The following is a 72,089-nucleotide window of genomic DNA, read 5'->3' on the forward strand; positions in this document are numbered from 1 at the left end:
GTCCTTTTCTCCGGGACATTGAGGCCCCTGGCATTGAAAGAAGCGATGGTTAAGTCCGCCATCTATAAGAGAATAAGTCATTAGAGATATTTAAGACAGAGAATCGGACACGTTCAGCCCGGCCGCCGAAGATATGGAGAAGGGGAGACTTGAGGAAAGTAAGAAGTAGTGGGAAAAAAAGGAAGAGACAGAAAAAAACAAGAAGAACAACAGGCAAAAAAAGCCTAGCATAGTTAACTAAATCCGAACAAACGTTCCTAGGGAACATATCCGCCTCATCTAGGCAGGACAGAGGATCCCAACCTATTTGGGGAAAAAGGAAGTCAGACATATCTGAGCAGAGCTCCATATATACTAAGAAAGAAAAAACATTATGGATATCCATAGACACCGGTAAAGGTAATAAATTCTTATGTGATACGGGCTATGAATAGACTGGAGGGTAACATGTGGAAGCCACGTGAGCCTCATTACTGTAAGAGGTATAAGTCATACAGGCGTTTTCAGCCTTTGGTTTCCTCAGCATCAGCTAACGCGGGCGGCCCGCCCTGCGACCCCGTTCTCCTCTCGGAGGCAACCCCCTGCTGGACTGCTTGCAGGCAGATTCAGACTCTTGATAAAAGCCGGGAGGTCCTCTGGAAAACGCAGGGTCATCCATCGGGAGTCCTTCTGTACCGATAGGGAAAACGGAAATCCCCACCGGAATGGCAGACCTCTCTCTTATAAGACATCAAGGAGGGGTTTAAGAGTCGCACGTTGGGCCAGAGTGTGTCGTGAGAGATCAGGCATTATGCGAAAGGTAGAGCCATTGTATGATAAGTTCTGTTTTCTCCTGGCTGCCTGTAGAATGGCCTCTTTTACAGCGAAAAAGTGTACTCTGCATACGATATCTCTTGGGCGGGAGTCATCTGGATCTGGAGGGCGTAGAGCTCTATGGGCTCTATCAAGTTCAAGGGGAGCTCCTGGTGGCCTCATTAACAAATTGTTGAAGATGGAACGAAGAGCAGCAGGGATATCAGGGGCGGCAATAGATTCCGGAAGACCTCTAACCCGCAGATTGTTTCGTCTGTTTCTGTTCTCTAGGTCATCCACATGCTGCTGGAGGGCAAATAGTTGCTTAGATTGGTTTTCAGCAGTTTCTTGGATAGATCGGATAGACACCTGAGAATCAGATTGTTGCTCTGTCAGGTTATCTACCCTGTGAGTAAGTGAAGAGAGATCTTGTCGCAGCTGGATAAATTCTTGTTTGCACTCCGCCACTACTTGATTAGCCAGAGCTGCAATGTCACTCTTGGTGGGGATTGCTTGTAGCAGGGATCGTAGGTCTGCCAGAGATGCCGGGCGCTCGTCGCCCATCGAGGCGGCCGCGTGAAACATATTTGGGTATGCGTAAAAAGAGTCCTGAAGGGCCGGTCCATATGTCAGCGTCTGCGTGTTCTGGGGGTTTTTGATGCCGTCCCATACTTGTGGTACAGATGTGAGACGTATTGGGGGTGCCCCCAGTATTCTGGGTCCCCCATTCACGGGGATTAATGGGCCCCCATCTAGGTCCCTGACTGTGGCTGTCGGACTCTCAGCCCAAGAGGACCCAGTGGACCAGGTATCTGGTGAATGTGCTTCTTTCTGAGGTGTCCCCCAGGGCTCATTGGCAGCCATCTGAGATGTAGGTGGCCCTCCTCCATTGCCTGCTCCCCCTGAGGATTGTGTAGCTCTTGGTGAGTGACTGGGGGTGTTGTTCCCCCCACTAGAGTGCATCCCGCTCCCCAGGTCCACCTGTGGGCCCTGTACCTGATTCCTGTAGTACAGCCGGCCCGCAGAGTTTGCTGCTGCTCCCTCCTCACCTCTGGTCCCTGCGCTTGCTTGTGTGGACAGGAGCGGTGGTGTCAGAGGTGCAGCTTCTCCCTGTGTCGTCTGCTTCTTCAGTGCTCGGGCTCGCAGCGGTGAGTCATCTCCTGGGCCCGAGCACCCATGCGTCCCGCTCCCGCACTCCCAACTTCACGATGTATGGCTGCAGGCAGGTCGCCGGAGCCGCCCGGTCGCAGCGGAGGCACAACGGAGGGTGATGCAGGTAGGGCCGCAGCCGCGGGAGACCCGTCCTCCAGCCCTAGGCTGCCTGCTAGCGTCCCAGGATCGCGGCCGCCATCTTGGAATGGCGCCGCTGGAGGTAATGCCGTCCCAGTTGCGGGGGGTACATCAGCTCCTGCCACTGCCGTTGGACTATTGGAGGGTCCTCCCGGGCCACGGGGGATCTCCATCTTCTCACCCCTTCTCTGGGTCCCCTGGATTTCTGCCCTCATTGGCGCTGTAGCATGGCTTCTTTCAGGCCCTGTAGGCCGCAGCTCTTTCTGTGGCAGTGAGCCGGTCTCAGGCTCCCGGGAGCGTGTTAAATAGGCCCCGATGGTGCCCTGGGGTGCAGGAGGCTTCCCCGAGGTGCTGGGCTTACCGGGCTTGTTCTTTTTAACTGCTGATTTGCCCATTGTGGCTAATAAACCGGTTCTATGGGGGATTATTTAGAGGAGCTCTAGCAAGTAGCGTCCTCACTCAGCCATGTCCGGCTCCGCCCCCCCCAACTGACCTATTCTATCTCACTTCTGTATTAACATGTCACTGTCTCCACTATTCATTAGAATTACCTTAATTAATAATCCTGATCTATCCCTTCTCTCATTACCTGAATTCAGTTTAAGGCCAAATCTGACCTTTGGACTATGAGACCATCATACTGAGATGGCATTTACAAGCCTATTATGGTCCTGATTGAACATACACATAAAACAAACAACAACCATTAGGTAAATACAATACCCATTCTTCACAATGGGATGATTACTTGTTTCATTGTTTTAGCCTGATTGCTCTAATAACATGTAAAACTCTGGTCTCCAGTCTAAAAAGAAAGCACAAACATGATTAGCATATAAGCTCAAATAATGCACAAAACATGATTTTATCCAGTCCATTATCCATATGCTAAAAGATTCAAATCTAACTTGACAGCCTAAAAAGTTCACTATTTACCCAACCATATTGGTATATTGTGCTGTATTAATTAGCAGCATGGGTATGTAAATATGAGACCAACCGAACAATAGCAAAAATAATTGCCCTTCCAATAGACTGAACACAGGGATTCTGCTGATTTCCAGTCTCTCCTTTGTGAACATTTGGATGGCTCTGTATTGTTTATGAGCAGGAATGGCTTTTGTAATACTTATCTCTTTACATATCTCTGTACATTCTGTATTGGTGGCAATCTCCACTGTGGTCTCAATATTACCCTTATCTTTTTCAATCTCCTCTGTGGTCTCAATATTACCCTTATCAATTTCCCCCCATCTATCTTCCATTTCAGATGGAGACATCTTGGTGGAAGATGATGACAACCTCTTCTGCTGGGATTTGATTTCCTGCACCAAACATCTGACTTCAGCATAAAGATCCTCCACCCCCGGTGCTGTGGGCTTTGCTGGTGACGATGAGAAAGTGGGCCCTCTTTCTCCCCGTGTCCTGCTGTGCCCTTGCTGTGGAGATTCAGAATCTTTTGCTGCAACCTTTTTATTATGTGAAACCCATGACTTTCTATTGAGTCTTCTCCTTTGATAGAATTTTCTCTTTTGATACAATTTCCACATCTCGTCAGTACCAATCCCGTCTATTTTATCCCAGGGAACACCATCCTTTATCAGGGCCATAAACATATCTCTCCTGGTAACACGGGAGCTACGATTTGTACTACTTTTGACGTTGTTACACTGTTCTTCGAAATTAAGCTGACCTCTCTGTTTGGGACCCCATTCTCCCAGATCCCCTAACTGTCGGATCGCCTCCAATGTATTGGAGATGGGTTTCCCAGTCTGATTTACCATTAATGCCATCATTACATGTTTATAAGCTGGAGGGGCATTTCTAATGATACAATTTCTAATAGAAACACTTACAACAACTTGCATGTAATTGTCATATGTACTTGCTGAAATAGCATTTTTCATAGCCTCCTCCTTCAATCTCCGAGCATAATCTTTCAATGTAAACCATGGTTTTTCATTGGGCGGCCAGTCCACCTCAGATGGGTATTTATGCTTCAATGTCATAGCCACAACATCCAACATACTACACATATGGTCGCTGAACTATCAAGGAACAAAATGCTTCCTTCACTACAGGCTCATGGCTGAGTTGAACAAACTTTGGGCCATACACATCATCCAGCTGTACTCCATGAGCCCCCATCTCCCACAATGTGACTGCCCAAGCTATCAAAGGTTCATTTGACCTTTGTGAAAAACGATCAAGAAGCTGACTGCAATCCTCTAACATATTTCTGTTCTGTTTACCTGTAGCTGTTTCTAAGACTTGTCTATGGTATATAGGACGAACTCTTATTGGATTAAGAGGAGGATCAATTTCCTTCTCCCCACTGAAATGTTCATCCTCCTGTTCTGGGTCGGTGACGTTTTCAGAATCAGTTGAGTTCTGTACATCACCATTCCCTTCATCTGAGTTCCCCTCTGTCCCTGCTTTGGCTATGGCCAAAGCTACTTCCTTTCTATTCTCCTTCCCTCTCTTCTTTCTGTATTTATACTGCTCTATACATACAGCAGACTTGTCTGCATCATGCTGATATCCATCACATTTGTCCACTGACAACTTATTCTGACACTGTGCTGTGACCAATGCAGTCTTGGCATCACACAACTGTCTCTCTAATTCCTGAACTTTTGTTACCATACGTATCTTTTCCTCATGCTGTTTTCTATATGCAGACAACAGGATCCATCCACGCCTACCAACAGCACTCAATTCTTTACCTTTTTCCACTTTCACTTTCTGCAAGCATTCAACCACATCAACAGGTTCAGCATTTTTCAAACATTTGTCCCATGGTTCACTCAAACCAACACTATGCGACCACTTGGTTGCTAAACTATCATAGGGCCTCTGTTCCCAACCTGGAATCTCAATGGATTCACTCACAACCACTTTTTTCTTAAAAAGAGGCATATTTTACGCAATATCACACTAACAAAAATAACATCAGAGCCTTCTCGTATCCTGCCGACTACGCCAAATGTTTTGCTATATTTTAGCACTAAGGTTCAGATATGGCTTTAAAGAAGGCAAATAAGTAATTTTATTATAAAGGTTAATATGAAATACAAACTTAAAGGAAAAGTATGATATTGCGTACACTTTTGTATATTGAACATACAAAGGTTAAGTACAGTTAAATACTTACATCACCAAGGAGTTTTGGAACATCATCTGTCTGGAACTACAGTCAGAGAAGCATGACATAGACAGAGAACTCCTGGACATCACTTCCCGGACGTCTCACGGTGCAGGAAACACGAGCTTCTGTCTGTGCTATATTTCATCTGATCTTATAGAGGCTTGAACAATATTACAAGCCTAAAGGTGGTGTCACACACAGCGACGACGACAACGACGTCGCTGCTACGTCACCATTTTCTGTGACGTTGCAGCGACGTCCCGTCGCTGTCGCTGTGTGTGACATCCAGCAACGAGCTGGCCCCTGCTGTGAGGTCGTTGCTCGTTGCTGAATGTCCTGCTTCATTTTTTCGTCGTCGCTCTCCCGATGTGAAGCACAACTTCGCTGTGTGTGACAGCGAGAGAGCGACGAAATGAAGCGAGCAGGGAGCAGGAGCCGGCGTCTGGCAGCTGCGGAAAGCTGTAACCAAGGTAAACATCAGGTAACCAAGGGAAGACCTTTCCCTGGTTACCCGATATTTACCTTCGTTACCAGCCTTCGCCGCTCTTGCTGCTAGTGCCGGCTCCTGCTCTGTGCACATGTAGCTGCAGTACGCATCGGGTAATTAACCCTATGTGTACTGTAGCTAGGAGAGCAGGGAGCCAGGGCTAAGCAGTGTGCGCGGCTCCCTGCTCTCTGCACTGTGACATGTAGCTGCAGTACACATCGGGTTAATTAACCCGATGTGTACTGTAGCTAGGAGAGCAAGGAGCCAGTGCTAAGCAGTGTGCGCGGCTCTCTGCTCTCTGCACATGTAGCGACGTTATGATCGCTGCTGCGTCGCTGTGTTTGACAGCTAAGCAGCGATCATAACAGTGACTTACAAGGTCGCTGCTACGTCACAGAAAATGGTGACGTAACAGCGATGTCGTTGTCGCTGTCGCTATGTGTGACACCAGCTTTAGAGTTAATGTGTTGTAGTCTTATTGATCCATGCCCTTTGATGGCCAGCCATTGGGCATAGATGAATCAGAGATACACCACACATCAGACAATGGGGTAATAAACCCACAGCATTCAAATCTCCCAAGAATACACATCAGGTATTTGAGCTAGGTAAATGGATATATTGTCTGTTTGTGTATATAGCAAACCCATAAAACATCAGATTGTTGAACTAAAATAAATCATAAGGATTCTCCTACAATGGTATATTGTCTGCCTGTATATTCAAGACAAACACACAGAAACCCTTAAGGATACACAAGATTTTGTAACCATGTACACTTTGTCCGTCTGATTAAACAATATGTTATAGTATAACATAATGTATGTGCTCAAAAATAGCCATTTTCTTATTTGCAATACACCTGCGCCGCCGGAGGGGGGGCCCTTGAGGGGGAGGTACTGTTACGGTTCCCGTTTCTGGGGATCTGCGTGTCTCCTTATCCTTTGCTGTGGTCTGGCTATGTTTTTCTCTTGATCCCAGGTCTGTGTGGCGCTGGAGACTATGTTCTGATTCCATGCTACTGAGCATGTGCGAGCGCTGGAGACTAAGTCCTATCTTGGAGCCACTGCACATGTGCGGGTGACATCATCGCTGACACATTCTAAGCCGATTGGCCGCTGGTCATGTGCTTATGACGCTTTGCTCTGTGATAGGCCAGCGTGACGTCATTGCTGACGTTTTCGCAATGAATTGGCTGGTGTTCTCCATCTTGGATGAGGCACAGAGTCTATATAAGACCCTGACGCATGCTTCTCGGCACTCAGTCCTCTTGGTTCCTGCATAGGAGTAGACGCTCTGTGCATGTCCCTTGCAGCACCTATTGTCTATCTAGGTGAGCGTTATCGGTAGGGTAACGCTCTTGTACCTTGCAGCTTATGCTGTGGTCCGTATCCTCGCACCTTAGTGGAGCGGACATAGGCAGGTGTTTGATGTACATGGTCTGACTGGGCCTTGTGGTCCTACTCTGAGGTGAGCGCTATCGGTAGGGTAGCGCTCCTGTACCTTTCAGCCATACTGTTGTCCGTGTCCTCGCACCTTAGTGGAGCGGACATAGGTAGGTTAGGTGGTCGTTGCCTCCTAGGGTAACGCTCCACTACGCTGCCTCCTGCAGCAGTCCGTATCCTCGCACACTAGGGGAGCGGTCATAGGCAGGAGTTTCAAGCTAGCAACCTTGCTGCTGTCCGTATCCTTGCACCACAAGTGGAGCGGACATAGGTAGGTGTCATATTGCACACACTACACCTAGTCTCTGTGACTGTTAACTGAGACAGGTGCTTTCACGTTCACAGAGTGTGAGACTTCTTTGCACTTTTATGTTGCATTCCTCACTCTTTTGCAGTTCCACTCCTATGTTATGCTAATAAGGTAGTCGCTGTGACTTAAACAGTATATGCCGCTATTGGCCTTGGTGACGCAACAGTGTCAGTACCGCTTTGGTGGTACAGGTTTCCCCTATCCTCTGCCATACTCTGCAGCAGAGCTCTGCACGGTGGACCCTGACTGTCGGATAGCCTTCCATTCCCTTATTATCCGACAGCCCCTGTAACAAGTGGGGGCGGGGTTAAATAGAGCTAATGGAGATGGAGGATACATGACAGCAGGTTTACTAGTTCTCTAGTGATAATCCCCTAGCGATAATACTGTGATTTTATCAAAACTACAGGAAGCAGTCCAGTAAATGACACATCATTGGAATAAGAGTCCCTGTCTGTCACAGGTAACAGACAGTCCTGTGGTGTTCGGCAATAGAAGGTCACAGCATTTGGCTGCGCAAAATTCTCCCTGACTTTCTTTTATTCCTGGTATCAGTATTCAGTGTACTGGTACCTCCTCTGTTGGGTTTTTATCCTTTTTTCTTTAAGACCCAGGGGAGCTCCTCTTCCCTTCAGTTGCAATTAATCTGTATTTTCCCTTGGGTTTAAATACTCTCATTTTCCCTGGACTTGTGCTGGTGATATTCAGTTCCTTCACAAGCGCTGGACGCAAGCAGGCGGCTAGTACACACCAGTAGGATTGTTGTTGCTCTTTAGTGAAGTTCTTAATGAGTTGTCTAGACTTAAGTTGTTTGTTATTTTCCCTTGTTTGTTATCCCTGTGTGTTTAGTGCACTGTGAGGTTGATGAAGAGCTCATCCCATCAGTTTCCTATTTAGGGCCCAGATCAGGGTCAGCCTAGAGTCAGGTATCCGGCTCGGCACATAGGTGTGCAATCAATCTATCTAAAGCAGTGAGGGAGCCCGGGGCCCAGCAGTAGGCTTCGTCAGGGGTCACCAGCTTTCCCTTCCCTAAGCACAGAATTTTCTTTTCCTTTCGCTTGGAACTTCACCGTACCTAGTGTGACACTGTCTTTAGATTATTCTAATTTTTAATGAAGTAGTAAACACTTAGGCCGGGGCCACACGGGGCACTAGTGCGATGCTCGCATGACACTCGGCTCATGCTGGCAGCACAGCAGAGCCAAGTGTTATGCTAGTATCCCTGCGACTGAGGTCTGACTGTGCGAGCAGATCTCAGCTGCGAGGGGCGGGCCGGCATTGAGGAGGGGCGTACCAGTGCTGAGGAGGGGAGGGCCGGCATGGAGGAGGGGAGGGAGGGATTTATCTCCCTCCTCCGTTGTCGGCTATTGCGATTCTCGCTCTGCATGTGCGGTACACCGATGTACCGCGAGTGCAGTGCGTTTTTTCTCTCGCCCTGTAGACTTGAATGGGTGCGAGAGAAAATAGTCTCGCATTACAATCGCAGCATGTTGCGATTGTTTTCTCGGTTCGATTAGGGCTGAGAAAATAATCGCTCATGTGCGCTGACACACAAGCTAATATTGGTCCGATTGGAATGCGATGTTTTATCGCACTCCACTCGCACCGATTTTCTCACCCTGTGGCTTAGGCCTTAGTGACAAAATCCCATTAAATTCACAAAACCCGGGGGCGTGTCCTGGCCATGAGGGAGTGAAGTTGTGCTTTTGCCTCAGCTCCCCCTTATCTCCCAGGAAATCAGCTACTACATTAATTTTTTCGGCCCTCTATCCCGGACTATGAGCACAAGGAGGCGGAGGGGAGCTCAGGGACACCTTTCCAGGCAGAATCGAGGCAGCATCCAGCGATTTCTGGCTAAACCAGGAGTGGCACAGATGGAGCAGGAGGGAAGTAAGATGGCCGCTGGCCTTGTCAGCTATGCAGCAGTGGCAGCGGGGGAGGGGGCGCACAGAGTACCTGTGAGAGGCCCACAGCAGAGAACAGCCCAAGGAGCAGGAGGTGGAGGCAGGAATCCAGATGGTGACAGATCCTGTGCAGCTGGAGAAGTGGGGTTTGAGGAGCCAGGTACTCGGAGGGAGCAGGCTCTGGTGTCTTCACAGCATGGGGAGCAGGTCCTGGCAGAGGGAGAGGAGGTGGACGGGCGGCAGGTGAGAGGCCTGGGCCTTGCAGACTCTGCAGCTTCTCCTGGAGGAGGGGAGAGGGATCTGACTTTGCCCCTGAGCCCTTCACTGTCAATGGAGCTCCAGGAGGGACAGGAGGATGGGGCTCCCTGGACCTCCAGCCCATTGCTACTCAGTGGCTCTGCAGCTGCTGTGACAGGCACAGAGGTCAGAGCTAATATAGAAGATATGGAGAGTATGGAGCACTCCACCAGCCAGATTTCTCAGCATGTCAGCACTCTGGGGCTGGGACAGGAAGGTTCCGGTGTCCTGAGGGAGCTAAGGGAGCTCAGAGCAAGAATCATCAGCATCCCATCCAGAGAGGACATGGAAGGCTATATCTCCAGATTGGAGAAGGCGTGCAGGTCAGAGCTGACAGAAGTGCGTTCCAGTGTGCAGAATATAGATGCAAGGGTCCTGTCTCAGGAGACCCAATTACAAGAAATGCAGAAGGACTTATCCTCTCATAAAGAGTTGCTAGAGACCCAATCTCGCCAGCTCCACTACCTGACTGAAGCACTGGACGATGCAGAGAACAGAGGACGACGCAACAACTTAAGAGTACGGGGTCTGCCAGAGTCCGTTGATTCCAGGGAACTCCCACGTGTCCTCCAAAGAATCTTCAACAAGATATTGGGGCTCCCTCCAGTCACAGAGATCAAACTTGATAGAGCACACAGATCCTTGGGACCCAAACCAGCGGACTCGGAGTTCCCGCGGGACGTGATCTGTCGGGTCCACCATTATTTACAAAAGGAGTCTATTCTGCTGAAGCTCCGGGAAAGGGTACCGATCCTTTTCCAAAAGATTAAGTTGCAGATCCTACCCGACCTCTCTCGTCTTACTCTCCAGAGGAGGAGAGCACTACGGCCTCTGTTGGAGCTCCTTCGGTCACGGGACTTGGTGTACAGCTGGGGCTTCCCTTTTCGCCTTCAAGTCCGCAGTGGCGGCCGAATGCACGTTCTTCATTCACCAGAGGATATGACACCCTTTTCGGAGGCCTTGAATCTCCCCAGAGTTGAAATCGAGGACTGGCCTTCTATTCCAAGAGAATTCTCGCGGGGGCTTCCTCAGCGTCCTCCAAGAAGTAATCGCGGGGAGAGGAAGACGGGAGGAGGAGGTCGTCCATCTACCAAGGACTGATGTTCGTCAAGACGGGGCTTGTATGCTTCTCACACTTTATACTGTACTTGAGTAGTATTGTTATTTGGGGGTTGGATGCGGAGGGCTGATTGAGGGGCTAATTTTAAGTTAATGAAGTCATGGGAGAGGTTTAACGCTAGATATAATAACTGACGTGAGTCGAAACGGTTCCCTCTCTCTGCCGCTACAATTTTGCTCTCCTGCCCCCGATTCTTGTAGTTTCATGCTTTTACAGAATTCCTAGCAGTTTCATATAGGACATGTATGGATATGATTAACACCCCCCCCCCCCGTTTTTCATGTTTCCTTCCGCTTCCTCCTTCTGTGTCCCCTTTGGCCTTTTATCGCCTCTTTTTGGGCCCGTGCTCCACGACCTCTCTCTTCCCCCTTTCTTCTTACCCCCTGTGGCCCTCTGTCCCCCCCCTGTCCCTGTCCCACCCCTTTTTTTTTTCTCTCCTTCCCCCCCTTCCTCCCTCCCTTTTTTCCTTCCCTTCCCTTTTTTTTTTTCTTTTCTCTCCTCCCCCCCTTTTTTCCTTTCCCCCCTTTTTTTTCTCTCTCCTTCCCCCCCTTCTTCCCCCCTTTTTTCCTTTCCCCCTGTTTTGTTTTTTTTTTCTTTTCTCTTTTCTTTCTACCTCTCTCTTCTCCCTCCCTTCCTTTCCCTGAGGGGGGTGGGTCGTGGGGGGGATTGCAGGGTGCGCATCTTAGCTGGGGTTTGACTGTGGTTTGGGTTTTATAATGAGGCCTGGGAGGGGGGGGGGCTTCCGTCCTGGAAAGTACACGCCTGGTTTGGGTTTTCGTGGATTGAGTGACGCTTGAAAGCAATACCCAGGAATTACCGCATTTGTTGGGCTTACAGTTTGTAATCTTTGTTTTCCCTTTTCTTTTTCTCTATTTCACAGCCTAATCTTTTCTTGATTCTTGCTGCATTTCTTGCTCCTTACTCTGGTCATCTCTCTTTCCCCTTCTTCACCCCTATCCTTAGTGGTGTTCGGCATGACGCAACTTAATTTTGGCTCCCTTAATTGTAAAGGGTTGAATGTGCCGCAAAAGAGATCGCAAATATTTTATGCTATGCATAAACAGAGGACTCAGGTGTTATTATTACAAGAGACCCATTTTAAAGCAGGCCAGGTCCCAGTTCTTAGGGATAGATTTTACACAACATGGTTTCACAGCCCTAACCCGACTGCTAAATCCGGGGGGGTCTCCATTGCTCTCCATAAGTCATTGGTGTTCTCCGTGATCGACTCTTTGGTGGATCCTGAGGGTAGATTTATATTTCTGAAGCTCCAGATTGGTGTGGGTGTATATACCGTAGCTAACTGGTATTTACCCAACTCCAGACCCACTGTGGCATGCTCTTCCCTCCTGTCTCGGCTGGCGGAATTTGCAGAAGGGACTTTAATAGCTGGGGGGACTTTAATTTCACCTTTGAACCGGCAATTGATACCTCCTCGGGGCGGCGTTTTATTTCACAAAAAAGGATGTTGGCACTAGGGAAAAAGTTGCAAGCATTACAATTGGTTGATATTTGGAGGGCACTGCATCCCACGGCGAGGGATTACTCTTATTTCTCCCCAATTCATTCATCTTACAGCCGTATAGATATGTTGTGGATTAGCCAACACGCCATGCCATGGCGAGCCCAGGCCTCCATAGGGTCTATATGTCTATCGGACCATGCACCGGTGTTCGTCCAACTCACTCCCCCAGACGGTTCGCGGCGACCATGGACGTGGTGTCTTAATGAACATCTACTTAAAGACGACTTATGTGTAGCAGAAATACGACAGGTGATGAGTGATTTCTTGGAAATTCACGCTCAGGACCAGACGGCCTTGCCGACACAGTGGGAGGCCCTTAAATGTGTGGTGCGCGGTATATTAATAAAGCATGGATCAAGACTTAAACGGGAGAGGGCCTCTCTGATTACCTCTTTGGTTCAGCGAATACAGACCTTGGAGGCATCCCACAAAAAATCCTTATCGGCCTCGGTGTACGCTGAATTGGTGGGATCCCGGGAGGAACTTAGGGGGCTCTTAGATCAAAAATACTATGCACAGAGGGTACGTTTACAGAGATACTTATATGAACATGTAGACAAGTGTGGAAGGGCATTAGCCAGGTTTATTCACCCGAGGAAACTCACAAATCATATCCCGAAAATTAAGGACAGAGGAGGACATATGATTCAGGACCCGGTTAAAATAGCTGAAGAGTTCCGTGCCTTTTATGGGGACCTGTACAACATAAAGGGTCAGTTTACTGATATGTCTCCGACGGCACTCAATAATAAGATTGAGGACTATGTCCAGCGGACTGCCTTGCCTAGGCTAGCGCAATCAGAAATTGAGACGCTGGAGTCAGATTTTACGGAAGAGGAGATATCTTCGGTTATCAGAGACACCCCAGTAGGTAAGAGCCCGGGACCGGATGGTTTTACAACTAATTTTTTTAGAATTTTTAGGGAACAAATTGTCCCCTTTTTGACACGGGTCTTTAACTTGGTGCCTGCTGGAGCATCTTTTGTTCCTCAGTCTCTAGAGGCGCATATATGTGTAATTCCGAAGCCAGGGAAGGACCCGGTTAATGTCTCCAATTACCGTCCCATATCATTGATTAATATAGATGTCAAATTCTTTTCAAAAGCTCTCGCCAATAGACTGGCACCTTTGCTTCCAAAAGTGATACACACTGACCAGGTGGGTTTTGTGGGGGGCCGAGAGGCAAGAGACAGCACGAATAAGACGTTTCTTCTGCTGGCTCGGGCGAAGGCAAAGGCACTACCTATGTGTTTACTTTCCATAGATGCGGAGAAAGCCTTCGACCAGGTCAGCTGGAGTTTCATGTTGGCAGCGTTGAGACAGGTGGGGATAGGTGACAGGTTCCTTAGAGGAGTGGCCTCCCTTTATAGTACACCGACTGCCAGAATAAAGGTAAATGGGTCCTTGTCCACGCCAATTAGCATAAAAAATGGTACCAGACAGGGTTGTCCCTTACCCCCCCTCCTATTTGTTCTCGTAATGGAGCATTTGGCTTTGGCCATTAGACAGAAACCAGATATAAAAGGGATAGAGGTGGGAGAGCATCATTGTAAAGCAGCATTATATGCAGATGACCTCCTCCTATACATTACACAGCCCCACATATCCTTTCCCTCCTTGGTTAAGAAAATTGAGAACTTCGGACATATAAGCAACTTTAAAGTTAACTATAATAAATCAGAAGCCTTGAATTTCACTCTGCCGGGGAGGGAAGTAGATCATATTGCATCCAACTTTCCTTTTAGATGGCAGACATCAGCCCTGACTTATATGGGGGTGGCGGTACCACGGGACAGTACCAAGATTTTTCACCTCAATTACCTCCCTTTGTTGGAACGCACTATGAGAGATCTTAAACAAATCGATAGACAGAAACTGTCCTGGTTTGGACGTATTAATGTCATCAAGATGGATGTTCTCCCTCGTTTTCTATATATCTTTCAAACGGCCCCTATAGCACTACCATCGTTTTTCTTCACCAGAATACAGTCAATTATTAACAAATTTGTGTGGGGAGGGAGGAGCTCTCGGGTGGGGAGGAGAGTGTTGAGTAGAGGTAAGGGAGAGGGGGGGGGCAGGGTTGCCAGACTTTAAAAAGTACCACAAGGCGTCTCTTCTGCTGAGACTAATGGATTGGCAATTTAATAGGAGCACTAAACAATGGGTGAGTCTGGAGCAGGTTTGGTCCGAAACGCCCGTGCGGTTCCTCCCGTGGATCACACCGCTGTGGAGGGGACGGATAGATGGAGAGGCGGAGTTTCTCAGGGCATCTCTGAGGGTCTGGGACGTTGAGTGCAGGCGGGGATCTCTCTCTAGGGATCCTGGTCCACTCTCACCGCTTTTCTCTAACCCGGAGTTCCCCCCAGGGATGGGAGTCGAGCGTTTCTTAGGTTGGAGGAGGGGTGAGGACACATGGATAGCCCAGACTTTGCACGGTTTGGAAGTACCCCCCTTTTCGGCCCTTTTGCTCCCAGAGGGCCGGCATCCAACGGCTTGGCTGGAATACCTTCAACTTAGGTCCTTCTTGAAGGTTGACAACAGACTTGGGCTTTTTGCGGCTCAGCCCACAAAATTTGAACAATTGTTTTTGCGGGAGGATTCTCCCGGTCATCTCTTGTCTCTGGTTTACTCCTTCCTGATTACAGAGGTGGACATGGGAGACCTTAAATATATCGAGAAGTGGAATAGAGATTTGGGGACTTTCATTCCTGAGGAGGACTGGAAAAAGTCCTTTATCCTCACTCATAAATTTTCCATCGCCTGTGCAGCACAGGAAAAAAATTATAAGATTCTGACCCGTTGGTACAGGTGCCCGGATACTCTACACGCAATATTTCCCGGGGTCTCAGATAGCTGCTGGAGGTGCGGAAGGGGAAGGGGGACAATGCTGCATATCTGGTGGGACTGCCCATTGATACAACCTTTCTGGAGGTCCGTGTTCAAAGCATACGCTGTGATTTGCGGAGAGCAGTTGGTGGGTTCCCCTCAGATGGCGCTGCTTTCAATTCTCCCGGGATCGCTTAAATCACAGAAAGCGGGCCTTCTGAGATAATGTCTTACGGCGGCACGCATGGTGATCCCGAGATACTGGAAATCGACTGGGGTGCCATCTGTGAGGGAGTGGTTTGCGGAGATGGCCATCATCCACAGGATGGAGTCCCTAACAGCAGAAACCAATGACTCAGTGGATACATTTATTAGGATCTGGACCCCCTGGACCCTGGCTCTTGATTCTCTACCATTTCAGAACCTTATTGGTAACGCATGACGCGTGTTACGTCAGTCCAATGTAGCGGCCCGAGTACTGGGGAGGTAATCCCTACCATGCCTTCCCTCCCTCTCTTTCTGTTGCTCTTCTCTCCCCCTTTTCCTTCTCTTCTTTTCCTTATCTTTCCCCCTTGCTACTTTCCTTTCTCTCTAGTTCTCATTAAATCTTCAAATTTTTTCCTTTTCTTTTTTGATTTCGGCAGTAGCCTCACTTTGTTTGAGGTGTAGTTCTCAATTGGAAGGAGATTGTCTGTATTATAAAAGGTGGTTACATGTCGTATGCGTGCCTTATGATAGTAAGAGAAGAGGTGTTAAGGCCCAGTCACACACAACGACTTACCAGCGATCCCGAAAACGATGCGACCTGATAGGGATCGCAGGTAAGTCGCTGTGAGGTCGCAGGTGAGATGTCACACAGTCAGATCTTACCTGCGATGCAGGAACAATACAGGTCGCAGTAGCGACCTGTATAACGATCTCAGCAGTCACTGTGACCCTGTCACACAGTGTCAAACACAGCGATGTGTCCTGCCCAGCAGGACATCGCCTTTGAAGAAAATGGCCTGGACCATTCTGCAACGATTAGCGATCTCACAGCAGGGGCCTGATCGCTGGTAAGTGTCACACATAACGAGATCGCTAACGGGATCGCTACTGCGTCACCAAACGGTGACTCAGCTGCGATCTCGCTAGCGATCTCGTTATGTGTGACAGTACCTTTAGTTAGGACGTGGCTTATACTCTTCTCTGTAAGTTGACATGAAGTAATTTTTTTTTTTTTTTAATCCAATTAGTTTTTTATTGAAAACACGGCAGATACAAAATCATACATGGTAATTTAAGAGAACAATTGTCAACTGCCCGCACATGAGGGCTCCATACATTAATATACTTTGAGACAATCCAGTTACAATTCCTCTGCCTTACACTTTAACCACACAACAACATGGGGAGGGAGGAGAGGGGAGGAAAGATGGGGACTTCATTCAAGTAAGGGGGAACAAGAACAAAGGGGGAGGGGAAGAAGGTAGGGTTGAGGGGGAAGTGGGGGGGGGTTAGTAGGGGTACAGGGTTAGATGCCTGCCTGCATTACCAACCCCAGTCCACCAGCCGGGGCCATCAACTCCTCCTAGATTTCTCTCATAAACTGCTGCCTCAGTCAGGGTCTCAATGCTTTAGCCCCCTGGCTAGCCGAGCCAGGGCTATAATTCCATCGGCTCTATCTCAACTAGGTGCTCTTTGCCCGGGGAATAGTTGTGTAATAGGTGTTGCATGGCTGGATGACAGCCAGGGTTCCCATATTGTAAGAATTCTAGTTTTTTGTTTTAGGGAGTGGGCAAGGCAGTATTCATATTGGCATTGTTGGTCGATCCTACTATATAACTCGGCTCCAGAGGGAGCTTCAGTGGCCTTCCACGAATGGCTCAGACACTGTCTGGCAGCTATTAGAATTTGCACAATCAGTCCCCTAAAATTCTGCGGGTACGAATCTATGCCCAAATTCAGAACTGCCAGCCCTGGGTTGGGGTTGGTGTGCACACCTGTTATTTCACTAATGAGTCTGAAAACTGCTATCCAAAAAGGTTGGACCCTCGGACAGTGCCACCAACAGTGTCCCAGTGATCCCCTCTGGAGGCAGCCCTTCCAACAGAGCGGTGAGTAGTTGGGAATGTAATGCACCAATTTTGCCAGCGTATGGTACCAACGTAGATGCACCTTTTTCAGCTGTTCCAAATGGTTAATGCATTTTGAGGATCTTTGCACCCACTGTGTCGCAGTATGCCACGCCGAGGGGGAGGTGTTAATGCCTAAATCTGATTCCCATTTAGTCATGTATGGGAGCTTTTGCTCGTCAGAGGGGTTGTTCAACCATTTGTAGGTTAAAGAGATTCCCGGTTGCCTCATTAGTTTTTTAAACAATAGTGCCTTAACAGTGGGTAAGGTCGGGTTTGATCCCGGGGGGAATTTTGTGCTTAGAAAATGGCGAATCTGCAGGTGTTGATAAAAACACCCCTTTAGGGAGGGGTGCTCCCGAAGTATATCGTTGAAGGGCCTAATCTCTGCACCATCGTAAAAGTCCGCCAAAACTCCAAAACCCGCTGCTTCCCATCTACTCAAATTTGTATATGGAATGTGGGATTCTATTGCTCTGAGCGAAATTTCTGACAGCGGGACCTGGATCTTAGGGATCATCTCACTGCGCCATATGGCTATCGATGCTGTCATAGTAGGGAGACACAGGGTGGACCTAGTACGTTTTAGATATTCCACCTCCATCAGTTTCCTCGTCGAACCCTGGTCTGTCAGAGAGTTCTCAAGTTGAACCCACCTATGGGAGCTCTCCGTGTTCCACCATTCTTTGAGTGATTCTATAAGAGAAGCTTTATAATAGGCCATCACATTAGGCGTACCCAGACCTCCCATTCCATATGGCAGATGCATAATCTTACTAGCAACTCTAGCTCTTTTATTACCCCAAATAAACTTATTGGTCATCGACTGCAGTTTTATCAAATATCTATATGGAATTTTAAGAGGGAGACACCTAAACATATACAGCAGCTTAGGAAGGAACGTCATCTTAAAGGATTGAATTCTCGCCATCCAAGATAGCGACAACTTCTCATACCTGCCTAGAGCCTGACCCAAGTTTTTGAGTAGGTGATCGAGATTGGATCTGATGAGGGAATGGGTTGGTGTCAAACGGATACCTAGATAAGGGATTCTGTCTTCGCACCACTGGAAAGGAAAGGCTGCCTCCAAAATCCTTCTGGACCTTGCGGGTACATTAAATGGTAGTACTAAGGACTTAGTGGCATTCAATTTGTAATAAGACACCTCAGAAAAGGTCGACAGGGTGGACATCACTGCTGGAAAGGAATATTCAAGGTTAGTACATGATATTATTACATCATCCGCATATAGACCCAATTTATGTTCATGCTCCCCTACCCTTATACCAGTTATGTTCGGGTTCACCCTAATTGCCTCCGCCAGAGGTTCCACCACCAGAGCAAAAACAATAGGGGACAGCGGGCACCCCTGGTGGGTGCCATTGGTTATAGAAAATTTTAAGAGCGAAAACCCGAGGCTAGAACTGAAGCATTTGGGTGAGAGTACAAGGCTAAAACAGATGACTTAATTCTTCCTTCAAAACCAAATTTCATAAGCACTCTTTCCAGATATCCCCAGTGCACCCTATCAAAGGCCTTTTCGGCGTCGAGTGACAAGAATACACCAGGGACACCCGACTTCTCCATCACCCCAATTAAATCCAGCATCCGCCTGGTGCCATCTTTGGATTGCCTGCCCGCCACAAAACCCACCTGATCCGGGGCTACCAAGGAGGGGATTATTTTATGGAGTCTGGTGGCTACCATTTTTGAGTAAATTTTTAAATCACAGTTGAGCAATGAAATTGGTCTGAAATTCCCAGGGGTATCTGCCGTTTTCCCCGGTTTGGGTAGTGTAGTGATAACTGCTTCTAGGTTCTCTGAGGAAATAGTCCCGGCCGTTTGCCACAAATTAAAGGTCTTTAGTAAAAAAGGGGTTAGAATAGAGGCAAATTGCTGATAATATTCATAGGGAAGCCCATCCGGGCCTGGGGCTGAGTTTCGTTTAGAAGCTCTAATGGTGTCCAAAATTTCCTGTATAGTAAAGGGAAGATTTAAAGATTCTAATTGCCGGTCTGAGACCCGAAGCAATTCCAGACCGTCCAAAAACTCCTGAATTTTTTCTGGTGTTGGCTGAGGGGTTTGCGGGTCATCCCTTAAATTGTACAGGGCAGCATAATACTTGGCAAAGGCGTCTGCTATCCCATTAGGGTGCCTTATAAGTGATCCGTCTGGGCCCTTCAAAAATTCAATTTTAGATTTAATTTCCCGTTTTTTGTTCTTCTAGCTAGTAAGGTGCTGGCTCTATCCCCCATCGCATAAAAAGTTGATTTACTCTTTTTAAGATTATGTTCATATCTATACAACAGGAGGGATCGCAGTTGAAACCTGCAAGTAAGAATTTCCCTGGACAGTGTAGACGACGGGGAGGCCTTGTTAATAGTTTCTAAGTGTTGAATATGGGCTATAATTTCTTTAATTTCTGCTTCTCTTTGCTTTTTCAAGAATGATGCAGTTTTTAAAAACTGCCCTCTAATAACTGATTTGTGTGCAGCCCATAAGGTCTCGTCAGAGACCTCCCCATTGTCATTATGTCCAAAGTATTCCAACAGGCCTGCCACAACCTCCTCCTGAACGTTCTTTTGGTTCAGTAAACTAGTATTAAGTCTCCACTGAGGCACCATAAATCCACTAGTAGAGTCCTGTACAACCAAAGTTATCGGAGCATGATCCGACCATGTTATCAGACCCACTTCAGCACCCGTACACTTGTGAACAGTCTTACTATCCGTCAGGAAGAAGTCGATCCTGCTGTACGACCGATGCCTTGGGGAAAAGAAAGTATAGTCCCTTTCCGATGCATGAAGGTATCTCCATATGTCATGTAGATGAAACTCCGCGACCAACTGTTTCAGTTCCTTTCCTGACTTAGCGGACCCCGCCGAGCAGTCCATAGATCGAAGAACTGGAGTGTTAAAGTCCCCGCAGATTATCTCTGACCCCTGTGCGGTGCTCCTAAACATCTGAAAAAATTTCCGGGCAAATGTTAGTTGAGATGAGTTTGGAGCGTAAATCGATGCCAAGGTATACAAAAGCCCATTCAGGAGGCACTTTAGAATAATATATCTCCCGTCTGCACCATAGGTTACATGAATCATTTTGAAAGCCACAGAATTTTTAATCAGGATAGCCACTCCTCCTTTTTTTTTTTTTAGAGTCATTTGCAAAGAACATATGTGGAAATCTTGGATGTAGTAGCCTTTTATTGTCATCAGTAAGAAGGTGAGTTTCTTGAATACATGCTATATCACATTTGGATGCTATAACTTCTCTCCACAGCATGGATCTTTTTGCAGGAGAATTGAGACCCTTCACATTGAGAGACAGAAACTTAATACTCATGGCGGATTCCAGAAAGGACGATGTTTCCAGGCAGGCCGACTGAGAGGCATAGGGCAGGCAGAGGCAGGCAAGGAGGACCAGTTAGGGACGGTGCACGGGTGGAGGGAAAAAACAACAAAAACAAAAAAACTTGAATACTTCAGCTTCATCCTTACCGGACAGCTGGGAAGTACTTGCTCGCCATAGGCGAGAACAACAGAGGGCTTAAGTGACATCACAGGTCACATGAGAGCTACACACGCCTGCGGCTGGCGAGACTCCCTCAAGCTGGTTCCCACTCAGGATTGATCTTTTTCTTCTGAGCATCCCCCTGCTCCCGGCGTGAGTCTGAGTGCATTGTAAGGGGTAATCCCCAGGACTCAAGTAGTTTGCTCAGTTGAGGAGGGGACTGGCATACATGTGTTTTAGAGTCCCTGAAGATAATCAATTTCACCGGGAATCCCCATTTATAGTGTATGTCATGCTCCCTCAGGATTCTGGACAACTGGGAAAATTCTCTTCTTTTTGCCAGAGTTGCAGCAGACAGGTCCGGGAACACCTTTAAATCATTAAATTCATCTGGGAGGATAGGGTTATCCCTCAGTATCTGGAGCACTGCTTCCTTTGTTTTATAAAAATGCAGTCGTGCCAGCGTGTCCCTGGGCAGAGTGGGGTCGATACCTTTAGGTTTAGGGATTCTATGTATTCTATCCACTATGAGATCTCTTTCTGTGTGTTCTGGGAGCAGTAGTTGGAGAAACTTGTGAAAGAAATCTGGCAGCTCTTTATCAGCTACTGACACAGGAATGCCCCTAATTTTAAGATTGTTCCTTCTGGATCTGTCTTCCAGATCCCCAAGCTTGTTTTTCAGTATTCCCACCTCCTCCTCTAGTGCTGTGTTAGCATCAATCAGATCATTGTGTGACTGAGCAAGTTCAGCCATTTTAGACTCCACATGGTCTGTACGGTCCCCCAGTGATTTGATTTCCTCTTTAACTTCTTTAATCATGTTCTTAAGATCCCTGAAATCCTCCTGCAGTGATGACTTCAGAGAACTGAGCATGGCTTGCAGCCTTTCCTCTGTGAGAGGAGTGCCTGTGACACTGCTTCCCAACCCTGTCTCTTCCTGGTGTAAGGGAGACACTGCAGCAGCAGACATCTTCTGAGGAGAGGGGGATCCCCTATCCCCGGGATAAAAGTCAGTAAGCTTGGCTGGGGGCCAGATTTCCGGGGTCTACCCTTTGGCATACTGTGCAGGGGGGATTACTCACTGTTTCAGAGGAGAGTTCTCAGCGATTTGAAGCAGCTTTGAGCCAGTTTATACAGCCACAGCACAGAGCTTCTCTCTTAAGCAGCCATTGCCTTCAGCATGCAGGCCACACCCCCGACATGAAGTAATCACGTATTTGAATCTTCCTTTTTTTTTCTTCCTGTAAATTCTCTTGTTTACTTTAATAAAGAAAGATTAAACATAAATTCACAAAACCCCAGCATAGGTATCATATATGTTACTTGCTCTGCATCAAGAGATAGGGCCCTTTTAGTTCTGGTCTCTTCTACACCCATAATCTAAACTGTAATAAAGGTTTGTGGGCAGAGACAAGTGAACCTAAATAATAAAGTTCGGTGTTTGTACCAAATACAGACTTTCTACAAAAAGTCAGTGTTCGAGTTCGGAGATTGGGGTCGTTACGTATTCTAGCTGCTTGATCTAGCATCGGTGTGCTCGGGTACACTCGGTGCTCGGCCCAGTGCAAGCTGCTTGCAGTGTTTGAATGGATTTCATGGGGGATAAAAACATTGTTATAGGATGTATTGTGTACAAGGAAAAAAATGGAAATGCTTTCTTTATGGCCGGTTGCATGTGGACAGAGACCCGAACTGCCCAATCAGTGACTTCCAATGGGGTTCAGGACAAGTTCGGTTCCTGAACTGAACTTTATCTAAAGTCCGACTAAAAAAGCCGAACCCGAACTTCAACTTCAAATCTCTATTTGTGGGTAGCCCCACAAAAAATATAATCCCTTGGATATCAGACATAAAATCCTTTATTTTTTTTTATTACAATTATCCTTTGTAAAAAAAAATCATTTTTATAACATAAAGGGACCAATTTATGTGGGGGCCACTCCTGATTCATTAAGGGGTACATGCCTTGTCAAGAATCTGGAGCGTTTGACGAGTGGCATGTGCTTCCTTGTGCCATGCTAGAAATATTACTTCCTTCAGGGACTGGAGTGAGATTTCTGGCATAGGAAAATGCCACAGCTCATCATGAATTAAAGACGTTGACATATCACGCCCCCGTCCCACCCAAACTGTGCCAATTTTAGAGTGAAAATGCCAAAAGCCACCAAATGTTGAAACAACGTTCCGAATTTTTGAGACTTTTCAGAGCTTTTGTGACTTTTTTTGGCATAAAAGCTTTGATGACTTGGGACCAGAGCGTCTTTACAACTTCCACATATCTAGGCTGCAGTGTGATTCAATTCTCCCCTCGCTATTTTGGTGTGAAATGCCTACAGCTCTGCGTTAACTCCAGAGGTTCTGAGGCAAAATCATTGCATCTAGACAATAGACAAAGACAGGCATGAAGAATATATATTTTACAAGCATTTATTAACAAAACAACAAGTTTTTAAATTCAATTATATACAATGTGATATACTTAAGTTCCTATCTCCAATCTGAGGCTGCGCTTTTTAGTAAATAAATCAGTGGGAAACCTGAGATTCTAAACATAATCGAGTATCCAAACTAAACTGTGCCAGCTAAAAAAGAAATTGAATATTCCCTGCTCCCCACACCATAATCCCGCCCACCTCTAGGCAATGAAGCTAGCGCCAACCAAGATGTGGGCGGTATTATTAGCGTGGGGAGCAGTGAATATTCATTCTTTAATATCGGGTACACATGATCACTCAGCCGCCGGCTTACTGCTGTGGCTGTGCGATCATGTGTGTCTATTAGATAATGAATATTCACTGCTCCCCAAGCACATAATCCCGGCTGTGGGGAGCAGTGAATATTCCGGCAGCTGACGTCCGCGTGTAACTGAGAGCACATGGCAGTAATGTCATGCGCTGTGCCGCTTACATGCTGAAGTCACTTGCCAGTATCAGAAGAGAACACCGTGCACCGGAAGAGCAGAGGGATGGTGAGTATAATCATTTATTGTCTTATGTGTGCAGCGTGATGGGGAAATATATACCAGAATGGGCACAAGATGAGGGCCATATATACAAGGATGGGACATATACTGTATACTAAGGCAAGATCCATATATACCAGGATGGGGATCATATATACCAGGATGGGATAAGCATGGTCAACATGTATACCAGGATGAAAGATATATATACGAGTATGGGAGACACATATACCTAGAAGGAGCCCAGGATATTAGTACAGAATTGGGGGACATTACCCCTGTAACAGTGTCAGCAGCAGATCCCCCTCATAACAGTGCTTCATGAACACATTTTTTGCTTCAATCTTTTTCCCTATTTTCCTTCTTCAAAACCTAGGTGCGTCTTATGGTGCAAAAAATACGATAAGACTAAAAAGAAATAAAAGAAATTTCCCTCACAAATTCTCACTTAAGGAATTGTAGCCGATTTTTGGATAAAACCCTTTGAATTATGGTACATCGTGATGGCTTCTCCCGTGTGACTTATCTGACAACAGGACCTGATTAATGATAAAAACATTTGGCAAATTCTGAAAGCAAAAATGGCTCCTCTGCTCTGCTGGTTTTCCGATGTCAGCAAGACTTGATTTACCAGTTAAACATTTCAATTATTCACAACATGAAAAAGGTTCCTTCCCTGTGCTGCTTCTTCACATGTTTAATAAGATCTGATTTCTGAGAATTACATTTTCCACATTCAGGACATAAAAATGGTTTATTTTGTGTGATTTTTTTGATGGTCAACAAGACTTAATTTCATAGTAAAACATTTACCACATTCTGAACATGAAAATGGCTTCTCCCTTGTGTGACATCTTTGATGCATAACTAGTTCTGATTTTGAAATAAAACATTTCCCACACTCTGAACATGAAAATTACTTCTCCCTAGTGTGAGATCTTTGATGCTGAACAAGTTTTGACTTCCGAATAAAACATTTCCCACACTCTGAACATGAAAATGGCTTTTCCCCTGTATGAGATCTTTGATGCACAACAAGTTCTGATTTCCAATTAAAACATTTCCCACACTCTGAACATGAAAGTGGCTTCTCCCCTGTGTGACATCTTTGATGCACAACAAGTTCTGATTTCCAATTAAAACATTTCCCACACTCTGAACATGAAAATGGCATTTCCCCTGTATGAGATCTTTGATGCCTAACAAAAGCTGATTTCTGAATAAAACATTTCCCACATTCTGAACATGAAAATGGGTTTTCCCCTGTGTGATATCTTTGATGCACAACAAGATCTGATTTCTGAATAAAACATTTCCCACATTCTGAACATGAAAATGGCTTCTCCCCTGTGTGACTTCTTTGATGCATAACAAGTTCTGATTTCCAATTAAAACGTTTCCCACACTCTGAACATGAAAATGGCTTCTCCCCTGTGTGAAGTTTTCCATGGTCAACAAGACTTGATTTCCTAGTAAAACATTTACCACATTCCAAGCATGAAAATGGCTTCACCCCAGTGTGAATTTTCTTATGCACACCAAGATGTGATTTCCGAATAAAACATTTCCCACATTCTGAACATGAAAATGGCTTCTCCCCTGTGTGACTTTTCTTATGCACACCAAGATGTGATTTCTGAATAAAACATTTCCCACATTCTGAACATGAAAATGACTTCTCCCCTGTGTGACCTTTCTGATGTCTAACAAGGTCTGATTTCCAAATAAAACATTTCCCACACTCTGAACATGAAAATGGCTTCTCCCCTGTGTGATATTTTTGATGGTTAGCAAGGGTTATTTTCTGAGTAAAACATTTTCCACATTCTGGGCATGAGAATGGCTTCTTCCCTGTGTGAGTTTTTTGATGGATCTTAAGATGTGATTTCCTGGTAAAACATTTCCCACATTTTGAACACGAAAATGGTTTCCCCCTTGTAGGAGCCGTTTCATGTTCCACATCCCTTCTGCAACTTTTATTTTGCTTACAATTCTGTGATAAATCAGAAGTTTGGACTTGTTTGAAAAGATCAGATGATAGATCTTTCCGAGGAAGGACTGTTGGTATATCTGGGACAGCAGCATGCTCTTCATATGTATCATGTGTGATACTTTCATCATCTGTTATAAATTCTGAAGATATTTTATTTCCATCTGAACTCCCGATACAGTCATCTGCTAAAAATAAACAGAATGTTTTAATGATATTATCTTGAAAATACATTTTTTAAACCATAATATCAGAAATTAAATTAGGAAAAAATGTATTCTGAATCTGTTGTTCAATTTCGACATCTAAAGGCCGCTTTACACACAACAACGTATCTAATGATATGTCGTCGGGGTCACGGAACGTGGAACAACAGCTTACCTGCGTCCTCCGGCAACGAGGTGGGCGTCACTTTCCTGCGTCTGCTCTCCGCCCCTCCGCTTCAATTGGACGGCGGGCGTGTGACGTTGCTGTGACGCCGCACGAACCGCCCCCTTAGAAAAGAGGCAGTTCGCCGGCCACAGCGACGTCGTTAGGCAGGTAAGTCATGTGACGGGGCCTAGCGATATTGTGCGCCACGAGCAGCGATTTGCCCGTGACGCACAAATGACGGGGGCGGGTGCTTTCACGAGCGACATCGCTAGCGATGTCGCTGCATTTAAAGCCCCCTTTAGAGTGACATCTTCGTTAATTCGGATCTCCCATTACTAGCAACAGTTCTCTGGAATGTGCTACAGTAAATAATCTGATTGATTTTCACAATGTGACTGCAGGATAATGAGGGACAGGGGGCTCCTATACTGTCCCTCACGCTAGGGGACCCTAAGCTATTCCTAACCTCTGGATTGCCCCTGAAGGTGGAGATGCCAGAGTCCTGTACCTTACTATTCTCCTGACCAGATTTAATCTGTCCCCCCCGCCTTCCCCGGGAAAGGAAGGAGCAGGAGTATGATGGAAACACAGATTAAGACAGATGGGAAACACAGATTAAGACAAATGGGACACATTGCAAACTCACAGAAATAAACAGTGAGAGACTAAGGAGAAAAGCAAGAGCAGAAATGCAGCAACAAAAAGACAACAAGGGTTAGCACCACAACAGCTCACAGTAATAATGCACAACAACCACGCTTAAGTCTGGATCACAACACCTCACCAGACCTGTATAGGTAAACTATAGCTGGCATTAATGGAATAATCCAGCCAGCATATACAGAAGGGGAGCGAACGATACTTTCTCCTCTACAACATGTGATCAAAGACATTAACAAGCAGCCCAGCAGAGTATAACTCTTGCTAGCCTGCCCAAGCCTGTGGTTCGATGCCTGCATCTTCCTGCACTGCTCACAGACATCAGAGAAGTGAATATGCAGAGTGCCATAATCTATAATTTCCACAGATCCTGACGCCGCCATGACAGTTGGCAAAACCTGCAAAAATCTCCTTGTAACATTGATCCACAGCATATACCTTTTCAAACAGATTTTCGTTCGAAGGCGAACATAAAATAGTTACAGACAGATGCCGGATATTTAATGGGGCTGTAACATTGATGGCCCACCCTTAGGGGTGCTTTGCACGCTGCGACATCGCTACTGCGATATCGTCAGGGTTAAATCGAAAGTGACGCACATCCGGCGCCGGTAACAACGTCGCAACGTGTAAAGCCTAGATGTGCCGATAAACGATCGCAAAAGCGTCGAAAATCGGTGATCTGTGTAGCGTTGGTCATTTTCATAATGTCGTACAAATAGGAGATAAGATGTTGTTCCTCGTTCCTGCGGCACCACACATCGCTGTGTATGAAGCCACAGGAGCGAGGAACATCTCCTTACCTGCCTCCACTGGCTATGCGGAAGGAAGGCGGTGGGCGGGATGTTTACGTCCCGCTCATCTCCGCCCCTCCGCTTCTATTGGCTGCCTGCCGTGTGACGTCGCTGTGACGCCGCACGACCCGCACCCTTAGGAAGGTGGCAGGTCGCCGGCCAGAGCGACGTCGCAGGACAGGAAAGTGCGTGTGAAGCTGCCGTAGCGATAATGTTCGCTACGGCAGCTATCAAAAGATATCGCATGTGCGACGGGGGCGGGTACTATCGCGCTTGGCATTGCTAGCCGATGCTAATGATGTCGCAGCGTGCAAAGTAACCCTTAGGCTTTGTAACCAAAGCAGGTAGCAGGGTCTTGCAGTCTGTGTAGAAAAACAGTAGGGTTCCAATTCATCAAAACCGGCGATGGACACTGAAAAATGACGTCAGGGACTGGAGTGAGATTTATGGCATAGGGAATACTGCATTTTGTTATGAATTAGAGAGGCGGTGGCATCACACCCTTCTTCTGGCCAAGCTCTGCCCATTATGGCAAATCTGGTTAAAATTGGCGTGAAACAATTTTTTTCACAACTCTGTGTTGCACAACATTTTTTGAGAACTTTTGAAGTGATTTATGCCAGAATTCTGCCATAATTGCTTTAATGAATCAGGGTCTGGATGTCAAATCTCCTTCTGTAGGGGTCTCCATTCTTTCCAGGGTAGTTTGCCAGTAGTTCATATTCTCTACAGCAATAATTTTATTACATCTTCTTTGATAGTTCAAAACCTTTGCATTTCAGTGTGCGGCTGTAACTCTGCCCATTTTGGCAAAGCTGGTTAAAATTGGCATCAACACACACACACACACACACACACACACACACACACACACACACACACACACACACACACCAGCGTGTCTCCTCTTCAGCTTTAGACTTCTGTAATTAAGAGACCTTTGCTTACATGACGTGATGTCAAAAAGGTCTTTAAGCAGTCCTATAATCGATATATATATAAACACTGGGGCTGCAAAGAGAATGGGGGCCCCGTGAAATTGCCCAGTTTGCTCTCCATTTCCCCTAATGCCAGTCCTGCATGCCAGCCTGTCTTCTGTTCAATTCATTTAGACTCCTGCAGTTAAGAGACCTTTGGTTACATCATGTCACATGATTCTGAAGTCATCAAAGGTTCTTAAACAATCAACTTCAGAATACAACTGATGGGGACCCTAAGAGAGTGGGGTTCCTGAGAAATTGCGCAGTTTGACTCTTCCCAATGTTGGCCCTGACAGTAACTAGGGCTTATTTTTGGAGTAGGGCTTATATTTCAAGTATTCTCCAAAAATCCCATAAAATCATGCTAGATCTTATTTTTAATGTAGGTCTTCTTTTTGAGGAAACAGGGTATTCATGAACCCTCTGCAGGTCTTTGAGTTGCCTTCATAGCGACATAGATAAGACACTAGAAACAAACAGCAGAAGAAGCAGAAGCAAAGAAAATACAGCTGAAAAAAACCCACAGCAGAAAGCCTAAAAATGTAAACAGAAAATTAGTGCAGAAAGTACATGAGTAGATATCTCTTACTGGATAGAACTGGAGGAAACACATCCTGAGGAACATCAGGATCTTCTTGTTTACAGTCCTGTGGGAGAAGAGGACGGGGACATCTCTCTGGTGTTGTCCTCTTACTGGATAGAACTGGAGGAGACACATACAGGGACTGAATTCATTCCTTACATACAGATAATTATAGGCCGTGTGTATTTAGTCCTGTCTATTACCTGGTGATGTGAGGGGCTGGCGAACCTCCATCATGACGTCCTTGTACAGATCTTTGTGTCCTTCTAAATACTCCCACTCCTCCATGGAGAAATAGACGGTGACGTCCTGACACCTTATAGGAACCTGACACATACAATGATACCGTCACCCCCGATCCCTTCATAGCGTTACTGTATAATGTCCTAGCATTCCCAGCAGTGTCACCTCTCCAGTCAGCAGCTCAATCATCTTGTAGGTGAGTTCTAGGATCTTCTGGTCATTGATGTCCTCATGTATCGGGGGGTGAGGTGGAGGCCCCGTGATTGGGCTCAGGGGTCTTCCCCATCCCTCAGACACAGGGGCCTGACAGCGCTCACTAGAGGTCTTCTTCACTACTGTGTAATCCTGGTTATGGAGAGACACAGTAATAAATCTCACTCCAGACATTTCCAGAGTCCTCACCTCTCCAGTTCTGTCCATCTGTTATTCCCATAGATAAGAATGATGTAATGTGACCTCATCAGAATCTCTCACCTCTCCAGTAAGCCGGAAGAGGATCTCTAGGGTGAGGTGTAATATCCTCTCCGCCATCTTGTCCATGTCCATATCCATCCTTCATGGGTCAATCAGGAGAATTCTCTTCTATAGAAGATCTTCACTGAGAGGATCCGATATTCTAGGGACCTGAATGGGGAGAAGATGACGGTGTAACATCATAGAGAATCCGCTGTAATAATACAATTACTGGAGATACAAGAAATCTCCTTCACTATAGGGAAAACACTGAGAATAGAACAAGATGGAGACGACATTTCCCAGTACAGAAGCCAGAATATCAGCAGAACGTATGTGACCGAGACAGATAGAGTCGCGCCGTTATATCCGAGGAACAGAGAGAGGAACCTCACCCGCCCCAAATAGTCTCAGAGCTGAAGGGGTTAATGCCCCCTGCCCCAGTAATGGGGAATCTCCACACACCTCCACCTGCAGAGCCGCACACTAGATATATGGCTGCTCTGTGCTTACAGGACCTGTGATGATGTAACATGGAGGGGAGGAGTCAGGGGTCACATGATCAGCTCCTCAGTGTATGTTAGTCGCCGTTTCACAGTTGGCAGCGTTGTGATGTAACGCTCTGAAGTGATTGTTCTCCACGTTGTAGGAAATCCCCATGGATAACGCCATCTGCGTCCCAAACACTGAGGCCAGGATTTCCCGGCTGAGGACGATGTCTTGAATGTCTTTTTCTGGGGCGAGCCTTTGTGCTGATAGTCCATGGACTGACGTTTCGGCTCCGGTCCGTAGTGGTGTACACAAGCTTCGTCTCCTGTCACAATTGAATGCAGAAAGGCGTCACCTTCATTCTCGTAACGTGAGAGGATTTCCTGGTAAATGTCCAGTCTGTGGCTTTCATGTCAGACGTCAGCATCCGGGGCAGCCATCGTGCACAGATCTTCCCATAACCAAGCAGAGCAATAATGTGACTACACGTTCCTGTGAAATGCCGATTGTGCTTACAATTTCTCCCTGAGTGATACGACCATCATCCTGAATCTGTCTACATTTACGTTTTCCTCCTGTGTAACTCCGTGGTTGCTGTCACAGGACGTCCAACTCTTTTTTTGTCACACAAGTCAGACGTTCCCGCCTCACCATCTTTAATCTTACCACTGGCCCAACGATGCACAGTGCACATCTGCACAATCACCATACACGGCTTGTATTCTCTGATGAATGTCCTTTGGGGTGACACCTTCTGCTGTCAGGAATTCAATGACAGCACATTGCCTAAATCGCAATGACTGACCGCCTGCGCAGGATCCATTCTTTACACTGTAACAACACAACCGTTCATTGTAAGGTTTCCCACCAACTGGAGCTGTAGAGGGGAGTCTACTGAACAGTCCAGTACCTGCCCCATACCAGCACTGCCATCTGTGAGGAGTTATGAAGGTAGAGGCATTACTTTTCATTCAACTCTCATATTATTATGTTTTTGGCCTTACAGCCCCATTTCTCTGACCTGGGCTCAGTCCCGGGGGTCCGACGCGCTCTGTGTTGTAGATTTGGGGCGTCTCGGTAGACGTTTCTCCAGGCCTCTCCCTTAGACCTCGCTCACAGTGTTGTATATTCTCTCATGCATCAGACTCGAGTGTGGAGCCGAGTGTCATTCACTATAATTAGATTCCGTCATATACAAGAATTGGATGACAGGTGTGGAGAAGATGGAGAGATTAAAGGGTTTATCCTGCGCTTTTTTTTTTAACTATTAGGATACAGAGATACATGTAGGTGGACACCAACTATTTACCTGCTCTGCTGTGAGCTCCTCTCTCTTTGCACAAAGGTCATGTTACATAATTACATAGGTTGAAAAAAGACCTAGGTCCATCTAGATCAACCTTTCTCCACCAATTATACATTTTGTCATTAAGTCATTTATAACCGACAATGTTGTGTTTACTGAGGAAATCATCCGGCCCCTTTTTAAAAGCAGTTATAGTATCTGCCATTACTACCTCTTGTGGTAGGGCATTCCACAGTCTGACTGCTCTAACTGTAAAGAACCCTTTCCTATTTAGCTGCCGGAATCACTTATCTTCCACTCGCAGCGAATGCTCCCTGGTCCTTAGTATTATCTTTAGAATGAATAAGTCATGTGCCAGTCCTTTATATTGACCACACATGTATTTATACATATAAGGTCTGTTTCACACGTCAGTGAAAAACACAGACTTTTCCACTGTTAAAAATGCCTATGTCCCTCCGTGTGATTCACAGCACACGTGGGTTGTCCATGTGCAATCCGTGATACGTACTCCGTGGTTTCATATGGACATAAACTCACCTGTCCCGTTCCTGCTGGCCATGGTGCTGAACTCTCCAGCTCTGCAGCATCTGGCCCCCGCTGTCTCTCACCTCTGCAGCTACTTGCGGGTTGGCTCTGGCCAATTCATAAATATGCATGCCATAATGAGCCGGCCAGGAAGCTGCAGAGAGCAGAGGCTGAACAGAGCATCGCTGGAGCCGGGTGAGTTGAAAATGCTTTTTATTTTCAATGTCCGTATTTTTCTGGTACGTGTTTCACAGATCACACCATAGTGTGGTCTGTGGGATATCAGTGATGCCAGAAAAAAACAGACTTGGACTTCCGGATCCTGCGCTGATCATGTAGGACACAGGACGCCTGAGCTCTGTCATTCCCTGCAGCTCTGACATATATACCGGACAACCCACCAGCCTCCCCCGCTCCATACCACCGGTGAGTGAAGTTGCTGCATGTAGGGAAGCTCATGGAGAGCCGTGGAGATAATCAGTTGAAACAGCGCAGCGTGATAAAGATGGCGCCGGAGCCTGCCCTGCACTAAAATCAGATCTGTACACAGAGAGCAGGACACAGCTGAGGGCTTACCTTGCACAGATCACTCACTCCCCCAGCACTAAAGGTCCAGTCACACTAAGCAACTTACCAGCGATCCCAACAACGATAGGGATCGCTGGTAAGTTGCTAGGAGGTTGCTGGTGAGATGTCACACTGCAACGCTCCAGCGATCCCACCAGCAACCTGACATGGCAGGGATCGCTGGAGCGTGGCTACACAAGTTGCTGGTGAGCTCACCAGCAACCAGTGACAAGCCCCCAGCGCCGCGTGGAAGCTGCTGCGCTTGGTAACTAAGGTAAATATCGGGTAACCAACCCGATATTTACCTTGGTTACCACCGCACGGAGCTACACGTGCAGAGAGCAGGGAGCAGCGCACACTGAGCGCTGGCTCCCTGCTCTCCTAGTTACAGCACACATGGGGTTAATTTCCCTATGTGTGCTGCAGCTACATGTGCAGAGAGCAGGGAGCAGCGCACACTGCTTAGCGCTGGCTCCCTGCTCTCCTAGTTACAGCACACATGGGGTTAATTTCCCGATGTGTGCTGCAGCTAATGTGGGGCACTGCAGCCCGAATGTGGATGCTGCCCCCTGACTGCTGGCCCTCTCCCCCGTGGTAATTAGTTTCGCCCCCTTTAAGAGATCCCTCGACATTGCCACTCCCCCTGAGGCGTCATCGGATCCCCCCGCCCGCAGCTTACTGCGCAGGAGCAGTGGTTTCTCCAGCCACTCTTACCCAGGACCCGGACCAGTGTGGACTGCCGGCACTATGGACCCGCTGATGGATGCGGTAAGAGAGCGCATCGGCAGGGAGGGCAGCGAATGGCTCACTGGGCTTTTCCCGGTGGGCAGCTTCCTCTCTGCCGAGGTTCAAACGTTCGGCGCCGGCGCGCGGAGGTCTAAGAGACATACCCGCCCGCCGGCCCGTTTGAGCCCGCCGCAAAATTCAAAAAAGAGCGCGAAGAAAAACCCTTCGCGCTCTCAGATTATGCCCCCGCCCACCTGCTTTATCGCGGCTGCCGGCGCCATCACGGGGGACGCTCCAGGGAACAGGGGCCCACCGCAGGTTGGAGTTACTCCAGCTCAGGCTGCAAGCAGCTGCGCTGGGAGAAAGGGATCCGTTTTCCCTCAGCAGCCAGCTTTTAGCACTGCCCCGTCTAGCCTGCCTTTAATATCCATGGGGGCTAATAATACAAGCCAGAGTTCTTCTGGCTCTAGTAGTGCCTCAGCAGAGATAAGAGCACTGCCTGAACCTGCCCCTGTAGTTCAGAGGGGGGGAGGAGAGGGCCCCCAAAATGTTACAACAGTGGAGGGCCAGTTAGTTCTGTGGCCCCCATCTGATCAGACACCGCCACCATCTCAGCCGAGCCAGCCTTTATATATTGCCCCACCAGGTCCAGGCTTAGCTTCTCAGCTGAATCCCTTTAGTGTGCAGGTACCTACTCAGTTGGCAGCTTATGTAAGGGGGGATGGTGCTAGTTCGCCACTTGTCCTGCAGAATAGCCACCTACAGATGAGGGCGGGGGTGGTTAGTGGAGCCTACCAGAGCATATCACGGTCACGTGCTGGGACCCCGGCCACGGCTATTGCGGATGGTGCGGGCAGCCATCGTGGTCAGGATTCATCATCATCATCATCCGATGAGCAGCGAGCGCGTCGGCGCAGCAGGCGTCGCCACAGCAGCCGTCGCCACGGCAGATCCAGGTCCAGGCGGCGTAGCCGGCGCTCTAGGTCCTCGCGCTGGCGTTCCCCCTCTTCCTCAGACGCATCCCCGGAGACTTCGCACAGGGGACGAAGATCATCAACGGCGACAGCTGTCCATCGGGTGGACGTGGGTCCGACGTCCGGTGAGCATCTCCAGGAGCTGGGGAATACAGTTCCTACGACACATGGTGAGTACCCTTATGTGGGTGTCTGGAACGGGGTGGGGACCACCGGGGCCGAGTCCAGGGATCTGACCCAAGGACATAAGATCTTTTTGAACCCAAAATTGTTACAGCATCCCGAGCCTAAACCGACCCTCCCCTGTCCGGATCTTTACAAAGATGGGCTTTTTTGTGGGGTTCCTCCCCTTGGTTCCCACCTTGAAGCACAAGTGAAAGAGCTGATTTGGGCCAACAGCTACGTCGATATTTGGTCGTTAATATCGACTGACCAGCATTCGATAGACCGGGAGCGCCGGCTGGGTGAAAAAATTTACGATCGAAAGCCAAAGGTCGCTAAGACCATAAATAATTGGTTGCAGGCTTTCTCCGTTTTAGGATGCGTTATGGGTCAACGGCACCCGGAAAGGTGCTCAGAACTGTTTACTTATATGTACAGCATTTACAGCTCATATAAGTCACATGGAGGGTCTGCGTGGTGGAAATACGATGAGGATTTCCGCCGACGCTTAGGCCTTCAGCCTCACCTGGGTTGGGGTGTCAAGGCCACTGACTCTTGGCTCCGCCTGATGATGGCTCAGAGGGCTATCCAGCCCTTTTCCGGGGCGGCCGCTGTGCCCGGATCTCACACGGGTGCGGTGGCCGTCCGCCGACCGGGAACATGTTGGTTATTTAACGACGGGTTCTGCAAGTACCACACCCTGTGCAAATACAAGCACAAATGCTCGGCGTGCGGCGGACCTCACACTGCTTCAAAATGCAACAGATCTGCCCAAAAAGTTCAGGGAACAAAACCCGGTACCCAGGAACACCGGGACCCCAGTGAGCGTCACCAGGATGGGGCCGTGGTTAAACAAGTACCCCAATAAGAAGGCAGCAGCCCAAATCAGATTCGGTTTTTCTTTCGGTTTTTTCATACCTTTCCTTTTTTCTAAGCTACCCTCGTTATCCCCCAACCTAAAATCGGCCAGGGAAAATCCGGAGGTCATTCGGTCAAAAGTGTTTAAGGAGGTTGCTTTAGGGCGTTTCCGAGGCCCGTTTAAGGCCCCTCCCTTCAGCAATCTTCGGGTGTCTCCTCTGGGGGTTGTCCCCAAAAAGGAGGAGGGGCAGTTCCGCCTCATTCACCATCTTTCCTATCCCAAGGGCAGGTCTGTGAATGACGGTATACCCGAGGAAGACTCGGCGGTCCATTACGTGTCTTTCGACAAGGCGGTAGAGTTGGTCAGGCGGGCCGGCAGGGGTGCCCTATTGGCCAAATCTGATATAGAGTCGGCTTTCCGCCTCTTGCCGGTACATCCAGATTGCCACCACCTTCTGGGGGCTATGCTGGATGGCGAGTATTACTTTGACACCTGCCTTCCCATGGGTTGTTCCATCTCTTGCCAGTATTTTGAAATGTTTAGCTCCTTCCTAGAATGGGCTGCCCGCCGGGAGACAGGTTCCGCTGGAATAACCCACTATCTGGATGATTTCTTATTTGTCGGCCCCGCCTCCTCCCCTTCATGTCAACTGGTTTTGGACCGCTTTCAGTCCTTGATGGGACTGTTCGGGGTCCCCCTTTCACAAGAAAAAACCATTGGCCCTGTTACTGTCCTGTCTTTTCTGGGTATAATCATCGACACCGACGCAATGGAGTTCAGGCTCCCCCCAGAAAAAATCAGCGGCCTGGTTAACCTTATTTCGGCGGTCATCTCGGTCGGAAAAGTCACCCTAGTGCAAATGCAGTCACTATTGGGCTCCCTCAACTTTGCCTGCAAAGTTATGCCGATGGGCAGGATATTTTCCAGGCGCCTTTCCTTGGCCACCCGGGGGGCACGGCTGCCACACCATAGAATCAGAATAACAACCCCGCTGAAGAATGACCTAGCGGTATGGCAGAAATTTTTGAGCACTTATAATGGCCGCACTTACTTTCAAGATGAGGAATGTACAAACTCCGAAGTCGAGCTTTTTTCGGATGCCGCAGGCTCTTACGGATTCGGGGTTATCTTTGGCACACAGTGGTGTGCTGACAAATGGCCAGAACCCTGGGTACAGTGGGCATGGACTGGCAACCTCACCCTGCTTGAGCTTTTCCCCATAGCGGTCGCGGTCGAACTCTGGGGGGAGGCATTGAGGAATAAGCGTATCGTTTTCTGGTGTGACAATGCCAGCGTGGTGCATGCCATCAATCACCTGTCCGCTTCTTCCCCCCCGGTCATCAGCCTGATTAGATTTTTGGTTTTAAAGTGCCTATCTGTAAACGCCTGGTTCAAAGCAAAGCATGTTCCCGGCTGCCGCAACAATATGGCTGACGCCCTGTCGCGTTTTCAATTTCAGAGATTCAGGGAGCTGCATCCGTCATCGGAGGTGCAAGGTTTGGAATGTCCAGCATGGATGTGGGATGTCCCGCTCAGCTGATCCCGATGATCCATTCCTCAGTGGCCCCATCGACTTGGAGGGCCTACGGTAAGGCGTGGAGTGATTGGTGTGAGTCTGTGGGGGAAATCCCTGGCATTCCGTCGAGCGAAATTCTATTACAGCTTACTCTGAAGTATTTGGTGTCTCTGAACAACCGACGGGCATCGGGGGCGGTAACACGCAACCGGCTGTCGGGCATAGCATTCCATTTTAAACTTAGGAACTGGCCAGACGTTACTAAGTCCTTTTTGGTGCACCAAGTCCTGAAGGGTTGGAGGAGGAGCGACGTAAGGGTTGACCACAGAAGGCCCATTTCGTTCAAGCTGTTGTCCGATTTAATCAATGGCGCTAAGACCCTGTGTAACACTTCATACGAGTCTACCCTGTTTTCTGCGGCTTTTGGAACCGCTTTTTTCGGGGCCCTTCGGGTCAGTGAACTAGTTCCTAAGACGCGGGAAGCCACTGGTGGACTGCGACGGGATGACGTTTTGGTATGCGGCGACGGGCTGCGAGTACGCTTGCGAAAAACTAAGACTGATCAGGAGGGTAGGGGCACATGGTTTCCACTGTTTTCCATTATAGGCCCAGAGTGCCCTAGGGCCCTGGTTAGGGCTTTTTTGGCGGTCAGAGCCGATGGTCCCCAATTTTTCACACATGAGGATGGTTCCCCCCTTTTGGCGGGGCAGTTCTTAAATTTCATGAGACGCATTTTGGTTTCCCTCGGATTGCCAGCAGCGGAATTTGGCACTCATTCGTTCCGTATCGGGGCCGCCACTGAGGCTTCACGAGCCGGCATGCAAGATCTGGAAATCCAGCGGGTCGGTAGATGGCACTCTAAGTGCTTCATGAGATATATACGCCCCGAGTTAGTCTTAGAAACGGGCTCCGCAGTTTGAGCCTTTGAATAGGTGCAGTTACCTGTTTTTATTTGTTTGCCGTGGTTTGACATTGTTTTCCTTTCAGATACAAGCCGTCCTAGCGTATGGATCCTAGGTCATTCGTTTGTGTACTGGGCAGCTCGGAGAGCGGACTCTCGTCCTGGTGGCCGGTCCTTAGGTTTACTCGACATCGACGTCAATTGGAGAGGTATCAGGGGCCTGGCTTGGCCACAAGTTCTACCGGAGGTGGTCAAAATAGCAAGGATGGTCTCCTCCCCAGTGGTTTTGGTGGTACATGCCGGAGGTAACGACCTGGTCTCCTTCCCGTTGGCTGAGTTACTGACCCTCATGCGGTCAGATATGGACAAGTTTCCCTGCTTCTTCCCACAAATGAAGCTGGTTTGGTCTGAAGTAATTCCTCGGCTAGTTTGGCATGGCGCTAGGGAAGGCCTCGCCATAGAGAGAACCCGGCGAACGCTGAATCAGCGTATCTCCAAATTCATTCGTTTTAAAAATGGGGTGGTCGTCCGACATCACCAGCTGGAGGGTGATAATGCGGCTTATCTGCGTGCGGATGGAGTACATTTGAATGATAGCGGGCAGGATGTGTTCATGGCAGGAATCCGTGAGGGTGTAGTTCAAGCGCTCCAGTCGCTGGTGGGTGGGGTCGCAGCTCGTTGAGACTTGGCTGCTCCTTGGCGGAAGGGGTTGGAAATAAGGAAAAATGGAGGCGAAATACCCGCACCGGACGGCCGGATGGCGGTACTTTACCTAAACCCCTGGTATATGGGCTGGTTTTTAATGCCCCGTTTTGGAGAGCTGTGACCATAATTTTATCCCAAAAGATGAGAGCATTGTTTTCCCTTGACTCTCCAAATACAAAGTTAAATAAATATGTTTGTTTAAAAGAAAAAATTGTGTCGTGGTTTCTCTTAAAGGGGAGGATTATGTGCTGGGGTCCTGGCAGTCTGTGGGGCACTGCAGCCCGAATGTGGATGCTGCCCCCTGACTGCTGGCCCTCTCCCCCGTGGTAATTAGTTTCGCCCCCTTTAAGAGATCCCTCGACATTGCCACTCCCCCTGAGGCGTCATCGGATCCCCCCGCCCGCAGCTTACTGCGCAGGAGCAGTGGTTTCTCCAGCCACTCTTACCCAGGACCCGGACCAGTTTCCCGCCCACCCTCCCCTTGGTTTTGGTTTTCTGGTTTAAGGAAATGTGGATTTCGGTTGTTGGTATTTTAAGTCACAGCAGGCGGAAGGGGTTGGAAATAAGGAAAAATGGAGGCGAAATACCCGCACCGGACGGCCGGATGGCGGTACTTTACCTAAACCCCTGGTATATGGGCTGGTTTTTAATGCCCCGTTTTGGAGAGCTGTGACCATAATTTTATCCCAAAAGATGAGAGCATTGTTTTCCCTTGACTCTCCAAATACAAAGTTAAATAAATATGTTTGTTTAAAAGAAAAAATTGTGTCGTGGTTTCTCTTAAAGGGGAGGATTATGTGCTGGGGTCCTGGCAGTCATGTGCACAGAGCAGGGAGCAGTGCACAATGCTTAGCGCTGGCTCCTTGCTCTCCTAGTTACAGCACACATCGGGTTAATTAACCCGATGTGTCCTGCAGCTACATGTGCACACAGCAGGAGCCGGCAGCACAGGCAGTGAGAGCGGCGGAGGCTGGTATCAAAGGTAAATATCGGGTAACCAAGGACAGGGCTTCTTGGTTACCCAATGTTTACATTGGTTACCAGCCTCCACAGAAGCCGGCTCCTGCTCCCTGCACATTTAGTTGTTGCTGTCTCGCTGTCACACACAGCGATCTGTGCTTCACAGCAGGACAGCAACAACTAAAAAATGGCCCAGGACATTCAGCAACAACCAACGACCTCACAGCAGGGGCCAGGTTGTTGCTGGATGTCACACACAGCAACATCGCTAGCAACGTCACAAAAGTTGTTCGTTAGCAGCGATGTTGCTAGCGATGTTGCTTAGTGTGACGGGGCCTTAAACAGTTAACCGGCAGCAGAATAATAAATCTCCTGGAGTCCTGATAAGATATCAGCAGCAAACAATGCTACTGACAAGTTCTGCAAAGAGCAGAGTTAGGCTATGTGCGCACTAGGCGTTTTTGCCGCGTTTTTAGCGGCGTTTTTTACCGCGTTTTTGTGCTGAAAACGCAGTGACATTGCTTCCCCAGCAATGTCAATGGGTTTTCAGAAGTGCTGTCCTCACACAGCGTTTTTTTTTTAGCTGCGTTTTTGTGGTGACCACAAAAACGCAGCATGTCAATTATTTCTGCGTTTTCCACTGCGTTTTTCACTCATTGAATTCAATGAGATGTTAAAAACGCAATGAATAACGCATATAGCCGCGTTTCTATGACTAAAAACGCAGCTATACACGCAAGGGGTGGGCACTACAGTGACGTGTACAGGAAGAGGATTCCTTCTGTTGGTAAACAGAGAAGCATGAATCCTCCCGGTACCGTCACCGCTGCCTCCACCTCCCGTCCTGTGCATGTCAGCTCCGTGCGGCGCCATGTCTGGGCGGGAGGTGGAGGCAGCGGCGAAAACCAAAGTGAACAGTAGAAAAAAAAAAATGTCATATACTCACCTGTCCGCAGGGTCCGGTGCCATGCCCGCTCCCATCTCCTCCCGGTCCCGCCGCTCTGGCTGTGTGCAGTCTCCCCGGGGCAGGACCTTGCTTGCAGGACCTGGCTGTGGATCACCTGATGCAGTCACCTGACGCATCAGCTGATCGTAGTCTCGCCGGCTTTTTCGGCCGGCTATCAGCTGATCCTGCCGTCAGGGGACTTCATCAGCTGATCACCGGCAGCTCTTGCAGCGATCGTATAGGATCAGACTCCTGTCCAATCGATCGCTCCAGGAGCTGCCGGTAATCAGCACATAAGTGAGTATGTATTTTTTTTTTTTTTTCTACTGATGCATCTGCTGATTGTATAACCGGCTTTTATACAATCAGCTGATGTGTGATGGGATTCAGGCACTTGATCCTGACACATCATCTGATCGGTTTGCCTTCCAGCAAACCGATCAGATGATATTGGATCCGGATTGGACGGCGCGGGACCCTGACCCAGGATTACTGCGGAGGGGGGGTTCTTTATTTCAATAAAGATGGAGTCACTAATTGTGTTGTGTTTTATTTCTAATAAAAATATTTTTCTCTGTGTTGTGTTTTTTTTTTATCATTACTAGAAATTCATGGTGGCCATGTCTAATATTGGCGTGACACCATGAATTTCGGGCTTAGGGCCAGCTGATAATATACAGCTAGCCCTAACTCCATTATTACCTAGCTCGCCACCCGTCACCAGGGCAGCTAGAAGAGTTGGATACAGCGCCAGAAGATGGCGCTTCTATGAAAGCGCCATTTTCTGGGGTGGCTGCGGACTGCAATTCGCAGTGGGGGTGCCCAGAAAGCATGGGCACCCTGCACTGTGGATTCCAATCCCCAGCTGCCTAGTTGTACCCGGCTGGACTCACATATTAGGCGAAGCCCACGTCATTTTTTTTTTTAATTATTTCATGAAATAATTAAAAAAAAAAGGGCTTCTCTATATTTTTGGTTCCCAGCCGGGTACAAATAGGCAGCTGGGGGTTGGGGGCAGCCCGTACCTGCCTGCTGTACCCGGCTAGCATACAAAAATATGGCGAAGCCCATGTCATTTTTTTTTCTTTTTGGCAAAAAACTGCATACAGTCCTGGATGGAGGATGCTGAGACTTGTAGTTCTGCAGCTGCTGTCTGCTCTCCTGCATACACTAGTGAATGGAGGATGCTGAGACTTGTAGTTCTGCAGCTGCTGTCTGCTCTCCTCCATACACTAGTGAATGGAGGATGCTGAGACTTGTAGTTCTGCAGCTGCTGTCTGCTCTCCTCCATACACTAGTGAATGGAGGATGCTGAGACTTGTAGTTCTGCAGCTGCTGTCTGCTCTCCTGCATACACTAGTTCTGCAGCTGTCTGCTCTCCTGCATACAATGAACATTTTGAAGAAGGAAATGACATCAGACCTTTTTTTTTTTTTTTTTTTTCATCAACAATCTTTAATGGCATTGTGCACTGATTAAAAACGCAGTGAGCAAAAACGCAGCAAAAAACGCACCAAATCGCGGCAAAAACGCATGCGTTTTTGCCGCGTTTTTTTAGCCGCGGGTGCGTTTTTTAGACAAAAACGCACATAAAAACGCAGCGTGAAAAAAACGCCTAGTGCGCACATAGCCTTAAAAAGCAGGGAATCCCTGGGCCCTTCCCCCATCCTGTCCAGACCTGTGCGTAACAAGCAGGGGCTGAATCTCTAGACATACAGACTCAGTGCAACGCTCCTGCAAAAGTGAGGGAAGCTGAAGGAGGGAAGTTTAAACATACATCCCTGCAAAGTTACAGGACAGTGAGAATTCATATAACTCTGGCAGGGGGGAGAAAGGGGTGAAAGTGAGAATAAACAAAAGGGGGAGCAGAATCAAGATTTGTCTGACAACCCACACTAAATCAGTGTCAAAACTTACGTCCCTTCATTCACTATTTGATGGAAAGATACCTGCTGCGCAGCAGCTCCAAAACACAAAATCCTCATACATCCAGCGTACAGTGTGAAAAAAAGATTGTGACTGCCCATACATAATTAAGTGTCCCTCGGTCACCTGAAAATACTCATCAGATGGAGATGGAGGATTCCCCGGGGACCCCGGATGTATTCAAAACAATGGAGGGTATGGATTATAAGCGTCTGGCTGATGAAGTCGCCAATCGTTTGCTACCTGACATTTTCGCTACAATTAAAGCATCAATAGCAACAGCTCTCAGTGCCATACAGAACCAACTTGATGAGACGGTGGAACAGGTTGCGGCTATGGAAACCAGAATGTCGACATTAGAGGAGGACTTCAGCTCTGACCACACTACAGTCATGCGTCTGGCCAGGGAGAATCTGATCCTGAGGGACCGTGTGGACGATCTGGAGAACCGCTCCAGAAGAAGCAATTTGCGCATTGTCGGCCTGCCTGAAACATACCCGGTTGGTGAGCTACGTACATTGTGTGAATCCACTATTCCTACAACCCTGGGAGTAGCAGGAAGGAGAAAAGTGGAAAGGGTGCACCGCATTGGTCCGCCAAGGAGAGGTGATGAGAGTGAAAATAACAGACGCCCAAGACAAGTCATAATGAAATACTTGGACTTGTCCGATAAACAGGAAATATTACAGGCATACAAGAAATTGAAACATCCCTTGGAGGTGAAAGGCTCGCGCATCTTGCTCTTCGAGGATTTTTCTGCGGAGGTCACACGGCAGCGGAGGGCATTCTCATACATATGCTCAGCCTTATTTAAGAGAAATATACGCTTCCAGTTAAAGTACCCGGCAACGTTGATTATCAGACATCAGGATGGATCCTACAATTCTTTCTCAAGTCCAAAGGAGGCAGAGGCCTTTATTGAGCGGATCAGCAGTCCTCGTGACCTCAGGAATTCTCCAGGACAAGGGCGCAACGACTCACCGGACCAGAGAGTGACCAAAGGGAGCTCTGTGAAGCTCGCTACAGCTTCCCCGAAGGACCGGAGACAACAAAACAAGGAACTTAAGGGAACCTGAGACAAATAGACAAATGTCGGATGTGTAAAGTTCAAGGTGGGACACCTGCTTTTGATTTAGGTTGGAGAAGCCGCAGTGGAAAAAGTTCAAGAAATCTGAGGCGGAGGAAAGGAAAGAGAACCTTTTTTTTTTTTTCCCTTCTCTCTCTTTCTTTGTAGGTGGGACACTCCTTTATATTGGTTAAATGCTATACAAGTATAAGGTTGACTGAGCTTGGAAAATGATCAGAAAAAAGTGAAGTCTGAGTATTATGGTATAGTTGGGGGGGGAGGGGAGGGAGATGTTTGAAATGTTTGGGGATTTTGGATTCAAGTGAAGTAGCAAAGATTTTACACAGAGTTATTATTATTACTACTACTCGCATTATTGCAAGTGAGCACTATGTTCAATTGTCTAATTGGTTGGCAAGGGAGGGCAGCAAAAACATGGTAAACGAAAGGCAGGATTTCCATTTATTACATGTGCTTTATGAGAATAGTCACCTGGAATGTTAAGGGGTTACGTTCCCCCCAAAAAAGAATTAAGATATTACGCCACCTTAATCGCCTCAAACCGGACATTGCGCTCCTTCAGGAAACTCATCTGGAAGGTTCAGACATGCAGAGGATGGGGAAATTGTGGGTTGGAGGAGTCTATGGGTCATCTTCAGTTAAAAGGAAAGCAGGGGTTATTACATTAGTCAGTAGGAGATTACAACATCAAGTCCTGGAAACATATGCGGACACGGAAGGTAGGGTTCAGATGGTCTCAGTGGAGATACCTGGAGGAATTTATAAAATCTTTAATATTTATGCCCCGAACGAAAACATCAAATCATTCATTCAACGACTTGAGGCCAACATTTTAGAACATGCCCATTTTAATCTAATAATTGGGGGGATTTCAACTCGGTGGTATCTGTGCTAGAGGACAGGAAAAATGCTAAAGGCCCCCCAAATGTACCGCGCGGCCATGATAAAGTTATGCGTCCTCTGTTAAATGCCACGGCCTTATGGGATGTGTGGAGACTATTGCACCCTCAGGATAGGGAATTTACGCACTATTCACATGCTAATAGCTCCTGGTCTCGCATTGACTACTTTCTTATTTCAGGGAACCTGGTACATGCGCTCCACTCAGCTACTATCCAGGATTTGGTGATTTCTGACCATGCCCCGGTGGTGCTAGACCTAGCAAACATCTACCCCAGAGGAACGGACTATCTGTGGAGATAGCCTTCCTTCCTTAAAGATAACGAAGATTTTTCCTTGAAATTAAAGGAATGGTGGACGGAATTTATGGTACATAATGATCAACATAAAGACACACCTATGTTATTATGGGACACGGCGAAGGCAGTATTACGGGGCAGAACGATAGCACATGTTTCCTATTTGAAGAAAAAGGCTCATCTTAAATTTACTGAAACCTCCCATAAGTTGAGGGAAGCATATACTTCTTTTCAAAAGCATCCTGATAGGGACCATAGAGATAGATGGGTAATAGCCCAAAGAGCTTTTAATGGGTGTGCGGAAAAACGGGAACAAATGGCTAGGTCAATGCAAGAAGCTACATTACATCGCTTTGGAAATAAAGCAGGGAAAATACTGGCCAACTTAGCGAAAAATAGGATTATAACTCAGGGACCCATGCAAATAAAAAATCAAAAGGGGGAGATACACAAAAACCCTAAGACAATAATTGAGACTTTAGGCACGTATTATAGAAACCTTTATTCGTCGGAAAAGCGAGACAAATTTCCCGATAATAATCTTTTATCTAAAGTGACACTACCTCGACTCACAGAAGAGCATCGCACTTTTCTGAATGCCAAAATTACGGGGGAAGAAGTATTGGGGACAATCAACTCCATGCATAATTATAAAGCCCCTGGCCCTGACGGATTTACGGGAGAATTCTATAAAACAGTAAAGGAAGAGATCTTACCTACATTACTAGAACTGTATAATAGCATACTAGACGGTAATGCGTCTTTCCAAAATAATAACCGGGCATATATAAAATTGATCCCTAAACAGGGGCCCATATCACTTATCAACCTAGATATGAAGATAATGTCAAAGATTATGGCAAATCGTCTAGCTATAATTCTTCCCCAACTGATTTCCCCAGCACAAGCCGGTTTCATTCAGAAAAGATCAGGGACACTAAATATTAGAAAAGTTCTTCTTGTCCTGGATAGGGTTAACCTTCGGCCACTGAAAGGAGAATCTCCCGCTTTGCTTACAATAGATGCCGAGAAAGCCTTTGACAATATTGAGTGGTCATGGCTTTATAGAGTTCTAGATGAAATGCGTTTTTTGGGGTCATTTTCTACCTACATTAGAGAAATTTACACAAATCCGAAGGCTCAAGTTTACATTCCAGGATATCTGTCAGCCACTTTTCCGTTACTGAAAGGAACCAGACAGGGTTGCCCCCTTTCCCCATTACTTTTTAATCTGGCTCTGGAACCATTGGTACGATTGTTATCTACACATAGCACCTTCCAGGGTATTTCTGTAAATAATAGACAAATTCAGTCAGCTTTTTTTGCGGATGACATTTTGCTTTTCCTTTCGAATCCAGCTCAGCAGGTCCCCGAGATTTTACAAATTTTGCGAGAGTTTGGAGCGTACTCAGGCTTCAAGATTAATGCGTCAAAGTGCGAGCTCCTATACCTGGGAGGGACAAATGTTCAAACACGGGAGCAGAACCCTTTTGAAGGAATTACAGTGGCTAAGTCATATATCACATACTTGGGAGTTAAAATAGGTAAGGTTCCGGCAACCCTCTATAGTCTAAACTATCCACCCCTTCTGAGCCAAATAGAGCAAGATCTTAAAAGATGGCACGACCTTCCATTGAACCTAATTGGTAGAGTCCACCTAATTAAGATGATGTCGATATCAAAATTAATGTATCATCTTCAAACACTTCCCCTACTTCTCAAGCATAAAGATATTGTCCAGCTAAATAGAGCTTTTTCACACTTCATTTGGAGGGGGAAACGCCCTCGTATAGGGCTTAAGAAGTTGATGGCATCTAAGGTTCAAGGAGGTCTGAGTTTGCCGAACATTCGGGGTTACAATATAGCCTGTTTGACTAGATATATATTGGATTGGATTAAAGGCTCTTGGCATTATTTAGCGTTGGAGCTTGAGAGAGACTATGCACAACCTTGGGATCTGGTGGCATTGCTTCATACTAGGCAGGCTAATCTCCCAGTGAAAATCAAGCACTCTTCCTTATTTAAAGACACGATTGCAGCGTGGAAGGCGTTGAGGAAAAACTACAAACTTCCCCATAAAATATCCAAATACTTGCCTATATGGGGGAATCCAGAGTTTGTGCAGGGGACAAGCAATAAGCTGTTTGAAGAGTGGAAGGTGAGGGGTAGAAGGACTGTTGCTCATCTCTTGCACACCTCAGAGCCTAGATGGTTGAGTAGAGACGAAATTATAGCACAGTATGGCCTGGGGCCTAACCAAGTAATCCAATATGACCAAGTGAGATATAGTATAATGACTCAGTTGCATGATGTGACCCAGGAGGTAGTATTTAACTCTTTTGATTGTCTGGTAAAGAACTCAACTTCATCATCTATCTCTTTTCTTTATGGACCCATGCGTGATCTATTAATAGGACAGCACCCGGAAGGTTTATTTAAATCTTGGGAAAAACAATTTGAGGACCCGTCTATGGGGGTAAAAATTAGGGGAGGGTGGAATGCTCTTCGTAAATCAATTTTAAATGAGAATTGGCGAGAAACCCAATTTAGAATTATGCACAAGGCAATTTATGGTTTTAATCTCCCTCCATCAGCAACAAAGCCAGACAGGCTTACGTATTGCCCTAAGTGTAAGAGTAGTGGAACTGATCTCCTTCACGGGTTGTGGTCCTGCCCCCATTTGAGTCCATTATGGTCACAGATCAAAAGTTGTATACAAAAGGTGTGGGGTCTTGAAGTTCGGCTCTCACCTGGGTTCGCTATTTTTCACCATTGGGAGGAGGGGAACGATACCAAAGGGAAGATGACTAACCCACCCAGACTTATACATGTGATACTTCTGGCAGCCAAGAGAGCGATACTAAAAAATTGGTTGGAGTCTAGGGTCCCCGCGATTGAAGAGATCTTGGGTCAGCTCATGCATCTTCTTGAAATAGAAGGATTGGATGCAGAGAGAAGGGCGGATAGAATACGACAGCACTTTAACAAATGGAAGAAATTCATACTGGCCTATTGTACTCGGGAGGAGATAGTCAGGATTATGTCACCTTTCAAAGACACAGTCTGGTATCATACTGAAAAATTGAAGGCTACATTGGATGGCTTGGAGGTGGGGGAGGAAAGGCCGAAAGCTGACTAAAAGGAGAGGGGGGAAATAACCGATTTGAGTGGGACTTCTTTATTGTATGTCATTACCATGTTCACAAGGGTTCAATGGGGGGAATGATAAGAATGATGGGTTAAGGGGTCGCTGCTTTCCTTTGCTTTATCTTGCCATGTTACGGTTATTGATTTTAAAAATTGGTATGGAATTTGGGATGATCAAACATGACAATGTAATGTTTTTGAATTGAATTTACAATGCTGAATTCGATTATGCCAGTGTTATGTTATTGAAAAATTTGAATAAAAATATAGTTAAAAAAACAAAAAAAACAAACAGACTTGTCTCCGTGCGGCAATCACGGACACGCGTGTACGCTTCACGGAGACACGGTCAGTGAAAAGTCACTGATGTGTGCGCAGACCAACTGATTATAATGGGTCTGCGTATGTCCATGATTCTGGTATATATAAAAAAAAAAAAAGCACATACATACCAGAATCACTATCATCTGAAACAGGCCTTAATGAGATCTCCTTTGAGACGTCTTTTTTTCTACGTTAAACAGATCTAATTTTTTCAACCTCTCATCATATGGGAGGCCTTCCATTCTTTGTAGTCTAGTTACCTGCCTTTGAACTTGACTCTAACTTCTGAATGTTCTTTTCAAAATGTGACGCCAAAAACTGGATCCATATTCTAGATGTGGCCTTACAAGAGATTTATAGACAGGTAACAATATGTTGGGATCACGGGATCTAATCTTTCTTTTTATACACCCTAAAATCTTGCTTGCTTTAGCAGCTACTGCCTGACATTGAGTGCTGCTGCTCATTGTATCCTGATTACCCAAGTTCTTCTCCTGCTCTGTAGTCCTGAGTTTACTTCCATTTAATATATATGCAGCTATAGGATTACTCCGTCCTAGGTTTATTACTTTACATTTATCAACATTAAATCTCATTTGACAAGTGTCTGCCCATTCCAATATCTTATCCAGATTGTTTTGTAATATTGTACTATCAAGGTCATTTTTTAATATCCTACATAGTTTGGTGTTATCAGCAAAGATTGAAACTTTACTATCAATCCCATCCACAAGATCATTATTAAAAAGGATCGGTCCTACCACAGATCCCTGCGGTAACCCACTGCTTACTATAGCCCATGTAGAGAATATACCATTTATGACTACTCTTTGTTTCCCATCTTTTAGCCAATTCCTTACCCAGTTGTATATAGTTTTCCCTAGTCCTTGCTTCTGCAGCTTCGGTATAAGGCTATTATGTGTTTCAGTATCAAATGCCTTTGCAAAGTCCAAATAAATCACATCAGCTGCATTACCAATATCCAGATTTGCACTTACCTCCTCATAGAACCCCAAAATATTACTTAGACACGACTTATCTTTCATGAATCCATGCTGTCTGTCAGTTATTACATTATTTTCTGCAATATATTTTTGCATGTCATCCCATAAAATGCCCTCAAAAACTTTGCATACTACTGATGTCAGGCTTACTGGACGGTAGATGCTGTCACGCTTCCCGGTCCCCGTGCCCCGCTCTCCGGTCCCCGTGGCCCGCTCCCCGCTTCCCGGCGGCGTCCCCGGCTCACCACTCCGGTCCCGGCCTCCTCTTCCTCGCCTGCGCCCTCCATGCGTCCAGCTCCCCGCTCCCGGTGCTCCTCTGCGACGTGGGACACTCAGCCGGGCACTCCTCCTTCCTCTGCACCGCTCCCTGGACTGGCTTCTGGCACACGGGCCTCGCGCATGCGCATTAGGGCGTGCGCGCGGTCATTGACCCTTTCTTAAAGGGCCAGCACCTAGAAACAGGAAATTGCATAGACAGGTACAGGGTATAATAGGATTCTCTTTCCTGGTGGGCGGGGCCTGTTCTACGTGTTTAGTAAGCTAGGAGTTCAGGTCCCCGTATTGCTGTGTCCTGTATTAACCCCTGTCTGTCTCGCAGAGCCTGTCCTGCCACGCCAGCCGCTCCGAACCACGTCCGTGCCAGTACCCTGACGGTGACTTCGGCGGATGTTCCACCACCTCTGCAGCTCCGCCAGTCTCCAGTCCCTGGCTCCGTTTGGTGACCCGTCCCATCGCTCAGCAGGTTCCGGATCCCGCCTGACCCTACAACCCAGCCTCGGACCCTGAGCCTCGTCACCCGGACTACCGTCTAGAATTCCGTGTTCTCAGCAACATCTACCTTCCAGCTCCCCTACGGACTGTCTTGCTACCAATAGTGCTTCGGCTGCCGTGCATCAAGACCCTCTGGCGGGGTGACCGGCCTGGCTGCCCCCCCAAGGGAACCCGGTGTACGGTCCAGTGTTTCCACCATCCAGACGTAACAGCTAGAACAGGCCATGGATCCCGCCGAAGCACTAGCGGCCCAGCTGGGCACCTTGCAGCAGGAACTCGTACGACAGCGCGAGACCCAGTCCCGCATGCTGGCCTTCATGTCCTCGGTGGATACCCGCCTGAACACGCTACAAGCAACTGCCACGTCCTTGGCATCTCAGGCTTCTACTGCACAGTCCACGGCCGCAGTTCCCGTGGCAGCCTCCTCGGATACTTCCAAACTTCGTTTGGCCTCACCACCCCGGTACGCCGGAGATCCCAAGACCTGCAGGGGATTCATAAATCAGTGCTCCCTCCATTTCAAGCTGCTGCCGCACCTTTTTGCCTCTGACCAAGCCAAGGTCGCGTTCGTGATGTCCCATCTAGAGGGAGAGGCACTGGCCTGGATGAACCCCTTGTGGGAGAAGGAGGATCCGGTAACCACCAACATCCAGGAGTTCCTGCAGGCTTTTCGTAGCACCTTTGACGAGCCCGCACGCGCCTCCGCCTCATCGCTCCTCAGGCTACGTCAGGGGACTCTGACGGTGGGCCAATATGCTATCCACTTCCGCACCTTGGCCTCGGAATTAGGGTGGAACAATGAGGCCCTAACCGCCGCCTTCTGGGAGGGACTCTCGGGTCGTATTAAAGATGAGCTGGCTGGTCGTGACTTGCCTTCCACCCTGGATGCCCTGATCGCTCTAGCGACTCGAGTGGATCTTCGCTTTCAGGAACGATCCAAAGAGGTGTCCCGCGAGAGGCGTCCGATAAGGCACTCCTCCCCACCACTGAAGTCCATCGCTCCCCAGTCGGCGTCACCTGGCGCGTCTACCTACGAGCCCATGCAGATTGACCGCCTGAGACAGTCTGAGCAACGCAGAGCAGAACGACTAGCAAAGGGTCTCTGCTTCTACTGCGGTGATGGCACACACCTGCTACGCTCTTGTCCCGAGAAGCCGGGAAACACCAAAGCCTAGGCTTGGTAGGAGAGGCCACCCTAGGTGCTGGGACTCTCTCAGACTCCGTGACATGGACTGTTCAAGTGACTACAGAAGAGACCCGGTTCACGGCAGAGGCATATCTCGATTCCGGAGCAGCAGGCAACTTCATCCAGCAGGCCACGGTGGATAAGTACCAGGTGCCTGTTCTCCCACTAGAAAAACCGCTGGTGATTGCCTCTGTAGATGGGAGACCCCTCTCTGACACCGTCTCGCTGATCACCAAGCCTGTGGAATTACGGATCGGTGCCCTGCACACCGAAAATATCACCTTCTACGTCCTCCCGCGCATGTCTCATCAGATCCTGCTGGGACTCTCATGGTTACGGGCACACAAACCGTCGGTCAGCTGGAGTACAGGTGAAATTACCCGATGGGGCTCCTCGTGTCACGAGAGATGTCTGAAATCCATACAGCCCATCCGACGACCTCCGGTTCCAGAGTCTCTACCAGGACTGCCTTCTGCCTACTGGTCCTTCACGGACGTGTTTGATAAAAAGGAGTCAGAGGTACTACGGCCTCATCGTCCCTACGACTGTGCCATCGACTTACTGCCGGGAACTACGCCTCCTAGAGGAAGGATATACCCCTTGTCCCCTGCTGAAACACGGGCCATGTCTGCCTATATCACCGAGAGCCTGGCAAAGGGGTTCATTCGGAGATCTTCGTCCCCTGCCGGAGCAGGTTTTTTCTTCGTCAAGAAGAAGGAAGGTGATCTGCGCCCTTGCATTGACTACCGGGGATTAAACCAGATCACCGTAAAAAACAAATACCCTCTGCCACTCATCCCCGAACTATTCGATCGGCTCCGAGGAGCTCGTGTATTCACCAAGTTGGACCTCCCTGGGGCCTATAACCTGGTTCGCATTCGCTCTGGAGACGAATGGAAGACCATATTCAACACTCGGGATAGGCACTACGATTATTGTGTCATGCCCTTTGGTCTGTGTAATGCTCCGGCAGTCTTCCAAGAATTGGTGAACGACGTGTTCAGAGATCTCCTCTATGTCTTTGTCGTGGTATATCTGGATGACATCCTGGTCTTCTCTCCGGACCTACAGACCCCCAGAGAGAACGTGCAGCTAGTACTCCAAAGGCTTAGAGAGAACCGTCTGTACGCCAAGTACGAGAAGTGCGTCTTTAAAAAGTCGTCCTTTCCCTTCCTAGGTTATGTAATCTCGGACACTGGCCTGCAGATGGACCCAGAGAAAGTGTCTTCCATCCTCAACTGGCCTCCTCCTTCCGGACTGAAGGCTATCCAACGCTTCCTTGGCTTTGCAAACTATTATCGTCAATTCATCCCGCACTTCTCTGCCCTGACTGCGCCTCTCTCTGCCTTGACTAAGAAGGGAGCTAATCCTAAGGACTGGCCACCGGCGGCCGATGCCGCGTTCTGCTCTTTGAAACAGGCGTTTGCTTCTTCTCCGGTTCTCCATCGCCCTGAATTGAACCGACAGTTCACCTTAGAGGTGGATGCCTCCTCCTCAGGAGCCGGGGCAGTGTTGATGCAGAAATCCTCCTCCGGGAAGATAGTCACGTGCGGATTCTTCTCCAAGAGCTTCTCGGCACCCGAACGCAACTACACCATCGGGGATTGGGAGCTACTGGCCATCAAGCTGGCCTTGGAGGAATGGCGCTACCTCTTGGAGGGAGCAGTATACCCTGTGATCATCTACACGGACCACAAGAATCTGGAGTACCTGCGGTCAGCCCAAAGACTGAACCCACGACAAGCCCGCTGGTCCTTGTTTTTTGCTCGATTTGATTTCCAACTCCATTTTCGGCCCGCGGATAAGAACGTGCGGGCAGACGCTTTGTCCAGGTCCTTCGTGCCCGTAGAGCTGGAGGAGGAGACGTTCCAGCCCATCATCAGCCCCAGTAAAGTCATTCCGGTGGCTCCTGTCGCTCTGACTCAGATACCCCCTGGGAAAACCTATGTCTCCGATACTGACAGACAGAGAGTCCTGCAATGGGGCCATGCCTCGAAGATCGCCGGCCATGCTGGTCAGAAGAAGACTTGGAGTACGATTGTCCGTCACTATTGGTGGCCGTCCCTCCGTAAAGACGTCGCAACCTTCGTCTCAGCCTGTCCATCCTGTGCCCGGAACAAGACACCCAAGCACCTACCATATGGACGTCTTCTGCCTCTGCCCATTCCTTCCGTTCCGTGGCAACATATTGCAATGGACTTCATTACGGACTTACCCTTATCCTCCGGACACACTGTCATATGGGTTGTGGTGGACCGTTTCTCAAAGATGGCTCACTTCGTTCCCATGGCCGGTGTTACGGGGGGCTGTCTGATAATAACTTAAAGGAGTATCAGACAGTCAGGGTCCACCGTGCAAAGACTCTGCTGCAGACTATGGCAGAGTGCAATACCTCTGTTAACTCACAGAAGGATATAATAAGTAAGTAAAGCAATTCCTCCCTTACTTGGAGGGTGTGTGGAATGATCTCTGTTAATAATCACAGAGACAAAGGCAATGTGTGCGAAATGGCACCTACCTAGGTCCGCTCTTCTAGTGGTGCAAAAGAGACGAACAGCAGCGTAAGCCGCACAAAGCTCCTACCTGCGTTCGCTCCACTAGTGTGCGAGGACACGAACCACTAGATATGACACCTGCCTAGGTCCGCTCTTCTAGTGGTGCAAAAGAGACGAACAGCAGCGTAAGCCGCACAAAGCTCCTACCTCTGTTCGCTCCCCTAGTGTGCGAGGATACGAACAACTGCCAGACGCAGTATAAGGAACGTTACCCTAGCGGCAACGTCCACCTACGAGTCGAACCACAAGGCCCAGCCAGACCATGTGCCTCAGGCACCTGCCTATGTCCGCTCCCCTAAGAGGTAAGGATACGGACAGCAGCCGAAGCTGTAAGGTATAAGAACGCTACCCTGCCGGTAGTCTCACCTAGCATAGACAGAGGAATGCCTAGAGGAACGCGCACAGAGCGTCTACTCTTATGCATGAACCAAGAGGACTGAGCGCCATGCGGCGTGTGTCAGGGTCTTATATAGACTCTGTGCCTCATCCAAGATGGAGGACACCAGAGCCAATCCGCTGCCAGAACGACAGGAGTGACGTCATGCTGGCCTATCACCGAGCAAGGCATCACAAGCACATGACCAGCGACCAATCGGCATAGAAGGTGTCAGAGACATGTGACCTCGTGTCAGCGATGATGTCACCCGCACATGTGCAATGGCTCCAAGATAGGACTTAGCCTCCGGCGCTCGCACATGTGCAGTAGCAAGAAATCTGGACTTAGTCTCCAGCGCTCGCACATGTGCAGTAGCAAGAAATCTGGACATAGTCTCCAGTGCTCGCAGCAACCGTAACAGTACCTCCCCCTCAAGGGCCCCCCTCCCGGCGACGCAGGTAATCGGCAACTAAGTCGGGAGCATGGACAGCCTCCTCAGGCTCCCAAGAGCGATGTTCCGGGCCGTAACCCTCCCAATCTATCAAGAAGAACCTGCGCCCTCTAACCATCTTAGTACCAACTATGGCTCGTACCTCATAGCTAGAGCGAGAGGAATCAGAGGCAGGAGAGTGCACTTCACGAGCGTGAGGTAAAATAGCCGGCTTTAGCAGTGAGACATGGAATTTGTCATGAATCCTAAGATGGACGGGTAACTTCAATTGGTAGACTACAGGATTTACCTGTCGAAGAACCTCATAAGGACCCAGGAAGCGAGGAGCAAATTTGACAGAGCTCACTCTAAGTCTCACGTGTTTTGCAGAGAGCCACACAAAGTCCCCTGGAGAAAAGACAGGAGCCGGGCGACGAAACCGATCGGACACCGTCTTCATACGGTCCTTAGCTGCTTGGATCGACTCTTGAGTCCGATCCCAAACCTCTCTGGCATTAGTTGCCCAGCCGGCCACAAGAGGAGGGGGTGCAGCAGCGGGAAACGGTACCGGTACCCTAGGGTGTTGCCCATTATTGAGTACGAACGGTGTCTGCCCAGTGGCCTCAGCCAGCGAATTGTTAAGGGCAAATTCTGCCCAGGGTAGGAGGGAGGACCAGTTATCGTGGTTCTCAGCAACAAAGTGTCGAAGGTATATAATCATAGATTGATTGGTACGCTCAACCAAACCATTGGTCTCCGGATGGTATGCCGAAGAGAGATTCAACTCAATTTGCAGAAGGCTACAAAGATCTCGCCAGAAACGGGAAGTAAATTGCGGGCCTCTATCACAAATGATACGATCTGGCATCCCGTGAAGCCTAAAGACATGCTTGAGGAATAGTTTGGCTAGTACCCTGGAAGATGGGATTCTCGATAACGGTACGAGATGAACCATCCGGGAGAAATGGTCCGTAATGACCCACACAAATCTATGTCCCTGTGAACATGGAAGATCACCCACAAAGTCCATGCCTACCACCTCCCATGGTCTATCTGGCACTGGTAAAGGATGCAAGAGCCCAGCCGGTCTCTGCCGTAATGGACGGTTGCGAGCACACGAGGAGCAGGAACCGACATATCTCTTGACGTGGCTGGCTAAGTGTGGCCACCAATACCACCTCTCCAGTAACTCTCGTGTCCGCCTAATACCAAAATGCCCACCCACCTTTGAGGTGTGGGCCCATGACAGTATATCATTCTGTCGATCAGGCGTAACAAAGGTCTTGCCCGGTGGGATTTGGTCTAACGTCACAGGGGAGAGCGTATGAAAAACCCTGGAGGGAAGGATAAGACGAGGTTCGTCAATCTCTTCCTGGGTAGAAAGCATAGAGCGAGACAGGGCGTCTGCCTTGTTATTCTTACTCCCAGACAGATAGTTGATGGAGAAGTGAAAGCGGGAGAAAAACAAGGACCAGCGGGCTTGGCAAGGATTCAGACGCTGAGCGGTTTGTAAGTACGTCAGATTCTTATGGTCTGTATAGACCTGGAAAGGATGTTTCGCTCCTTCCAGCAAGTGACGCCACTCCTCCAAGGCTAATCTCAAGGCGAGCAGTTCCCTATCCCCAATGGTATAGTTTCTCTCTGCCGGTGAAAAGGTTTTAGCAAAGAAGAAACACGGCCTTTTTCTACCTGCACCGTTCTTTTGATACAAGACCGCACCAGCACCCACTGAAGAGGCATCAACCTCTAAGAGGAAGGGCTTACTCTCATCGGGTCTTTGAAGAACGGGAGCAGTTGAAAAGTGTCTTTTTACTGCCTCAAAAGCCTGAGATGTCTCAGTAGACCAGGCTTTGGGATTAGCACCTTTCTTAGTCAAGGCCACCAAAGTTACCCTAGCGGCAACGTCCACCTACGAGTCGAACCACAAGGCCCAGCCAGACCATGTGCCTCAGGCCTGGATCCACCCTCTTATCTTTCTTAAATATCGGTACCAAATCAGCAATCCTCCAATCCTGAGGAACCAATCCTGGTACAAGTGAGTCTAAGAAGATGAGATACAGTGGTCTGTCAATTACTGAGCTCAATTCCCTCAATATTCTGGCCCAGGGGATTTGTCAATATTTAATTTACTCAGACGCAGGCGTACTTCTTGTGTTAAATTAATATCAGGTGGTGAACTTTGATTTTTGACTTGTTGAATGCTCCCTGGAACAGTCTGTTCCTTGGTGAACACAGATGAAAAGTTACTGTTTAATATTTCAGTCTTTTCTTTGTCTTCTATAATTAACTGGTTATTATATTTTAAGGAACACATACCATCCTTTGTTTTCCTTTTGGCATTAATGTATTTATAGAAAATGTTGGATTTATTTTAATGCCCTTGTCGATTTTTGTTTCAGTAGCTAATTTTGCTTGATTTCTTTTTTACATTTCCTATTGAAATCCTTATGCTCCTAAAATTATATTTCTGTATTCGCAACCTTCAAGATTTTGAACGCTATTTGTTTTTGTTTTATTATACTTTGTACTGTCTTATTTATCCATAGTGGTTTCTTTTTATTCCTGGACATTTTATTACCACACTTACGCTTTTCCTTTAATTTGTTGAAATCAGCTTTCCTAAAATTCCCTAAAGTTTTAGCATTTCCCCTTTCAAATGCTCTATTGAATATTACTTTGAAGCTTACCATATTATGATCGCTGGTGCCCAAGTGCTCCCTGACCTGTAGATCTGAAATTATATCTGGTCTATTTGACAGGACCAGATCTAGCAAATTATCTCCCTTTGTCGGTTCATCTACCATCTGAGAGAGGAAATTGTCTTGAATTGTAGATAAGAACTTACAACTTTTAGCACAACCAGAAGATTCTATGTCCCACTGAATGTCTGGATAGTTGAAATCCCCCATAATAAGGACCCGATTATTATTATTATTATTTGATGCCTTTTCAATTAGTTGCAGCATTTCACCTACTACCTGTTCAGGTATGTTAGGTGGCTTATAGCAAACTCCAATTAGTAGCTTTCCGTTATTCCACTCCCCATGTACATTTACCCAAAATGACTCTACATTGTTGCAGCTCCCCCCAATGTCATTATTGAGCACAGGTCTTAGGTTAGATTTGATAAATATACACACTCCTCCACCTTTTTTGTCTTTCCTGTCTTTCATGAATGTAGTATAACCCTCTACGTTTGTCACCCAGTCATGGCTCTCATCCGGTTTCTGTAATGCCCACCACATCATAATCCTTGTTTGACATCAGTCTCCAATTGATTCATTTTCTTTGCAAGACTTCTTGCATTTGCCAGTAGACATTTAATAGTATTAACACATTACTTACTCCTTGCCTCCCTACTTTCCTTGCATGTTCCAGCCTCCCAACCTTCCTTGACCCCCTACTGTCTCAATCTGCTCTATCCCCTTATTTGCTCCACTACCCTACCTACCATTCCTCCCCCCAAATCCTAGTTTAAAAGCTCCTGCATTATTCTGACCATTTTCTCCCCCAGCACAGCTGCACCCTCCCCATTGAGGTGCAGCCCGTCCCTACCGTAGAGCCTGTAGCTGACTGAGAAGTCGGCCCAGTTCTCCATGAACCCAAACCCTTCCTTCCTGCACCAATTTCTAAGCCACGTATTTATCTCCCTAAGCTCCCGTTGTCTTTCTAGTGACGCTCATAGCATTAGTAGTATTTCTGAAAACACCACCTTGGATGTCCGGGACATCAGCTTCTCTCTTAGTTCCCTCTAATCATTTTTAAGGACCTTTCACCTGCCTCTAACTTTGTCATTAGTACCAATGTGCACCATGACCGCTGGGTTTTCCCCAGCCCCACCCAGCAATCTGTCTATCCGATCCACAATATGCCAAACCCGAGCACCCGGCAGAAAACACACTGTTCGGCATTCACGGTCTCGATGACAAAAGACCTTGTCTGTCCGCCTAGTTATAGTCCTCTACCACCACCATCCATTTGGCTTTTGCTGCACTCCTATTTCCCTCCTTCCTACAGCAGTCGTTTTCCTGGTTACTAGTAGCAACGTCCTGCTGTAGTGATCCTAGTCCTGGCCCTTCATTCCTAATATCAGCCACACAGGCATATTTACTAGGTTGTGCGTCTGCTGCGACGCCCACCTGGGACATTCATCGAAATGGATAGGGCCCATAGAGCTCTCCGGCCTCCAGACCCAAATAATCCCCAACCAAGAGACATAATTTGCCGGGTTCATTTCTTCCAGCTCAAAGAAATGATTCTACAAGCTGCACGTAAAAAACAACCACTCTCCTATCAAGGTCACCATATTCGAATTATGCCGGACTTATCTCGCTACACATTGGCTCAGAGAACGGCTCTCAAACCCTTGCTCAACATCTTACAAGAAAAGGAGATCCCCTTCAGGTGGGGGTTCCCCTTCTCCCTATTGGTCAGGAAAGGCTCCCAGACCTATACCATACGAGCACCTGGGGATTTGCCAGGCTTCTTATCTAACCTGGGGTTACCCAGTATTCAGCTGCCCGAATGGATGTCGATAGTGGAGACTGGAGTAAGCTTGGTGGGGAGACCTCCCGGTGCCTTGGGTCCCCCAATGGGCCCCCCTCCTAGAGAAAGGGTGAAAGGAGGCGAAAAAAGAGGACCGACTGCGGGTCGCCGTACCCCTTCATAATGTTCATATACAACGGACTGATGCTGTCGTTGTCGCATTGAGAGACGCTGCTCCTGTTGGCTCGCCCGCTCAAACTGATCGGGGGGACTGGGTGGAGGGAGGGTGGAAAAAACGACATGGAGGCCCATATGCAATAACAAATACTTTAAAAGGTTATACCTCTTTGAGGTGTACCAGACTCATGACAAGTATCCAACAATAGCGGGATAGGTGTGACTTGCTTAACTATCTCATGTATTGAAGAGTAGAGTCAGAGATATACCCAAAGCAATAACCTCCTCTTGCCCACAGAATGCATACTACTATAATTAGCCGGTGGATGATAGGTTATGTTATGTTTTACATTTGAATTGCTTATAGTGTTTTACAGGCTCCTGTGCGGCCTTGCTACTTGCTTGACCAGACTCCGCCCCACATAGGGTGCGAGCCTCTGTCCGGCCTATCAAGGTTGCACAAGCTCCGGTTTTACGTTAGTACCTTCTTAGTTCGTATTTTTGAACAGAGGCTATACCTCTGATTCCTAGCTTGCTCTGAATCTCTTGTTCTTTGTATCCTTTAAAAGCTTTAATCTTTTGTCTCTCATTTCTTTCCCGGCACCGCACGACTCTCCTCATACACCCGAATAAATCCGACGCTCAGACAAAATGACAGAGTTGAGAATTGCTTCCCTTAACACCAAAGGCCTGAATACCCCGGAAAAGCGGACGCAAATCCTACAACACTTTCACCGGCAAAAGGTACAGATAATCTGTTTTCAGGAGACTCACTTCAAAGAAAATAACACACCTAACATCAAACACAAACACTACACTAGTTGGCACTTTGCCAATAACCCTAATAACAAATCTAAAGGAGTGGCCATTGCATACACAAATCCCTCCCCCACCAAATTGTTAGATGTACGATAGATAAAGATACCAGATATATCATCCTCTCTTTATCAATCGAAGGCCAAATACTAACTCTCTTAAATGTCTATGCCCCTAACCAGGACCAGGCCAACTTCATTGCAAATTTGGTGGACCTCGCCTCCCCCTTGATACAGGGCACAATAATCCTGTGTGCAGATCTCAACCTCACCCTAGACCCGGTACTAGACAATTCAAAGAAAAAGTCACATTTATCATACAGAGCCATCAAGTACGCTAAGAAAGCCCTGCTCAAACTACAATTATGTGACTCCTGAAGGTTGCAACACCCTGCTGTTAGAGATTACACTTTTTATTCTCCACCGCATGATTCTTATAGTAGGATCAACTATATCATGGTCTAACATTCAGCTCTCCCCTGGGTGTCCTCAACCTCTATTGGTAACATACTGTGGTCTGACCACACCCCAATCTATTGCTCCCTTATGATTCCCTCCCTCTCTAAAGTGGTGAGACCATGGCGCCTCAATGAGAGCTTGCTTTCTGACCCTATGTGTGTGTCGGATATTCAGGATTCTATACGACACTTCCTCTCAGATCACTCCTCCTATTTTCAAATGGGAAGCCCTTAAATGCATCCTGAGAGGGGTCTTTATTAAACATGGCTCTCGTCTGAAAAAGATTAAAGCCCAGACCCTAAGTACCGCTCTCCAAGCCGTTACCAAACTAGAATTAGCTCATAAAAATGCGCTTTCCACAGAAACGCTTAGAGATCTCCTCAAAGCAAGGTTGGAGGTAAAGAAGTTGTTAGACGAATCATACAGATGATATCTCTAGGTGGGACGCAGCCATTTTTATGAGTTTGGTAACAAACCCGGGAGGATGCTTGCTAGAGCTTTACGCTCACAGTGCACTCAGAACTTCGTTCCCTGTATCAAGAATCCCAAAGATTTCATGGTCCACACTACGCTTGGGATCTCGGAAACTTTCCGTACATACTATTCAAAACTGTATAATCTCCCCAACCCGGCCAACCCCCCACCCCCCATTACATCCCCTTTTAACTCCCTGGGTTCAGAATTGGCGACTGAGTTGGAAGCACTTTTTGACCTCACGGAGTTGCAGGGAGTAATAAAAGACCTTCCTGGTAACAAGAGCCCGGGCCCAGACGGATTCACGGGGAAATTTTACAAAGCATATGCTGACCTCTTAGGTCCGTTAATGCTGGTAGCATTTAACTCAATTTCTGCTACATGTCCGTTTCCCTCTCAATCCACAGCAGCACACGTTACCGTGATTCCTAAACCGGGAAAAGACCCACATATGTGCAAGAGCTACCGCCCAAACTCTCTACTTAACATTGACCTAAACATTTTTTGCAAAACTAATGGCAAACAGGCTGGGTCCGCTGCTCCCGTCCCTAATCCACCCCGACCAGGTGGGCTTTGTACCGGGTAGGGAAGCAAGGGACAACACCCTGAAGACTATAGACATCATACATCATACTACGACACGTAAAATACCAATGATGATTCTGTCCCTTGACGCCGAAAAGGCTTTCGATAGAATCTCATGGTCATCCCTTTCCCAAACACTCACGCACATTGGCCTAGGTCCCTCTTTTTCAGCTAAAATCCTTTCTCTATATAAATCCCCAACAGCTAGCCTAAAGATAAATGGCTCAATATCTGACCCCTTCACCATTCACAACGGCACTCGCCAAGGCTGCCCACTCTCCCCCCTCTTATACATACTAATTATGGAACATCTTCTATCCTCTATTCGTAACAACCCAGAAATCCGAGGAATTAAATTGGCCGGAAAAGAATACAAATGCTCAGCGTTCGCAGATGACTTGTTAATTTATATAACCAACCCCCTGATCTCTCTTCCTAACCTCTTGACCCTTTTGGAAAAATTTGGTAGGTGGTCTAACTTCAAGATCAATATGGACAAAACGGAAGCCCTTAATATATCCCTCCCTAATGAAACGGTTAATGACTTGAAGAAGCATTACCCGTTCAAATGGCCTCCAGGCAATACCATTACTTACCTGGGTATTCGTGTACCCTCGGATCTTTCTAGACTGTTCTCTTTGAACTTCCAGCCATTTTTAGCCAGACTTGACACCAACCTAACTACATGGGAAAAGAAGAGTTTCTCCTGGTTTGGACGCATCAATATACTGAAAATGACTATCCTCCCCAGGTTACTATACCTTTTGCACATAATTCCCTCTTATATTCCTGCTTCTTTTTGGGTGGGCATACGACAACAATTTAGGAACTTCGTTTGGGCATCGAAACACCCAAGACTGCGTTGGGAAACATTAATTCGTTCTAAAGAGGCGGGCGGGACAGGCTTGCCAGATTGTCGCCGATACTACCTAGCGGCTGCACATGCACGTGTCTTGGACCTTGTCCATAACTACTCCTCAAAAATATGGGTACGCATGGCAACGGATCTATGTCAGAGCGCGGTTGGAGCTATGCCGTGGCTACACCCCTCTCCACTCTCAAATAACCCAGACATCTCCTATACAACAGCTAATACACTAAAATCCTTGAATGTCCCCTCTATGAAAAATCTGCTGTTGGACAGAAATGGCCCCTTGTTTCCCATATCGGGAAACCCTAAGTTTGGCCCGGGCTATACCTCTGCAACGTTTCTAGGCTACCCCAAAGCTCGCCCTCTACGTCTACACCATGTGGCCCCCGATGGGGTTTTACTACCACTCGACACGATCCTGGGAGACACCCCCCCCACCCCACACCACGAATATGAATACACTCAGCTCCAGCATTTTTTCGCGTCCATTCCTGATAAAAAGACGTTAATACGCCCCCTGTCAACCTTTGAGTCATTATGCCTGTCACAGCCGGTTATACCACATGCAACCTCAGTCATCTACAAAATGCTCTCTGAAAAGGATTTCCTCTCTCTTCCCCCATATTGTAAAGCGTGGGAGTCAGAATTGCACAAAACCTTTACGAAAACCCAGTGGGACAAATGTTTCTCTCTCTCACATCGATCAGTTATAGCATCTAAATCACAAGAGACAAGCTATAAGATAGTATCGAGGTGGTATAGGGTCCCTGTCACTATAAACAAATGGTTCCCAGGGGTACCGGACACGTGCTGGCTGTGTGGAGCGGAAGCAGGAACGATGTCGCATATTTGGTGGTCATGCCCAACCCTGTCTGCTTTCTGGAGTGGGGTACTTAAGGTAGTTTTGGAAGAAACAGGGATTGCAGTCCCCCCATCCCCGGAAGCTATCTTGCTTTATATGTTTCCCTTGTCCACGTCCAAATACAAAAAATCGCTGCTCAGACACCTATTGCAGGCCGCAAAAACAGTGATACCTAGACGCTGGCGAGCCATGGATCCCCCGACCCTGGAAGAATGGTTCACTGAGGTATCTTTGACTCACCGTATGGAGTCGCTGATTGCAGGTTCCCAGCAGGAAAAGGACATTGTCGCTAAGACAGGGTTTCACTGGGAAGCGTTCTTCTCTTCTCCCCTTTATCGTCATATTCTGAAGTAATGTGAAGTGTGGTGCCCCGTTTGTCTTTTTGCCCCTCTCTATTCTTTATTTTCTTTTCTCTTTTTCTCTCTTTCCTCATTGTTCGCACTTCTCTCATAGTTAAGAATTTCCCTACCTGGGGAATATAGGATGGTGACTCATCTAATTTGGGAAATATCACAACAGGGATTCCCTTGTCATGTATTTAGTTTGAATGTTCATATTACTGCTAATTGAATCGAATGTACCCTGTATTTCTACGGTAGACACCATTTGGCTGCAAACTTGAATTATACCCCTTATGTTATGTTCCATTCTGTATATTGTAAAATTTTAAACCTAATAAAAAATGTTTTGATTAAAAAAAATAATATGGGGGACGTAGAAGGGGATGGTATCAATAAAATATAACACACGGAGTGACAACCTCAAGGACCGTGTCTCCGTGTGTAACAGCAGACCTCACAATAATGGGATGTAATGAGTGATTTCACAACAGCTGCTTGTACATACTAGACATTCTGTAACGTGCATATAAGAGGGGAACTAGGGTAAGGAATGATTGCAAAACAGCAGACCAGTCCCATCACTCAATGTGATACCCCATGGAAAACCGGCACATCACCCCCAGTATGCGTAACTAGGGGGCGATGCACAGGCACCAAAGGTGAATCACCAGAGTTCAAGGGACGTCATGCAAGCAGGGAATAACTAAATGGGCCCATAACAAGCAAAGGGAAATCTCCGTAATATACATTCCAATAGTTAATACCTAAGTACAAGATATGGCCACAGTCATCCCAAAATAGGGAATAACAAAGTTATTAGTTCAAGTCCATCCTACAAAGGAGAGAGGTCGACAGCTCCTATCCTCCGCACAAAAATAAATAAAATAACGCAACTAATACATATCAAAGGTGTATACATGGGTCGACCAAAAGAATGAAGAAGTCCAATGCAAAAACGTCCATGATTCCCAGGGTTGGTGATCTCGATGGATGAGATGGTGAGGAACCATAGGTAGAGGAGTCATGTCCAGAGGATCAATAAGGGATCAAAAGGGTCGAAAACATGATCCTAATGGAGTAGATAGATAATACAGTATAAGGTATACAATAGGCAAAACAGACCAGATATACATGCCAGATACAAATCGTTGATTAGAGGTAGACGAAACTAAAAACATAAAATTAAAAATATAAAAACAAACATAAAAGACCAGATGGTAAAGAGGAGGAAAGGATAATGCATGGGGGACCCAAAAGAGAAGGTAATGACTCTACAAAAAATAGGATAGGAGCTGTCGACCTCTCTCCTTTGTAGGATGGACTTGAACTAATAACTTTGTTATTCCCTATTTTGGGATGACTGTGGCCATATCTTGTACTTAGGTATTCACTATTGGAATGTATATTACGGAGATTTCCCTTTGCTTGTTATGGGCCATTTAGTTATTCCCTGCTTGCATGATGTCCCTTGAACTCTGGTGATTCACGTTTGGTGCCTGTGCATCGCCCCCTAGTTACGCGTACTGGGGGTGATGTGCCGGTTTTCTATGGGGTATCACATTGAGTGATGGGACTGGTCTGCTGTTTTGCAATCATTCCTTACCCTAGTTCCCCTCTTATATGCACGTTACAGAATGTCTAGTATGTACAAGCAGCTGTTGTGAAATCACTCATTACATCCCATTATTGTGAGGTCTGCTGTTACACACGGAGACACGTCCTTGAGGTTGTCACTCCGTGTGTTATATTTTATTGATACCATCCCCTTCTACGTCCTTCTACGTCCCCCATATTATTATCGGTGTTTCCATTGCCACACACGCCTCCATACTGGAGTGGGCTGTATACTTTGATCACCTTACACGGCGCGTGTCATCACACTGTGTAGTGATGGGCGGGATTTCCTTGACCCTATATATTTAGTGAGAAATGCACTAGATTTTAGGATGATATTACTTCTCATTAAACTCTAGTCACATGGAATAGCTATTCCACTAGAGAACGCCCACTATGGGTTACCAGCCTATCAGATCATTGATGGGCTGGTTGAATGGAGTCATTACATACTTCCTGTCGGCGTTCTAACATCTGATAGTGATGATAATCAACCACTAGGATATTTATACCCAGCAGGTCTACATTGTCAGTAGGGTTTCCTCCTTGAAGAAGCAACAACACTCCCGCGAAACGCGCGTCGGTGGCGATCCCTTGTCCTCTTGGGTATGTGCATCATGTGACCAATATCCTCACTTGCAGCTAGCAGCCTGTTTTTATTTGTGGGTGTATTTTTACCATCCTCTCATTGGTTTTGGGATTTTTTACCATCTACATGCACTTGCACTTTATGCCTCTTGACACTATGTCTTTTAGGGCCCTCTTGACTATCATGTTAAATACTTTGGGCCATTAAAGAGAAGTGTTTGTGAACAAAATAATACTACACCTCTCCCACGGCTATTTTGAGAGCGGGTTCACTCAATTATATACCTCTTATCCACGACTATTTTTTAGTCTATATTGTACCTGGTATTTTTTGACCACCTGCATCTAAAACCCCACCTCTCCCACGGCTATTTGGGACTGTGAACTCTGCGTTATTATGTTTATGTTGGTATATCCAACCCAATATTATTATTTGTTCACCTCTCCCACGGCTACTGGTATTAAATATGTACTATACCACCTATTGTCACATTGTATGCCCCCCTTGATTCAGTGGTAGTTGTTTTTATTCTATCTTATATTGCTATTGCGTGTATCCTTCACCTAATAAAGAATCTTGTTTGCACATACACTCTTGTGTCCTTTTTGATTGTCATCCCTGGATTTCCAGGATATCTGCTCCATGTCCGTCCACGGCTTCCAGGATGTGTCCTGTCTACATACAGCCTCCATTACCTCACTGTGACCCCCTGACATAACCTCCCCTCATCCAGCACCATGACACCCAGCACAGCAGAGCCCTGCATACACTGAGGAGCTGACCATGTGACCCCTGACTCCTCCCCTCCATGTGACATCATCACAGGTCCTGTAAGCACAGAGCAGCCATGATATATCTAGTGTGCGGCTCTGCAGGGGGAGGTGTGTGGAGATTCCCCATTACTGGGCTCAGGCTCTCTGGGGGAATTAGCTCCATTGTCCTGGTGTGTGTGGCGTCTGCTGCACATGCTGGGACCTGGGCTGGGCCAGGGGGTTCTTGCCCAGTAGGGTTCCGGGTTGAGGAGGAGTGATCCCGTGCCTTGGGCACTTTAGAAATGGCAGCTATTAAGAATACTGTGCGGTTGGAGGTGGTGGAGGATGACAGGACGGATATTGGGCTGGAGTACATTGTCAGGAATGTGGTGATGGGGCTGGCCGGAGTACATTGTCAGGAATGTGGTGATGGGGCTGGCTGGAGTACATTGTCAGGAATGTGGTGACGGGGCTGGCCGGAGTACATTGTCAGGAATGTGGTGATGGGGCTGGCCGGAGTACATTGTAAGGAATGTTGTGATGGGGCTGGCCGGAGTACATTGTCAGGAATGTGGTGATGGGGCTGGCCGGAGTACATTGTCAGGAATGTGGTGACGGGGCTGGCCGGAGTACATTGTCAGGAATGTGGTGATGGGGCTGGCCGGAGTGGACCTAGAAAAGGTGTTTTGCATCCAGGAATTTGCGAAGGCCGGTAAATTTGACATCTCCTTTTACACAGAGGAGGACTGCCTGAATTTTTACCAGCTGCTGAGAGAGAACCAGGCGCACGAGTTTCTGCAGTTTATCCTGGTTAAACCACTTTTTTCTAATGTGGAGAGGCCCATCACCGTCCATATGTACAACCCTTTTGTAGACATAGCCATGATTAGAGCATTTTTGGCTAGATATTGCTCTTCTGTTAAAGGAGGGATTAAGCAGAAAAATATGTTTAGGGTGTTTAATGGGAACATAAAATTCTGGGTGCGTTTTTTTTTTTTTTCCAAAACGTTTTTTATTGATTTTTCAAATTTGTAAAAACATGACAAGTATCATTGCAAAAGAAGAACATTCGTCTGACAAAATGTGACATAGAGGTGGGTGATACCCCAATTTGGAGTTCCATGTTGCTGTTCTATTTAAGATAGTATACAGTAACATTAAACCAAAACATAGGTAATGAAATATAATATAACATATGCAATACAATTCGTTAAATCTCTGTGTCGTCCCTGAATGATTTCAATTTTGCTAGCGTGTCTTGGTATTCCCAACCGTCTCGTCTCCCCCTCCCACCAGAGCCCCCTCCTAGGTGATTCTCAGTTTACCCAGGCTGTCCTGGATATCGCTCAGGATATACCACTCCGAGTGAACAAAAGGTGCCATCAGGTTAATTATTTCTCCCTGTGTGAATTGGCTTTCAATAAAATGTCTCCATCTCACAAAAAACTTGGCTGTCAACCCATCTTTATCCCTCTCCGCTTCTAGTTTTTCCCACTTCAGAAGGTTGTGTAGTTCGCCCACAACCTCCTTTATGGATGGGCCCTCCCTTTGAATCCAGTGTTTTAAGATGCAACGCTTAGCTATCATGGCTATGTCATGCGTTATTACGTATTTCCTCTTTTCCTGCGTGCTCGGTCCTCCTCCTACTCCTCCCTCAAAGGAGTGGAAAATCCACACCATTAAGTCTAGTTTGCTGAAAATTCCCCATGTTGACTGGGCAAATAGTCTGACTTGGTTCCAGAACCTAGCGATTGTCTCACATTCCCATAGCCCATGCAGCATATCCGTTTTTTCTTTTTGACACTTAGGACACCACCTATCCCTACCTGGTATGTTGAAACCTATAATGGCCCTATGTAGAATTCTGAATTGAGTGTCTCTCCATCTCTCATTGGTAATATGTTTCCGCACTTGTACCCATCCTCTCAGTATATCATCCACCACTTCTTCCCTTCCCAATTGTTTCCCCCACGCTTTTAAAGTCCGACTATCCTCCCGTGAGATAAGCACCCCCCTTAGCGATCGATAAATTTTAGAGACATTTATACTTGTTACATCACATTCCAGTAACTCATCAATCGAACTTCTGTTCAGCTCTCTTCCAACCACACCCAGGTCTCCTATTATTCCATGTTTCAATTGTTCATACTGGATGACATGTGAGCTATTAAGGTTGTACTTGTCCAACACTTCCCGACCTGTCATCCACCTCCTGTCCTCCACATTCATAACATCTATCATTCTCCTGACTCCCCTCTCTTTCCATCTAGTAAATAGCTTGTTTTCTCGTCCCAGGGGAAAATTTGGGAATGCCCAGGGGTTCAAGTACTTGGACACTTTCCATGAGAGCCCCAGTTTTTTCCTTACCGACTTCCATGTTAGCATGGTGTCTCGGAATATAATTGAGTTCCTTATGTGCCCTTCAACCCTGGATAGTGGGGAGTGCAGAATGGACGTCAGATCCCACGGTGACGCATATTTAGTTTCCATCGCATGATCTGAGTGCCTACTCGTTCCTCTCACCCAATCAATTACATGCCTCATCATACATACAAGATTATACCCTTGGACATCTGGAAAGTTTAGACCTCCCTCCTCTGCTGACTTCATCAGCGTACGCAGCTTTATTCTGGGTTTCCTTCCCCTCCACAGAAATTCTGTATACGCGGAGTTGAGCTTATTCACATCCTTTAGTTTTAGCAATAGCGGGATTGTCTGGAAGGGATACAGCAGCCTAGGAAAGCTCATCATTTTTATCAGGTGACATCTTGCCAGTAATGGAAGTGGCAGACCTTTCCATCCCTTTAATTGAACTATAATTTTCCTGATTAGCGGTCCATAATTCAAGTTATAGATTGTTTCCACCGATCTTCCTATATGCACTCCCAGGTATTTAATTGAAGATTGTGCTATAGGAATTCCACATAGACAGCCATCCCTTATTTGTCCCCCCATTGTCCCATGATGCCCCTTTAGGAACATGATCTCGCATTTTTTTTTGTTCAGTTTGAAACCGGAGAATGAGCCAAATTTTTCAATCAAGGCAAGAGTCTGTGGCAAATCCGCACCGGGGTCCCCCATATAAAGTATGATGTCATCAGCAAAAAGCGCTGTCTTTACTTCTGAACCCCTTATCTTGATTCCTTTAAAGCTATTTTGTCCCTGTAGTATTCTTGACAACGGCTCGATTGCCAGGTTGAATAAAAGAGGAGATAATGGGCAGCCCTGTCTTGCTCCCTTCATCAAAGGGAACACGTCTGATAGAAAGCCCGGAGTGTGTACCCTAGCTCCCGAGTTGGCATAAAGGTTTCTAATGTAAAGTCTCATCTTGCCTACAATCCCTGTGGCCTCCATTACCCTGTCTAACCACCCCCAATTTACATTATCAAACGCTTTTTCTGCGTCAAGTGTAACTAGGGCAGGTCTAGCCCCTCCCTCAGTGAGACCCAGTCTAACCGCGTCTACCACTAGAATTGTCTTTCGGATATTGGTAACGGCATTTCTCCCCTTAATAAACCCCACCTGGTGATTCGTAATGATCCTAGGTAAGATCTCGGCCAGTCTATTAGCCATGATCTTGGACATAATTTTTAAATCCTGATTTATGAGCGATATAGGTCTATAACTAGAGGGATCATCCAGGTCCTTGGTTCCCTTGGGGAGTAATTTAATATATGCTATGTTGGAATTTTTGGGTATTTCCGCCCCTCCCAGGAAAGCATTAAAGACTGAGGTTAGATCCGGCGAGATCAGATCCTTCAGAGCCTTATAGAATTCACTATTGAAACCGTCAGGTCCCGGTGCCTTGTTGGTGTTAAGCTCCCCAATTGTTCTCGTCACCTCCTCTACTGTGATATCTGCGTTTAAGGCACTCAAATCTTCCTCCGTCAAGCTAGGCATTTGGGCTTGCCTTAGCCACTCTGCCTCATCAGTCATGTCGTTATTCCCTGACCCATATAGTTTTCTATAGTAATCTCCCAACAGTTTATTAATGTCCTTAGGATCCGTAGTCACCTCTCCCCCCTTTGTTTTCAGTTTAGAGATCACTGTCATCTTTCTGCTGCCCCTTGCCAGATTGGCCAACATCCTTCCCGCCTTGTTGCCAAACCTATGTAAGTCAACCTCCTTGTGCGACCAGAATAGTTGTTCCTTTTTTTTGGCCCATTCATCAAATCCCTCTTTTGCCTCCAGCCATCTGCCTTCTGTCATGGGAGATCTATTTGTCACATAATTTGTATATGCTACCCGTACTGCTTCACTATGGAAATTATAATTCTCATTGGTTTTCCGTTTGATCATGGCTGCGTACCCCACCAGACGGCCCCTTAGGACCGCTTTTGCCGTTTCCCAAAATATCACTGGGGACTCTCTATGTTCCCTATTGTCCTCTGCGAATTCTCCCCACCACTCCTGTAGCACCTTATGGAAATTATCTTGCCTGAGAAGGAACGATGGGAATCTCCATATGATATCTGTACCTCTCCTGAATTTCTCTCTAATGCCCAATCTCACCGGACTATGATCAGAGATCACCATATTCTCTATCACACAATCTTGCGTTCCACTCAGTAAATCCTGCGAGATCCAGAACTGATCAATACGGGACCAGCTATCATGAGGGTGAGAGAAGTGTGTATACTCTCTGTCATGTGGGTGAGTTAGTCTCCAGATGTCTTTCAGTCCTACGTCTTCTAATGTTACATCCCTATTGTCTAAACTCCTGCCCACATTAGCTGTCCCCTCCTCGCCCCTCCTCCTATCTTCAGCTGAGTCTGGGACGGTGTTAAAATCGCCTCCCACTATAATGTTGGCCTCCCCATCTGCTAATATGGTGGCCTTTATGTCATCATGAAATGTGATTTGTTGTGAATTTGGGCCATAGACATTATAAATACTGAGTTTACCCGCTGGACTAACGATTGTTAAGTGCTGCCACCTTCCATGGTCGTCTGCCTCATGTGCCACTACCTCATGACTGAATTGTTTATTTATTAGAATCATAGTGCCCGCTTTTCTACCTTGTGCCGCTGCCCCGTAAACGGTGCCCACCCAATGTTTCTTCATGCGGAAAAAGTCCTCCCCCCCAAGTGGGTTTCCTGTAATAAGGCAATGTCTGTCTTTAGTCTTTTCAGATGTCTCAATATCATTGCTCGTTTGTTAGGTGATCTCAGCCCTTTAACATTCCACGTAGTTATCTGTATCATGTTTACCTGTGTATTCTGCTTTTACTACTCCCTCCCCTATGGGCCCCTGCATCAAGGAAGACGAGATGTTCGACACTAGAATCACAGTTGGTACCACAAAATCGACACTCCCTTTCCCCACCTTGCAAATATAACAAATACAACAAAAAGCATGTAACTGTAAAACATATTTTCCCTTCCGAGAAATCCACGGCGCTTCCCGCCACGTTGGTGAGCTCCCTTATTCCTAGCCAAAATATGTAGCTCCCTAATCACCCCCCAAAAAATATATGTTCTATCCCCGGACTAACTTGAATAAGCCTTTGAAAATTATGCAAAAATTAGCACAGTATGTCAAAACCTCAGCAAGATTCTCCAGTCCTACTTATCTCTGACTCCAGGTAGCCATCAGTCCGCCCAGAACAGGCCCACT

General features: G+C 47.2%; 1 protein-coding gene across 2 annotated transcripts; it reads right to left on the reverse strand.

Moving 5' to 3' along the window:
- Window positions 1-24,465: 24,465 nt before the first annotated feature.
- Window positions 24,466-30,284, reverse strand: LOC142282753 (uncharacterized). Of its 2 annotated transcripts, none has more exons than XM_075333031.1 (6): window positions 30,201-30,284; window positions 29,827-29,976; window positions 29,518-29,697; window positions 29,313-29,436; window positions 29,116-29,229; window positions 24,466-25,905 (listed from the first exon to the last, which is right to left on the reverse strand). In XM_075333031.1, exons 2-6 carry the CDS (start codon window positions 29,902-29,904, stop codon window positions 24,647-24,649), a joined length of 1,755 nt encoding a protein of 584 aa, XP_075189146.1. In that variant the 5' UTR covers window positions 29,905-29,976; window positions 30,201-30,284; the 3' UTR covers window positions 24,466-24,646. The 2 variants fall into 2 exon arrangements, with proteins under 2 accessions (XP_075189146.1, XP_075189145.1); XM_075333030.1 differs by having other exon boundaries at window positions 24,466-25,908.
- Between the last annotated feature and the right edge of the window lie 41,805 nt (window positions 30,285-72,089).

Source organism: Anomaloglossus baeobatrachus, unplaced genomic scaffold, assembly GCF_048569485.1.
Source record: "Anomaloglossus baeobatrachus isolate aAnoBae1 unplaced genomic scaffold, aAnoBae1.hap1 Scaffold_52, whole genome shotgun sequence".
Taxonomy (NCBI): domain Eukaryota; kingdom Metazoa; phylum Chordata; class Amphibia; order Anura; family Aromobatidae; genus Anomaloglossus; species Anomaloglossus baeobatrachus.

What these genes read in the sequence shown, in the direction of transcription:
- LOC142282753 (XM_075333030.1), bottom strand. Translation starts at nt 29,904, where the DNA reads ATGGATATGGACATGGACAAGATGGCGGAGAGGATATTACACCTCACC. An exon ending in TCTTCCGGCTTACTGGAGAG is followed by an intron (nt 29,698 to 29,826) that starts GTGAGAGATTCT and finishes CTCCATAACCAG; the next exon opens with GATTACACAGTAGTGAAGAA. An exon ending in CCAGCCCCTCACATCACCAG is followed by an intron (nt 29,230 to 29,312) that starts GTAATAGACAGG and finishes TGTCTCCTCCAG; the next exon opens with TTCTATCCAGTAAGAGGACA.